The sequence below is a fragment of the Nicotiana sylvestris genome, chromosome 11 (assembly GCF_000393655.2).
Source record: "Nicotiana sylvestris chromosome 11, ASM39365v2, whole genome shotgun sequence".
Classification (NCBI taxonomy): domain Eukaryota; kingdom Viridiplantae; phylum Streptophyta; class Magnoliopsida; order Solanales; family Solanaceae; genus Nicotiana; species Nicotiana sylvestris.
Window position 1 is genome coordinate 158034587 of NC_091067.1, and position 72089 is coordinate 158106675.

The 72089-nt window shown below is 37.7% G+C and overlaps 2 protein-coding genes across 4 annotated transcripts in view; both read right to left on the bottom strand.

Moving 5' to 3' along the window:
• Positions 1–19053: 19053 nt before the first annotated feature.
• Positions 19054–35383, bottom strand: LOC104209964 (uncharacterized). 3 transcript variants are annotated; one of them, XR_011403831.1, is made up of 5 exons: positions 35177–35383; positions 34967–35105; positions 34755–34843; positions 34212–34405; positions 19054–19411 (listed from the first exon to the last, which is right to left on the bottom strand). XR_011403831.1 is itself a non-coding variant. In XM_070162864.1 (5 exons), exons 1-5 carry the CDS (start codon positions 35179–35181, stop codon positions 19174–19176), a joined length of 660 nt encoding a protein of 219 aa, XP_070018965.1. In that variant the 5' UTR covers positions 35182–35383; the 3' UTR covers positions 19054–19173. The 3 variants fall into 3 exon arrangements, 2 of the variants coding, with proteins under 2 accessions (XP_070018965.1, XP_070018966.1); XM_070162864.1 differs by having other exon boundaries at positions 34212–34400; XM_070162865.1 differs by lacking the exon at positions 19054–19411 and adding an exon at positions 33645–33731 and having other exon boundaries at positions 34212–34400.
• Positions 35384–69977: 34594 nt separating this feature from the next.
• LOC138882090 (uncharacterized) overlaps positions 69978–72089 on the bottom strand; it is a 16756-nt gene continuing 14644 nt past the window's right edge. Inside the window, exons 14-15 of the mRNA XM_070162446.1 lie at positions 71101–71297; positions 69978–70342 (exon numbers count right to left, since the gene is read on the bottom strand). Of these exons, the coding sequence (XP_070018547.1) occupies positions 70126–70342; positions 71101–71297 (414 nt within the window). The 3' untranslated portion in view covers positions 69978–70125. The remainder of the gene's footprint in view (positions 70343–71100; positions 71298–72089) is intronic.

The window sequence follows — 72089 nt, forward strand, 5'->3', positions numbered from 1 at the left end:
TAGAGCGCACTTGCTGTGCTTTGACTTGGGTAGCTCAGAAGCTGAGGCACTACTTCTGTGCCTATACTACATATCTCATATCAAGGATAGATCCTTTAAAGTACATCTTCCAGAAGCCCATGCCCACCGGTAAGCTAGCCAAGTGGCAAATCCTGTTGAGCGAATTTGACATTGTTTACGTCACTCAGAAGGCAATCAAGGGACAGGCACTAGCAGATCACCTTGCTGAAAATCCCATGGACGGAGAATACGAACCCCTAAAAACGTATTTTCCCAACGATGAGGTATCATTCATAAGAGAAGACATTGCATAATTCTATGACGGTTGGAAAATGTTTTTTGATGGAGCAGTAAATTTCAAAAGAGTTGGCATAGGAGCAGTCCTAGTATCAGAAACCAGTCAGTATTATCCAGTATCCACCAAGCTCAGGTTTCCCTGCACCAACAACATGGCCGAGTATGAAGCCTGCATCCTAGGGCTCAAAATGGCCATTGACATGAACATTCAAGAGTCGCTAGTGATCGGAGATTCAGACCTACTTATACATCAAATCCATGAAGAATAGGTAACCAAGATACTCCCGTATCTGCATTATGTACAGGAATTGAGAAAGAGTTCATAAAGACAGAATTCCAACATGTTCCCAGGGTCTAGAATAAATTCGCTGATGCATTGGCTACCCTATCATCCATGATACAACATCCAGATAAAAACTTCATTGATTCTATTCTGGTAAAGATCCATGATCATCTATCCTATTGTGCTCATGTTGAAGAAGAAGCAGACGGAAAACCTTGGTTTCATGATATTAAGGAATACTTGCGGAAAGGGGAATACTCGAAACTTGCAAATCCTACACAAAAGCGCACACTTTGGAGGTTATCCAATAATTTCTTTCATAGTGGAGGAATCCTGTATAGTAGGACTCCTGATTTGGGATTACTAATGTGTGTCGATGCGAAAAAAGTATCCAGGCTATTAGAGGAGATTCATGCAGGGACCTACGGTCCACATATGAACGGTTTTGTCTTAGCGAAGAAGATACTCCGCGCTGGTTACTTTTGGATGAATATGGAGACAGACTGCATCCAGTATGTTCGAAAATGTCACCGCTATCAGATAATGCTGACATGATAAAGGTACCTCCAAATGATCTCAATGCAACAAGCTCACCATGGTCGTTCGCCGCCTAGGGAATGGATGTTATTGGACCAATCGAACCTGCCACATCAAACGGGCACAAGTTATCTTGGTAGAAATTGACTATTTTACCAAATGGGTTGAAGCAGCATCTTACATAGCAGTAACCAAGAAGGTCGTGGCAGACTTTGTCCGCGACAGTATTGTTTGTTGATTTGGGATTCCAGAGTCAATCATTACCGACAACGGCTCCAACCTCAATAGTGACTTGATGAAAGCCATGTGTGACACTTTCAGAATTAGACACAAGAATTCTACAGCCTACAGACCCTAGATGAATGGAGTAGTAGAAGCCGCCAATAAGAATATCAAGAAATTATTGAGGAAAATGATAGATAAGCATAAACAGTGGCAAGAGAAGTTATCATTTTCTCTTTTGGGGTACCGCACCACAGTCCGCACATCAACTGGGGCAACCCCCTAAATGCTGGTTTATGGTACAGAAGCAGTCATTCCCGCTGAGGTAGAAATTCCCTCCCTAACGATCATACAGGAAGCTGAGCTCGACGACGCAGAGTGGGTGAAAAGTTGTTATGAGCAACTAGCCCTCATAGACGGAAAGACGATGAATGCAGTTTGCCATGGTCAACTTTATCAGAATAGAATGTCCAAAGCCTTCAACAAAAGAGTCAAGTCGAGACAGTTCACACCGGGGCACCTGGTGTTAAAGAAAATTTGTTTGCATCAACATGAAGCCAAGGGGAAATTCTCTCCCAACTGGTAGGGTCCGTACATGGTTCACCAGGTTCTAACAGGAGGAGCCTTCATACTTGCAGAAATAGACAGAGAAGTCTGGCCGAAGTCGATCAATTCAGATGCAGTCAAGCGTTACTATGTGTAACCTTTATGCTTCCCTCATATGATGTAAATTGAACTACGCCTGACTTGATTACTGTTTAAGAGGGGATACATAGGCAGCCCTATGGGTTCGGTCACAATTCAATAAAATTTTCATTTCCCCCTGTGATTGGAAACTAGGGCAGAATTTTGAGGAAGACCCTCAAAATTCCGAAGTTAATTTCAGCCAATCATCGCTAGTAGCAGTCGAAAGTATCAATCAATTTAACTAGGGCAGAATTTTGAGGAGGACTCTCAAAATTCTGTAACAAGAAGGGTTGCAATGTCTTGAACCACGTCGCAGTCGTTGGTTCATCTAAAGAAAACTATTCTTAACTATGTATTTATGCATGCCTTTACTAAATCATGCATGTTTATTTTTGAAATCACTCTATTTAGCAACGCTACCCCCTAATGATACGCACAGTATCACTAGATCAAAGCCGAGCAGGTCAAGCAGAGCCAGCTGAGATACGAACTAACCTCCCCCCTTTTTATAAAACTCACAATTTTTCTTTGGATGCAGGCACTTGAGTTGCAAAATCATCAAATGTACTATACAATCAAGAGACTCATATTGCTCAGAAATACAACTCTCAGAACCATTACACTTACTCACAGCTGCTATCCGCACGCAGTGTCCCCAGCGGACACAGTATCCCCAGCAGTCGCAATATCGCAATCCGCTATCAACTAAGAAAATTCTATTATCATTTTGCCCTTTTACTTCTTGCATAAGGCTACCATTCTACCTTCCGAGACTAAGCTCTGTCTCCTTCTGCATTCTTGCATTGCATAAGGCTACCATTCTGCCTTCCGAGGTTAAGCTTTACCTCCATCTGCATTCTTGCATTGCATAAGGCTACCATTCTGCCTTCTGAGACTAAGCTCTGTCTCCATCTACATTCTTGCATTGCATAAGGCTACCATTTTGCCTTCCGAGACTAAGCTTTACCTCCATCTGCATTTTTTTGCATTGCATAAGGCTACCATTCTGCCTTCCGAGACTAAGCTCTGTCTCCATCTGCCTTCTTGCATTGCATAAGGCTACCATTCTTCCTTCTGAGACTAAACTCTATCTCCATCTACATTTTTATGCATTGCATAAGGCTACTATTTTGCCTTCCAAGGTTAAGCTCTACCTCCACTTGCATGGCTGAAAGATCGACGCTTTATTGACACTGGCATGGCTGAAAGATCGCCGCTTTATTTCCACTTGCATGGCTGAAAGATCGCCACCTTATTTACACTTGCATGGCTGAAAGATCGCCGCTTTATTGACACTGGCATGGCTGAAAGATTGCCATTTTATTTCCACTTGCATGGCTGAAAGATCACCGCTTTATTGACACTTGCATGGCTGAAAGATCGCCACTTTATTCCCACTTGCATGGCTGAAAGACCGCCACTTTATTTACATTTGCACGGCTGAAAGATTGCCACCTTATTTACATTAGTACGGCTAAAAGATCGCCACCTCCTGCATTTGCATAGGCTGAAAGATCGCCAACACTGCATCTCATGGGCTAAAAGATCGCTAGATTATCCAAAGGCATCATTGTTCGGAGGTACCATTTTCATAACCCGAGAACGCCATGCCATGGCCTGAGGACCCCTTTTATCTTTTGCATATCATTATTCAAAGGCATCATAGTTCAGAGGCATCATTCTCATAGCCCGAAAGCATCATTTTATGGCTTGCAAATCCTTTATTATGCGCTTCATGGCCCAGGATGTCATGGTCTAAGGACGTCATCCTAACCGTCCAAAGACAGCATTCATGCTCCGACGGGAACTTGCATTATGTTTAATTTTTACGCACAATGTATGCTTGTATTGCTTATTTGCAGGTAGACCGGCGAGCAATGGCCATCTCAACAGGAGCGATCCCGCTCCAATTCCCGCAACCCTATCAGATTTTAACCATCCATCCCAACCTGAGAATTGCGTCCATTCTTGAGAAATCTCCATCGGCATATTCTGCCGACGGATCCCGAACTACATACGGCTTGATTCCTGTAGAACCAAGGATATGTAGGTAGCTCAGAAGCCAGGGTACGGCCTAAGTCTCCTCGAACCATTTCGTTCGGTCAAAATTGGCCATCATATCTTTACCTGACAACTCTTTCATCCTTCCCGGGTAAAGAGGGGCAGTTGTTGATACCCAATTTTTTCCTGTATATTTTTTATATGCAAAATACTTTCAAAATAGTATGTATATGCATATGTAAGTATGTCCCAAGGTTTTAATATTTTTCTCTTAATTTTTTAAGGATGTTTAAATCAATTTATTGCCCTACTTTAGCAAGAAAAGCCCAATAATTATTCCCAAAATTATTATTTTGGTGATTCATTTATTGGATTCTCATATTTATACTAAAATATAGCTAACATAATTTTTTCATATTTTTACAAATTTATTTGGCATTTTTAAAGCTAAATTGCATATAATTGCAATATTGGCCTCTTTTATGATTTAATTGTATTTATATTTACAAAATTAACTTCAATATTTTTAATTGGATAATTATGTATTATTAATCATTTTAGTTCTTTTAATTTATTTCTGGAAATCATTTTACTATTTTTTATAAAATAAATATGGGAAAATGGCTATTTAAATGATAGCCCATTTGTATTACAATTTTGGCCAGATTTGAACCCCTAATTAAACCCAATATCAAACCCATTTATCCAACCCAAATCCTAAATCTACCTGACCCACAACCAGTTTGAATAACTCGACCGGATCCCCATTTAATTCAGGCTGTTGATCAAAATGATCAACGGCCACCATTTAACCTTTCCTAAATGAATCCCAACCTACCCCCCCCCCAAACCCTAGTCATTTGCACCTGTAGCCGCCTTTAAACTCCCTCCTCTCTCAGTTCTCTCTCAACTCCCCTCTCAAACCCTAGTCGCCTCTCTCCACATCCACCCTAAAATCGTCGGAATCCATGGCTTCAAAGGCCATTGAAGTCCTATACCGGCCTCCTATAACTCCTACACGCTTGGTTACTGAAGTTTCGAGGCCTGACCCCGAAGAAGCTTGGCCCAGAGCTTGTTTGGCTCGAGTTCTATGGCCATCTCCGGCCTTGCTCCGGCAAGCCATGGCTATTCGAGCCTGATCTCGACTTTTCCTGCTTAGATCAACGACTCTTCAAGCCTTTCTCACCATCTGGTTCCTTCTGAAACCCTAACTTTTGAGGTTCTTCTGATTTCTTTAGATCTGTTCTAGATCCGTGTTTTCCCTAAACTTTTAAACGTTTTCTCAAAAGTTTCTTTCAAAAACCCTGCTTTCAAAACCTTATCTTTTCCGATTTAGGGTTTTTCTGATCTTTAAACAAGTTCCACTGTGTTTCTCATGAGTTTCTTCTACTTGTTTCCTTATGTGTTTCTTATGTGGTTCTCCTTTTATGTTTCTTACGAGTTTCTTCTACTTGTTTCTTTATGTGTTCTTCTACTGTGTTTATTATGTGGTTCTTTTACTATGTTTCTCATAAGTTTCTTCTACTGGAAAATGCATGCTAAGAGTCTTAGTTCCTTTTTGGGATTTCTGAACTTATTTCGTGAGTATTTCTGCCTGATTTACTTGTTTTCGTCTCTATACTCGATTAATTGTAAAACCCTAGAATTTGAGGGTTCATCCGAGTTTTGAGGCTATTTGCTACGTGATTTGTTGGTTCCTCATCTCTGAACTTGTTTGGTTTCGAAACCCTAATCTCTTTGGACCTATTTGGATTTCTGAAGTTGCTTCATCTGTTGCTCGACTAAGTTTCAAAATCTTTGTTTCAACTTCTGTGCTTTATGTGATTTTGATTTCCTGCTCTCATTGGAACTGGATTACAGTTTTCAGAAAAGCCTTCTACTTGACCTTTTGCATGCTTCTGATACCATCCCCTTTCTCTTTTACTAAGTTGGTGAAATGGACCTATGTGATTGTCTCTCTTTGTCATGAGTTCAGCCTTGCATGCCTAATGTTATGCACTCCTTTATATGCTAAATTTCCCTCTCAAAATAACCTTTGATTGTGGACTGATTTCAAATCTCTTTGTGTAATTCTGATTGCACTCTTGTAATTGAGTCTTTTTGATTTCCTTGCTTCTTGGATTTATTTGAATACTTTCCTTCGAACCTTCGACCCCTACCTTTTCTACTTAAGTCGATTTGATCCCCTTACCTTGATTACATTGGTATGGGATTCTTACAGGTCTTTCCTTGATTAGAGTCTGATGAACCTAGCCTCTATTACCTACTGTGTACTTGTACTATGCTGGTTTCCTTAGTGGTCATATTTAGGCCTATATGATTTCTTCCCTTATTTAGCACTTACATGCTACCGTTTAAGTTTAAACTCCTTGATAAAAGGAAGTCTTTGATACTGATATGATTTTAATTGACACATATTTCCTTAATTATTTCTGAACTACAATCCTTACCTTATTTTCTGCCTGTTTTCACACTATAAATACCTGCTCTTCATTGACACAAACACACGAACACTCATAGTCTTTCTGAACTTATACCCATACTCAAAAGTATTTTCTCTTGTTACTTGTACTGTGGTCTGTTTGCAAGTCCCGCTACCTGCTTTTCTCTATTTGCTTCTTTGAAATTGGTATGTCCTAATTTAAGGTTTTCAGCACCACAACAACGTGTTTATTTACTACCTTTGTATGCATGTCTGCCTACTACTTCTATATAGTTCAACATTTACTCTAGCATGCAAAAATTTTAATCTGCATGTTCTATTATGAATCCCAAACCCTTACCCCCAATTTGTTCATGCTATGGTTTGAGGAACGACAATACTGCAAATTATTGTCCATGAATCAAACTTGATCCCCTAGGATCCTGGCCTCTAATAATGTGTGTTCTAGCAGGCTTATAGGTATGCTAGCATTCTCCATTGCTGGGCATGCCTAAAGCCTGCCCCTGCCTAAGCAATAGGCTCTTCATAATTTCCCTATTCCCTTGGACCCCTTATGGGTACTTATTTGTAGTTGTTTCCCTCTCATTTCTCCCTTTTAGCATTATGTTCTTCACTTGCACACTTTCTTAGTCTTTAAGTTTTGCCCCCTTTTGTGAGCCTTGCCTTGGGACCCTTTGAGCTCCCTCTGAACTTGGACACTTGAGGGCTGGCCCTTCCACACCGCACTTATCCTTGTCCTAATAATACATTTGGGTGTGAGCATTGCCCAAAGTCCCATTGAGGCTCTTAGAGAACTTTGACACACTCAAATATGAGAAAGGCTTTGGATCATGATCTCTTGGAGTTGGTTTGCCTCATAACTCAGTGAGGAAGTCAGAATCAGGCTTCCTCTAGTTGTACTTTTATTTATATTTTTCTGATGTATTCTTATTTTATTTCGGGCTGTAATAATTTGTAATACACTCTTGGGGATGGTTAGTGAAAAAGGTTGGGTGACTATGTATGCAAAGGGTAGATACCATATCTATAGGTATTTTGAATTCTGCATATTCAAATGCATATAGAAATCATGCCTATAGGTCATTTTGAATTCTGCATATCCAATTCTCACATAGATACCATGTCTATAGATATTTTGAATTCTGCATACTCAAATGCATATAGACATCATGCCTATAGGTCGTTCTGAATTCTGCACATCCAATTCTCATATAGAAATCATGTCTATAGGTATTTTGAATTCTGCTTATTCAAATACATGTAGAAGTCATGCCTACAGGATTGTTCGATTCTGCATATTCAACTACACCTAGATACCATGCGCATAGGCCTTAAGCAAAATTCTACAAACTAGATACCATGTTTATAGGATTAAAACAATCTTATGCATTTAGATATTATGCCAATAAGGTTTTTAGCATTTTTACACCATGTCTACAAGGTTTAAAAGCAGCAACACATAGAAAGCATGCCTATAAGAATTCCTAATCGAATCTGATCCACTTCACTTAAGTATAAATCTAAAATCACTAATAATAGGTATTGTCAGTTGTAGAGTTTTTAATCAATTCGCTTAAATCATGTCTCTCTTTTAATAATCGGATTCTGTCGCTTAGCAGTTTAATAAGTATGCATGCAAACAGTTTGATTCGAACCTTCTTATTCCATTTTCTGAATCCAGTAGATACTATGCCTATAGGATCTTTGTCCAACACTTAGGCAATCCTTAGAGCAATAATTGAAAACCGAATCTGCTTCTGTTAATTATTACAACCAGCAGGCAGGCCTGACTTGGACTTCTTATCTGAGTTATGTAATAAACTAAAACTGCCTCAACAACCTCATCTCCTTCGTCTTTAATGTTTTCTAAATCAGACCTAAACAGTACGTGCAAGACATGATATTTTATGTGTTTTGTTTTGAGGAGGTATACATGAGCCTCTGTTTGTTTATATGTTTCCCCAAACATGCATATGTGTTTTGTATGTCTCTTTAGACTTTTTACCTTTGAAACTCCAAATAAGCCCAGCATCCCTCCCTTTTAGGATTAGTAGTCCTAAATGCCTCCGGGACTAATAGGATTGGGACGGGTGATAGCATGCAATAAGTAAGACCAACTCACGCTTTAAATACCTTAACGGGATGGAAAGGGTAGATATGGATATGATGACCACGCGATAACATCATGTGTAGCCCCTCATTGAGGAGTAATTACCAGACGTTATGTGGGGTGATCCATATTTTTAGTAAACCTAGGACCCCCCACCACCCCCTTCCTTTATTCTTATTTCTTTAACATTTTCATTCTAGAATCAGCTTCCTCAAATTGCTCTTTTAAACTTTGTCTTTTTTTCAAACCTTTATATGTGAAATCCCCTCCTATTTGAGCTTTATTTGTCTATATGTTAGTTGTACCCCAAATTCACAATAATTGTCTGGCCGGGAACCACACTAGTAGATTCTGAGGGGTGCCTAAAACCTTCCCCTTGGAATAATTTCAAGCCCTTACCCTATCTCTGGTTGTTCAAAATCAAACTCTTTTGGTATCCTAATGCACCCTAATCATTAGGTGGTGACTCTTCAAATTCAAACTCAGTTCCCAAAAGAAACGAGTTGTCCTTCCAAATGTCATAAACCTGATTTTGCTCTAGAAAAAGGGGCGCGACATCCATTTTACAGCTTGTCAATGCTCCTTTCCTGGATCATGCATATACCTGCTTACAACTCCGATAGCATGTGAAATATCAGGTCTTATGCAAACCATTTCATACATCAAGCTACTAACGACATTCGCATATGGCACTATTGACATATACTCTCATTCAGTTTCATTCTTTGGCGACATAACAACACTAAGCTTAAAGTGAGGAGCAAGAGGAGTGCTAACCAACTTCATGTTCTCATTCATGCCAAATCGATCTATTACTCTCTTTAAGTATTCTTTCTGAGATAGAAAGAGTTTCTTTGAATGTCTATCTCTTTTTATCTCCATGCCAAGAATTTTCTTCGCATCACCCAAATCCTTCATCTCAAACTCCTTCCTTAGTTGAATCTTCAACTTCTCAATTTCTTCTTGACTTTTGGAAGCTATCAACATATCATCAACATATAGGAGAAGATATATGAAGGATCCGTCTTTAAGCTTGTGCAAATACATACAATGATCGTATTTGCTTCTTCTGTACTTCTGCCATAACATAAACTTGTCAAATCGTTTGTATCATTGTCTAGAAAATTGTTTCAATCCGTACAACGATTTTACAAGTTTGCACATCATATTTTCCTTTCCAGCTACTTTGAATCCTTCTGGATGAGTCATATAGATTTCCTCTTCCAAGTCTCCATGTAAAAATGCACTTTTTACATCTAATGTGCTACCAAACTCTAATGGAGGAGTATTTCACGACTGGAGAAAACACCTCATTATAATCAATTCCCTCCTTTTGACCGTATCCTTTGGCCACCAATATTGCTTTATAGCGAACATCTTCTTGGTTAGGAAATCCTTCTTTCTTTGCAAATACTCATTTGCACCCAATTGCTTTCTTTCCCTTCGGGAGGTGGGTCAATTTCCATGTGCGATTCTGATAAAGGGACTGCATTTTTTCATTCATGGAAATCCTCCACTTATCTTCTTCTGAACTTTGGGCTGCATCTTTATAAGTGGTAGGAACAACATCAGTTACAATTAAGGCCGCACAAGCCACCGTCTCTATGAGACGGACAAGTTTTTTTATTGTTCTTTTTGGCTTGTTGGTTGCTATTGATTCAAGTTGTTATTGAGGTTCTTGAGTTGGAATCTCCCCCTCTATTGGCTCTACTTCCAAAGGAAAATCTTTTGTTGTTTCCTCGTTTTCTCCATGTGTTGGAAAAATTAATTTTACCTGAAACTCCACCTACTTTGAAGCACCATCAGTTTGTTTGACATCTTCAACTGTCACCTTATCTGTTATGGCAAATTCATCAAAAGTAACATCTATGCTAAATATAATTTTTCTTGTTTCTAAACACCATAAGCGGTATCTTTTGACTCTAGAAGTAATCCCTATAAATATAGCTTTCTTTGCTCTCGGATCCAATTTTGACTCTTTCACATATAGTATGCAATTAAGCCAAATACATATAAAGAATTATAATCTTCAGTAGGTTTTCCATACCATTTTTCAAATGGTGTATTGCCACTAATAGCGGTTGATGGTAAACGATTAATGAGGTGGCATGCATATGTTATTTCCTCAGCCCAAAATTCTTTGCCTAAGCCAGCATTGGACAACATACATCGAACCTTCTCCGGCAAAGTCTGGTTTATGTGTTCTGCCACTCCATTTTGTTGTGGTGTATTTCTTACCGTGAAATATCTCAAAATGCCATCATCTTCACAAATCTTATTGTAAAGATCATTTTTGTATTCTTCACCATTATCTGTGCGGAGACACTTTATCTTTCTGCCTGTTTGATTCTCTATCATCGCCTTCCATTTGAGAAAAATTCCAGTACCTCATCTTTGATTTTCATAGTATACACCCACACTCTCTAGGAAAAGTCATCAATAAAGGTTACAAAATAGTGTTTTCCACCTAATGAAAGTGTTTTGGAAGCACCCAAACATCATAGTGAACATAATCCAAAAAGACCTTTAGTATTATGGATAACTCTTCCAAATTTAACCCTTGTCGGTTTTCCCTTGACACAATGCTAAGAAAACTTCAAATTGCAAGTCTTTACTCCTTTTAACAATCCTTAATCTGATAAAATTGGCCTAGCTCAAGTGGAAAAGGGTGGTGGATTTGTGTCTTAGGTCATAGGTTCAAGCCCCCACACCATGCAAAGCAAAACCTGATATTTAAGTGGAGAAGGGTAGAGGAGCGAACTCATTATCCATCGAGTTTCGAATACTGCGGTTGGTCCAAAGGATCGGCCTAGACGGATTTCTTGGTCATCAAAAAAATTCAAGGATTTTCCTCCAGCATGTCCCAAGCGCATGCGCCATAGCTTGGTTGCTTCTACCTCATTGTCATCATTGGATGTCACTGTTATTGTCCCAATAACTATACTACTGTGACAATCGTACATGTTATTATTTTGCAGAATTCCCTTTATTACCACTAGTGCACCGGAGCATATTCTCATTATTTCATTTTCTACAACGACTTTGAACTCCTTTGACTCTAGGGCTCCTACAAAAATGAGATTTTTCTTTAATTCCGGTACGTATCGAACATTTGTTAATGTTCTGATCAATCCATCATGGTTTCTTAATCGGATTGAACCAATACCATATGCGGTAAAAGAATTATTATTTGCAGTGTGAATAACTCCACATTTTCCTTCTTGAAAATTAACGAACCAGTCCCGATTGGGACACATATGATAGCTACAAGTTGAATCCATCAACCATATGTCACATGGTTTGAATGACTCAGTTGTTACTAGTGAGAAATTAGAGTCATCACAATCAACTATATTTGAATCCATGACAGTCTTACCATTGTTAGGTTTGGCCTTGTTTTTCAACTTTGGACAATCTTTCTTCCAGTGCCTCTTTTTCGGCAAAAGGCGCATTCATCTTTGCTGGGTCTGGAGCTTGACTTTGATCTCCCTTTCTTTGTTCTCATATGATTTTAAGAACGACCTCTCACGACCAGTGTTTCTTCTTCTCCACTATTGTCTGGTTTCTTTTCTATGGCAATATCTAGCCCTTGTTGAAAAAAGGACATCAAGAACCTCAACTTGCCACATCCTGAAATGTCCTAACCTGTCAAAAATCTCAACTGGAAATTTCGTATTTGACATAATTCTTATCATAAGCAAAGATGCCAACGACGTATTACTGACACCCGATATGGACTCTTTATTTTTATTATCTCCCACTTTCGCTACAGATACTATTTATTCACTGACAGTACAGAATACCAAAGTAATTCTTTTCTGATGTGGAAGATCAGACTATGCGCAACCATAGAGCATACTCAAATAGAACCTTGGCTCTGATACCAATTGTTGCGGAAGCCGAACATATAGAATGATTAAATCACAACTACTATATCTAAAGATAGCTAATAAATAGTAAATGAGAAAATAATAAAAAGAACACCAGAAATTAACGAGGTTTGGCAAAATTTGATTTTTGCTTAGCCCTCGGACACAGTCAACTCAAACTTTATTTCACTCCAAAAATACAAGTGAAATACTGCAAGAGAGAAAGAGGATTCAAATGCCTTAGGAAAGAAGAAGTCAAGTGAGAGATGTTTTACAAATGAAGAAAAACCTTGTTATTTATAGAAGGGAAATTGTCTTAATAATGTCATGCATGATATCATATTGAGTGTGATAATGCAATGTAAATGCATGAAAAATGCATCTACCAATTTCTTCCAAATAGGGGGGCTTCAAATGTTCACACTAGTTCACAGTCAGTGGCGGAGGTAGGGCTTTTGCTAAGGAGGTTCAAAAAAGAAATAAGTTAAAAAAATTAATGAGATTGTAGCTAGTCGGGATTGAACCAATGACCTCATAATGGTTTTGAACCTCCTTGGCCACTAAGTTATGCTTTTCAAATGTGTGAATGGGATTCAAAACATAATATATGGAGGTAAAAATCAGATTTTACCTTATATACACAGTGTAATTTTTCGACGAAAGGGGTTCGGGTAAACATCCTTGCGCCCCTAAATCCGCCACTGTTCACAGTAATCTTGTCAAATTCAACGCACTATACTAAGATTTCAAGAAAAAACGTGAAAATCTAGTCGATAGACCACTACCCGTAATAACTAGTTGTATGTTATACATATGAATGCGAATTGGTGTATCAAAATGATACAAAATCTAGTGGTAGTGGAACGATTTGTTTAGTCGATCACATGTTCATATACTAACTAGGAGACAGAAACATATCACATCAACAAGAAGAGGGGCCCTTTTCGAGGCCCAAGTTGAAGTTGAGCCGTGAATTGGAAATACACAAATAAATAATCGATAATTAAGAAGCGACGTCGTCGTTAGAACTTAGCTCAACTTGAGAAAAAATCTCGATAACCAAAGTCCAAAAACCCATCTTATTCGCAGGAGCGTTAGGTGAGAGTCCCTACGTACTGTTTCCATAACTATAAGGACTTGAACTGTAAACTGACTTCCTGCATCTCGGACGTGTTTTTATTTTGTAGGGCTATGAAAATTCAAACTCAAATATCAAGAGACAAATACTAAAGAGGTCTAATGGAGGGAACACAGATTCAAACGTCTCTATCTTTTGTAAAAACTAAATCCTTTTAAGCCTTCGAATAATATTACATAAATAGGGTAAGCTCATATCAACCTGCTATATAAAAGATTGTAATTCTAATGCCTAGCATATACAGCTAACAAAATAGAAAAAAAAACACAGCGGCTTGGAATCACAGGAATCTCCACATCAATATAAACAAGTGCAAGAGAACTTAAATTAATTACCTCAATTCGCATAGGTGTCTCTGTTGGGATATACTATTAATCATGCGGTTTAGACATAGTATTATATTTTATTCTTCATGGAATAATTATTTATTTAATTTATTCAATTCAATAAAGTACTATTTTAAATAGATCATTTGTTATATATGTGTCCTTTTAGTTATGTAGTAGACAATTTAGTGTATGAAGTATTAGCTCATGCAGAGAAGATTAAATTGTTGGTTCTCATAATTAATAAGCCATGTTCGCAATCAAAGATATTGTTGGACAAAATATCTTGATGATTGTAGCACAAGATTATCGTATAATTTGTCTTGATTATGGGAGTAGTTTTACTCCAACTTCTTGTGCTAGTATACTCAGTGTATATTGAACGGACCAAGTAGAGAAAAGATGTTTTTGTACTGAATATATAAAATATTTTCTCTAATTCATTAAATGAGTTTATACTCATAATCTTGATATAATTATTATGATCAATGTAATTTGTTTATTGTTTTGATTTATCAAAAGGTACAACTCTATTTAGAATTAGTGTATGCCTAATAGATTGGACAATAACGAATAATATTTGTGAATAATAATTAGTTGATAGAATCCATGACTCGGTTTTGAGTTTGATGATACCCCTTTATGTAAGCTTATAAGTTTTCATGTGAAAACCCGGCCTGTGGATTTTGTATCCGTCACATGAAATAGTTTAAGCGGAATTGTAAAAGATTTATTAGTTGATTAAATTGAATTTTCGGTAATTTAATTTAATTAACTGGTATTTGAGATCTTACACGGGGAGTTAAAATAAGTGTTATTGAATTTTCGAAATTCATATTGAGGAGTTCAATTGCAGTTTTTTAGTGGAATAAATTGCAATTAATAATAGTAAGAATTAATTCATGCTAATTTCAAAATAATGCTATTATTGGTAGCCTCTTATTATTTCTGTGGTCCCTACTATACCTAGTAAAAACCTGGACAAGACTTGGGTAAAAAGTAACTTGGGAGAAAAGTCATCTAATAGAGTTGGAGTAGGATTCTACTTGTAGAAGGAGAATCCTACACGTTTTTGGAGCACAATTTCGGCCAAAAATAATTCTATTAAAGAAAGACTAATTTCACCCAATAACTCACATTTTAGAGTTGTATTGTTCTTGCCCACCCAAAAGCAAAATTGTCCAAGGTTTTACTAGGCAAATAGCAGAAGACTGCAGCCATGTATTCTTGCTAGTTTTTTGGCAAAAATCATCCTTAAATTATGGCTCAGAGCAAGGGTACATTCTTGTCTTATCCTAGTAAGCAAAAACCATCCTTATACTATTTAAAAAGTTGCAAGAATTATTTTATCACAAAAACTAACAGCATCATCAAAAGACCATGTCCATCACGTGCCTTTTCCCCTCAATTTTTCAATATTGTCCCTCCTATCCAATCGTCTTCCACCCTTGCCAAAAAGGACTAAGACTTCAAAACTAGAAGTTTCTTTCCATATGAACTTCACACCCAACTATGGTATGATAGTTGGAACTCTCCGATCTCATGCTATACTATTTCTTGCTACCTTCTTTTTGGAGAGGAAAGTGAAAAGCCTTTAAAAATAGTGGAAGAGTTTTGACTTTCTAAGCAACAACATGTATTTCACTGCACGTACGGTAGATTTTGATATTCTATCTTTAATTTGAGGAGATGATGCAAGGTTTGTTTTTAAAATGTGACTCCAACTTCGGTTTAGCTCAACTATTGTGAAACCACTCACTCCGACAAAAGGAAGAGAACTAATCTAGTTTCAGACTTTCAGGTTCTTGATTTAGAGCTAGAACCTTTTAATTTTTCTCATTTGTAAAACTGACACAAAGAGAATCGGCACCCTCATCAAAGCTCGGCACAAATATAAGATTTTACATGATCATAATGCACTTCCACCTCAAGGTCGTGCCAATCTCTTATTATCATGCTTGTTATAAGAAGACAACTTAAAGAGAAGTTATTTCAGTGTAGGCCATTTTTGTTAATTAAATAGCAACAACTTTAAAGAAGAAATAAGCAGCAACTAGTTCATCCTACTAGCTTTCTTGAAGAAGAAGAAGAAGAAAGGGAGGAAACAAAAATTAAGAAGGAAAAAGAAGATGGTCAGCACATTATTGGAAAAGTCGATTGGGCAGGAGGGAAAATATTGGAAAACTGAGGGGAAAAGGCACGTGATGGACATGGTCCTTTGACGATGATGTTAGTTTTTGTGATAAAATTTAACGGAAGGAAGGGTGATTCTTGCAACTTTTTAAATAGTATAAGGATGGTTTTTGTTTATTAGGATAAGACAAGGATGTACCCTTGGTTTGAGCCATAGTTTAAGGATGATTTTTGTTAAAAACTCTATTCTTGTTGTTTGGAAGATTTGTGCAACTATTTCAAGAGGTTAGTGCTTCTAATCTTGTTATTATTGCGTTGTCTAGTTTACATGTATTTGATGCTTGAATTGTATACTTGCTTCCGCTACGCATGCAGAAGCGGATCCAGGATTTGAGGCTTATGGGTTCCTACCGTAATTTTAAATTAATATGCAATAATAACTGAATTCATAGTCAGATATTTACCAATATTTAGTGAGTTTCTTAATATAAATACAAGGTCTACGTAAGAGTTACTGGGTTCCCGGGAACCCGTAATCTATACACTAGGTCCGTCCCTATACGTATGTTCTAACAGCCTCAGCAACACTTTTGTAGTCCCAGTCTAGGCTGAGATAAGTTGTCACAGTTTTTTAATTCGACCTGTGTTCCAGTGCTGAACCCATAGCAAAAGAAGAAGGAGAAAAGACAAGGATGTTTGGAGAAAATTAGAGATGATCAGAAAATATATATGGATTATTTTCTTGTTGGAACCTTTTACTTTTTTTCATCACGTGGAAGTTAGAATTAATTTTTGTTTATCTAAATCTATCCATGTGGAGAGGAAAGAAATGTCTATGCTCAACTATTTTGGTATTTTCTTAATGGGACTTTTTGGTGTTGCTTTATATGGTTCTAATAAACCAAAAATAAATTTTGAAACATTAGTTAATCAGTCATATTTATAATTTTAACTTGGAAACACACTAGTGTTACTTATGGAGAAAAGGTTATATGAGGGTTAAAAGGTTTTTTTTTATGCTTTTTCTCTCTCTCTTGAGTATTTGCATTATTCAATTTAAACAAATAGTCTTGCATATGTTCCATAATCAAGTAAGTGCAGAATACTCAACAACTTTTTAAGAGAACCTATGACCAAGGGCGGACCTACATAGAGTGTTGAGGAGTCACGGGACCCCATTATCCCCGGCAAAAATCATGTATATATATGACTGTATGTATACGGAGGACCCATTATATATTTTCCTTGGCCCTCTTGAACATTAAAGTTGAATGGCGAGGCTGGTTTCTGGACGGCGCTAGTTCCTTTCCTGACCTGTATACCTGGGTTCGAAACCCACTCTACAACTTGATTGTTTGTTTTCTAAATTGTTTTTTTGGTAACATTCTCTTATAAAAAAAAAAAAAAATCATGGATACTTACCACTCCTTATTTACTAGTCAATTGATTTATAATTTTTTCTATAATCTTTTTCTGAATTAGTTTATTTTTATTACATAATTGTCAATTTAGTTTATTCCTTTTCCAGTCCTTCCCTCACCCCCCCCCCCCCAACCCCCTTTTTTTTTAAACTTTCTACTACTCCCTTACTAGTTTTTTCTTTTATCTTTTAAAAATTAGTTTATTATTAGTACATAATAGTCAATTTATTTTATTTTTTCCAAATTCCTCACACACTCTTTGCTTAGAACTTTCTCTTTTTGAAAGATTTATCTAGGTTGTAATTTTTTATGTGTTAGCAAGATATATATTTCTCAATTCTAATTAGTGATACCTAAATATTTAACTCATATTTTATTAGCTACAATCACACCAGGACCTTCTATATAAACATTTACATATTAAAATTTAAACCTTTTCCCTTTGCATATGAAAATGCATAGAGTCAAGTATGAGCCCATATACTTTTATTATATTAGTATCAAAGTAATGATATTCGATAATATTAAATTTGTATTTTGTTGATATGTTATCGTAATTATTTACGTTTTCAAAAAATTGCCTTTTGTCGCTAGTAATTTGCATATACAAAGTTATGGTGCCCCCGTTGCGCTCAAATCTTGGGTCCGCCTCTGCCTATGACTATCTTGGATTTTGGTGATTGTATGGGGTTATATATTCCTCTTGAACCAAGTATTATTCCCAAGTAATTAATTCCTATTATACCTCTTGTTACTACAAGCAGGCTTTTCATACGGTTCTCTTGTGCACACTGTAATCTTATCATTGGTTTTTCAGTACAGACACTAATATTCTACGGGGGGATGGTTTTGGAAGGTAGAACTTGTTATGATCTACAACTCCTTTTGTGAAAATTTGAGTCTGTCGAATTGAAGAGTTTCATTTTTATATTTTATACGTTCATGTAAATAGAATACATGTTTCCTCTTTCTTATGTTTAGTGAAGTGATGATAGGTTGAATGATGCCTATTTCTTTTGTTTCTCAAAATTTTACTATTTATTAAGATTTTAATATTAGAAAAACAGAGACCTCTGTGCGGCATAGTAATAGGTTGTTGCATGGCGATACACTGTACAAGAGTTTTATACGATGAACATATATATGACCATACGACAAATCACGCAGAGAATAGAAAACTAATAACGTTTGTAACTTAAAGTTCCAAATGAAGAACTAGACAACATATAAAACAAAGATGCGAAGGAAGCATTGTCGGTGTAGTTTTCGTTCCTTTTTCCCTTTTTTTTTTTTTTTGTGAGAATAAACTAAATATTAGTGATGTCAGATGTTCAATCTTTATTTTATTATTGTTAATTATTTTATTTGTCAAGGAGACGCATATTAAGTTTACGTATGAGTCAAAAGTTGAATATACTAAAATCAAATTTGGTCAGGACAAGTGGTGCAGAAGTTAATATTGCAAAGGACTGTTTGACTTAGTTATTCAACGTGCATATTTCTTCTTTAAAAACAGGTGGTTATGAAAACCCTACTCATGCGCGCACTAATATAATAATATATAAAGAAGAATACTGCAATTGAAATTGTGACGTTATAATTTGTTGTACTGTAATTGTAGTGATAACATGATGCCTCTCCTATTGTTTCACTCATAACCATATGTGAACTAAGAAATTAATTAAAAAGCATACTATATGTATCTATTAACAAGTACCTAAGGACAGACAAAATACTAGTAGTAATATGTGAACTAAGAAATTAATTAAAAAACATACTATATATACCTCTGCTTTAGCCCACATTTTCTCAGTATAGAAGCCTAATTTGAATTGGCCCACTTTTTGATCTCTTACGTTGCTGCAAGCCCATAAACTCATATGTGATGCTAGTTGAACGATTCGGTTCAATGTTTCGCAAAATGTGAGCAACATTATCAACCACCTAAAATAAGTAGAAATAATTTCTTTATTAATAACACTCTAGATTAATTAACTGCATTGAATTCAATACTACTATTTTTGTTCATATGGAAAACCAATATTTCTTACCACGGTCGCCTTGAATAAGGGAGGATTCAAGTAACGAACTGGGGTAGCATTCCCGAAAAGAAAACCCATGACAACTCCAAAGTATGGAACCGTCTTATCCGATGGACCAACGCCTTCGTAGGTATATCACCCGAATTTCTTGATTTATGATGTCGAATATTTGCACTTTAGATCTCATGACTCGACCTGTAGACGGTGATACGTACTGCCACCTTCGACGACATGATCTTTTCTTATTTACTTGTGCTGGTACGTAGCGGAGAGGTCTCCGGCCTGTGTTCTGGCTCTGGGGGGTGGGTTTCCCTTTCTCAATTATGACATATTCGGTTAGATTGCCATCTAGGTCTCGGTCGGGGGCGACTTCCAAATTATGGTCTCATTCTTCCCTTCCTTTGATTCACGATCCTTGCAGCTTTATCAATCCCCCATGTGTCGGGGCTTGAATTATGGTGGTGCTCTTCTACAGCTTCTTTTACATAGGCTCCATAACTTATGGAATTGAAAAAGGAAATTTTTCCAAGCCCGAACAAGATCAAAAGAACTGATCGCTGATATACCTTTGTACAAGGCTTGCGCACCCAATCTTTCATGATAACCGAGTAGATTTGATTACAATGGGGACACTAGAAAGAAGGAATAAAAAGTTAATAAAGAGAAGAGGAAATAAAAAAAAAGGGAGGAAATAAACCAATTTGTACTTGCTCCACCTCCGAGATGAACTCGATCTTGTTCAGGACCTTCATTGAGGAAATGGATCGCAAGAACACCCATTTAGGATCCTCTACATCATAAAGCGGATCCTCCTCTCCATCAGCCTGCTCAGCATCATTTTCAGTTTCTTCTCCTCCATCTCCAGATTCATCATCCTCATTTTCTTCTTCTTCTCCTTCGTTTTCTACTTCTTCTTCTTCATCATGCTCATTTTCTCCTCCTCCTCCACTTTCATCCTCATTTTCTTCTTCTTCAAATTCATTTTCTTCTTCATTATACCCTTCTCGAGAGTATTCTACTTTGCCAGATTCAGTAGAGTACTTATCCTCACTACCAGAGTTTGAAGACATAGTGCTGTTGTTGGGTACTGTGAGTGAGTAATAGGTGTGGTGATATTCTCCGGTGATCTAGAGAGTTCCATTTTATAAGGGGAGATACCCTCCCCCTTCCAAAAAACGTCAACGCCATAGCCAGAAAACGGGAACTGTCCTCCCAAACTGATAAGAGGCCCAAAAGGGGAAAAAAGAAAAGGATATATGTTGGGTTGGACCACTATGAACTGATCCGGTAGACGTTACTTGGTACGAATTAATCAGAAGAAGATAATATATTCTGTGAATGGGACATCGACGATAGACCAGAGAAAATCAACAAAAGTTTTGGAGAGAGATAGTAATTCTTAATTACATGCAGAGAGAATAATAATGATGACGAAGAAAGTAGTACTACTAGTGTCAGTTGTATGACACACAAAATAAAATTTTTCCTACATTACCTATTTTCGGTGGGGTCCACTTAGGTCCATAAACTTTTTGTATTTTCTTATTCCGACGTCGCCATTAGGGCTGTTCAAAACGAACTGTAACCGTTAATCGAACTGAACCTATGGCTTATTGGCTAATTGGTATCGGATTATCGGGGTAATGGTTGGTGAACGGATTGAGATTTTATAATTAACGGCTTAACGATTTGGGAGCGAATTACTCAATTTTCTTATCGGATAAACCGTTAAGAATTTTTATATTTATACTGTTACCCATATATTAGTGAAATCACTGGAATTCATTTTTTATTCCATTTTCTCCTTTGTCGAGTAGATTGAATTTTAAAAAGACAAAAAAACTAAAATCATGTAACCTGGTATTTTGTGATGTAATGTAAACATGAAAGCCTAGTGTATTCATGTCATATTATAAAGTACCTAAATAATTCAAAATAATTTAGAGATAAAGTTGTTGGACTTTAAGCATTGGGCTTTAAAGATAAGAGTGTGAATTGGGAAATGGTGGGAAATAAAATGAAGGGAAATGAAAATTTGAATCAAGTGAGCTTTTGTCATGAACTTTGTACCACATTGGTGAAAGACAACTACACTTGTGTGTATAAATATAGGATCACTTCTTAGAGCTCTTAAAAGGAGTTGAAAAGAATGAACCCTCGCGCCGTCGTCGTCGTCGCTCGGCTCGGCTTTGGATTTGGATTTGATCGATCGATAAGATTATTTTTTGGACAAAATTTATTTAATTAATTATTTAATAATTAATTAAATGTCAGATTACTGCTGAAGATTCAGAAGTATAGTCTGTCCGCGGTCCTGGCGTAACCGCGGCAGGACCGCGGCAGGCGGCGTAAACTTCTGAAAAGGTACTTTTTCCAGAACAAACATCACACCTCTTCCAATAATTGCCTATAAATTCTGAGGCATGGCTTCGGTTTTCAGATACCAAAAACATTACAGAACTTCCTTCTTTCTGAAAATGCTGCATTCTAATTCGCACTCTCTCTCTCTCAAATTCGTAGGTGTGATTTTGCTACGTTCTTTGAGTTCGTTGGTATCCTGCAGTTTGTATTGTCACTGCTGCAGGAAGGTTTATTCTGTTTCATCCTGGGAGGATTTAATCCATTATCTTGGCAACGTGTGAGGGGTTAAAATTCCTTAAAGACGCACAAACAAATTGTGGACTCGGAATATTTCTTATAGTTTACTGTTTTTGTTCCAGTTTTTCTTCTAACAGTTTTATATTTCTTATAGTTTACTGTTTTTGTTCCAGTTTTTTCTTCTAACAATTTTTCTTATTTTCCTCCTAATTTTGTGTTTCCATACAGTAACTTTAACAATCTTAAGGAATTTTATATAAATAATCTAACGGTTCTGTGTTGAAATAATTATATTAAACTATTATCTATATTTTGTATACTGGTTTGGAGACTAAAGCATTCGTGCTTTCTACTCCAATAATTGTTCTGTCCGGTTTAAAGTATAACAAAACTTTACCGGAATAAGAAACGTATGTGTTTGAAGTATATAAAAACTTCACCATTGTTACGTGTTGTGTGTTTGGTTTGGTATTCAGTTTGAAGATATCAAAACTTCACTGATTTAACAAAGTTCTGTTTTGTTTCCAACTCTGCAGAAACATGTCGAATGAAAACCAAACTAATGGAAATGTTGCGGGAACGGGTGCTACTATTACGAGTGTTGCTGCCTCGTCAAGCCGTTCAACTCCTGCTCATGCTATGGCACCAGCAGAAAAACCCGGAAAGTTTTTTGGTATTGACTTCAAACGTTGGCAAATGAAGATGCTTTTCTGTCTGACTACATTGAGTTTGCAGCGATTCATCAAGGAGGATCCTCCAGTCCTGGCTGAAGGCACTCCGGATGACGAACGATTTATGGTAACTGAAGCATGGAAACATTCTGATTTCTTGTGCAAAAACTACATTTTGAGTTGTTTGGAAGATAGCTTGTACAATGTCTATAGTGTCATCGAAACTTCAAAAGCATTATGGAATGCGCTTGAGAAGAAGTACAAGACTGAGGATGTCGGACTTAAGAAATTCGTGGCTGCAAGGTTTTTGGATTTCAAGATGATTGACACTAGGTCGGTCATAACTCAAGTCCAAGAATTACAAGTCATTGTGCATGATCTCCTTGCTGAAGGTATGACCCGAATCAATAATTTTATTAATAAGATTTATCGTGTTATTAATTATGAATTTATTATTTAAGGTATGGTCATAAATGAGGCCTTTCAAGTCGCTGCTTTCATTGACAAGTTACCTCTGTTGTGGAAGAACTTTAAGAACTATCTTAAATACAAGTGAAAGGAGATGACACTTGAAGACTTGATTGTTCGTTTGAGGATAGAAGAAGACAACAAAAATGCTGAAAAGAAGTCATGTGGAAACTCGACAATAATAAGGGCTAACATTGTTGAGGAGGCGCCACAAAATAAGAAAAGAAAGAAGGCTTCTGGACCAAAGAATTACCCGAGCAAGAAAAAATTCAAGGGTAATTGCCACAACTGTGGAAAATCTGGGCATAAGGCCGTGGATAGTCGTGCACCAAAGAATGATAAGAAGAAAAAGAATCAAGCTAACATGGTTGAAAATGCTGAAGAAATGGAGGACTTGTGTGCAATGTTGTCTGAATGCAACTTGGTAGGAAATCCTAAAGGATGGTGGATTGATTCTGGAGCCACCCGTCATGTGTGCTAACAAGGAGTTATTTTCTTCCTATGCCCCCGCAGAACCCAACGAGACAATTTTCATGGGAAATTCGTCTACAGCCAAAATTGAAGGAGTTGGCAAGATTGCGTTGAAGATAACGTCGGGAAAAATTGTGACTCTAAACCAAGTTCTCCATGTTCCAGAAATTCGCAAGAATCTTGTGTCTACCTCACTTCTTGTCAAGAATGGATTCAAATGTATTTTTGTTTCTAATAGTGTTGTACTAAGTAAGAATGATGTGTTTGTAGGAAAAGGTTACCTGAATGAGGGCCTTTTTAAGCTAAATGTAATAGCAGTTCCTATCAATAAAGTTAATGCTTCTTCTTACTTACTTGAGTCAAACACTTTATGACATGCACGCTTAGGTCACGTCAACTTCAAAACATTGCGAAAAATGATAAATTTAGAAGTATTGCCAAAATTTGATTGCATTAATTCTAAATGTCAAATATGTGTGGAATCAAAGTATGCTAAGCATCCTTATAAGTCCAAAGGAATTCAAGTCCTTTAGACTTAATTCACAGAGATATTTGCGACATGAAGTCAACACCATCTCGCGGTGGGAAAAAGTATTTTATTACTTTTATTGATGATAGCACGAGATATTGCTATGTTTATTTACTTAATAGGAAAGATGAGGCAATTGATGCTTTCAAGCAATACAAGAGTGAAGTTCAAACACAACTAAACAAAAAGATCAAAATGATAAGAAGTGATAGGGGTGGCGAATATGAATCTCCTTTTGAAGAAATATGTTTGGAAAATGGCATTATTCACCAAACAACTGCCCCTTACTCTCCACAATCTAATGGAATTGCGGAGAGAAAGAATTGAACGTTGAAAGAGATGATGAATGTGTTGTTGATAAGCTTTGGTTTACCACAGAACTTGTGGGGGGAAGCAATACTTACAGCTAACCGAATAATCAGCCGTGTACCTCATAGTAAAACACAGTCTATTCCTTATGAAAAATGGAAAGGAAGAAAGCCCAGCTTGAAATACTTTAAAGTGTGGGGGTGTTTAGCTAAGGTACAAGTTCCTAAACCTAAAAGGGTTAAGATAGGTCCAAAAACGGTTGATTGTGTATTTATTGGATATGTAACCAATAGCAAGGCATATCATTTTCTGGTTCCTAAATCAGAAAATCCTGAGATTCACGTTAATACTATAATAGAATCAGATAATGCTGAATTCTTTGAAACTATTTATCCATATAAAAAGGAAAGTGAATTGACCTACCAAAAGTCAAAACGACCTCGGGAGGAAATAATAAATAGTATGCCCAATGAGGAAAATCTGAGAAGAAGTAAACGTCAACGGACATCTACTTCATTCGGTCCAGATTTTCTGACTTTCCTGCTAGAAAATGAGCCTCTTACCTTCAAGGAAGCAATGTCTTCCTCAGAAGCACAATATTGGAAAGAAGCTATCAATAGTGAAATAGAATCCATATTGAGCAACCATACCTGGGAATTGGTTGATCTTCCTCCAGGTAACAAAACATTGGGTTCTAAATGGATTTTCAAGAAGAAAATGAAAGACGATGGTACTATTGACAAATACAAGGCAAGACTTGTTGTCAAAGGATTTAGACAGCAAGAAGGTCTTGACTATTTTGACACATACTCGCCGGTAACAAGAATTACATCCATTCGGATGCTAATAGCATTAGCCGCCTTGTATGGTCTTCAAATCCATCAAATGGATGTAAAAACAGCCTTCTTAAATGGTGATCTAGAGGAAGAAATTTACATGAACCAACCTAAAGGGTTTGTGGTTCCGGAAAAAGAAAAGAAGGTGTGTCGACTTGTTAAGTCCCTTTATGGACTAAAACAAGCACCTAAGCAATGGCATGCAAAATTTGACCAAACAATGTTGTCAAATGGCTTTAAGATTAATGAATGTGATAAGTGTGTTTACATTAAGAACATTCCAAATCATATAGTAATTGTTTGCTTATATGTCGATGATATGCTAATAATGAGCAAAGACATTGCCGACATTCAAGCTACTAAGTGTATGCTTGCTAGTAAGTTTGATATGAAAGACTTAGGAGTTGCCGATGTAATTCTAGGAATTAAAATCCAGAGGACTCCTCAAGGTCTAGCTTTGTCTCAATCACATTACGTGAAAATGGTACTTGAAAAATTCAAACACTTAGAATTTAGAAGTGCAAAAACTCCAATTGACTTAAACCATCATCTTATAAAGAATAAAGGTGAAAGCATGTCTCAATTGGAGCATGCTCGTGTATTGGGAAGCTTAATGTATATCATGAACTGTACACGTCCTGATATAGCTTGTGCAATAAGTAAACTTAGTCGATTCACAAGTAATCCCAACAAACATCACTGGGTGGCAATGAAATGGGTTCTGGGATATTTGGAATATACCCAAGACTACGCTTTACATTACAATAAATATCCTGCGGTTATCGAAGGATATAGTGATGCAAATTGGATAACCGGCTCAACAGAAACAAAGTCCACAAGTGAATATATTTTTACTATTGTTGGAGGAGCAGTATCTTGGAAGTCTTCCAAATAGACGTGTATCGCTCGCTCTACAATGGAATCAGAGTTTATAGCTTTGGATAAGGCCGGCGAAGAAGCTGAATGGCTTCGAAATTTCTTAGAAGACACTCTGTTCTGGCCAAAATCTTTGGCTCTTATATGCATACATTGTGATAGTGAGGCTGCAATAGGACGGGCAGGGAACGTTATGTATAACGGAAAGTCACGTCATATACGACGAAGACATAACACCGTTAGACAACTACTTTCTAGTGGAATTATCACTATTGATTATGTAAGATCAAAGGATAATGTGGCGGATTTGCTTACAAAAGGCTTAACTAGAGAGGGAGTTGAGAAATCATCTACGGGAATGGGACTATGGCCGAGGACAAGTCAACATGGCGGTAACTCTACCTAGAATTTTGAATTTTCCGAGATCTAGGTTCAAGGAGCTCAAACAAAATTGTGATTGACCGGTTCAACATTGTCAAAGTAAAGTCTTTGGTCCCTTCTCGTGATGAAGACAATGTTCAGTAACAAGGATAGAACTTTACACGTTCTTTAATGATTACCTAAGTTTGATGTGGTATTTATCAAATAGTGTCAATCTAGAGGATTACATGTTTAGGAATCACCTTGTATGTGTGAAGTGGAAGCCGCTTCAATAAGAATTCTGTAAGGCCAATTCTCTACGCACTTATGAAACCAGGAGGTGTTCATGGCTGAAACGAACACAACAATGAGAACCAAAAGACGGTTAAGGGTTGATTGTGTGACATATGGTTGTCTAGGTATACACTAAAGTTTGACGGTTCAAAGATATCAAATCTACCGATTGACCGAGTATATCTGACATATGCTCACTACGAAAAGTTCAAAGGGAAACCTACTTATCCAGATGCAATTAATCCTTACTTGCAAATCACACAACTTTCATTGATGATCATTCTTGTTACAGCCATTCTCATTCATGTGGGGGATTGTTGGACTTTAAGCATTGGGCTTTAAAGATAAGAGTGTGAATTGGGAAATAGTAGGAAATAAAATGGAGGGAAATGAAAATTTGAATCAAGTGAGCTTTTCTCATGAACTTCGTACCACATTGGTGAAAGACAACTATACTTGTGTGTATAAATATAGGATCACTTCTTAGAGCTCTTAAAAGGAGTTGAAGAGAATGGACCCTGGCGCCGTCGTCGTCGCTCGCTCGGCTTTGGCTTTGAATTTGGATTTGGATTTGGATTTGTCAAATGATCGATCGATAAGATTATTTTCTGGACAAAATTTATTTAATTAATTATTTAATAATTAATTAAATGCCAGATCACTGCTGAAGATTCAGAAGTATAGTCTGACCGCGGTCCTGGCGTAACCGCGGTAGGACCACGCCAGAACGCTTCTGCAAATTCAGAGGGCCACTCTGGCCGCGGTCCTGGCGTAACGGCGGCAGGCGGCGTAAACTTCTGAAAAGGTACTTTTTCCAGAACAAACATCACACCTCTTCCAATAATTGCCTATAAATTCTGAGGCATGGCTTCGGTTTTCAGATACCAAAAACATTACAGAACTTCCTTCTTTCTGAAAATACTGCATTCTAATTCGCACTCTCTCTCTCTCAAATTCGTAAATGTGATTTTGCTACGTTCTTTGAGTTCGTTGGTATCCTGCAGTTTGTATTGCCACTATTGCAGGAAGGTTTATTCTGTTTCATCCTAGGAAGATTTAATCCATTACCTTGGCAACGTGTGAGGGGGTTAAAATTCCTTAAGAACGCACAAACAAATTGTGGACTCGGAATATTTCTTATAGTTTACTGTTTTTGTTCCAGTTTTTTCTTCCAACAATTTTTCTTATTTTCCTCCTAATTTTGTGTTTCCACACAGTAACTTTAACAAAAGTTTCAGTCTTTTCTATAGTTATTAGGAGCTTTGTTATGTAGCATAATAGCCTTAATTTATAGGTGGAAATACTTCATTTTTGATTCATTCGACAATCGAATACAAATTACAAAGTGTTAACAAATTCTATCATGTAGCAACAAATTAGGATTGTTTAAAAAAAAATTATTTGATTTATCCGTTAAACCGCCCGAAAATTATTAATCCAATACAAATCCGTCCGTTATCTTGGTGGATGGCTAGTGGATTATTATATTTATAATCCGATAACCGATAAACCGAACCGTTAAGCGTACTTATCCGCCCGATAAGCTCCCCTAGTCGCCATGAACTTAAAAATATGCCACATCTATTCCCCTTTTTTTCATTTCAAATAAGTAGCTGCTTTTTCTTTTTTTTTAACTTTTAATTCTTCCATTTCAATAGTTTCGCAGCTCCCAATTCTATTACTATTAACTACCCTGTATATCACATGAGTCATTATTACAAATACAAATATACTTATATACATGAGGCCTCTGGAATTTTCTCGATTAAGAAATAAAACAAGGATAAATGAAAAAAAATTTTGAGTTACAATTCCATAATATATATTGATCTATGTCGGGCCAGCATATTTTCGTTAGTATTACTCCTATTGTATTAAATACTAGTTTTTTGTATCACATATAATTTAAGAAATCATATAAATATATTAAATAACGTGTTTAATAATAGTGTAGGCATATAAAATTTACGGAAATTAAATCCATAAAATAATTTGGACTATATCTTAAATTCAAGATATATTAGTTCAAATAAATTTATTGGGCTAATATAATTAGATTAATTATATAAGTCCAAATGCATATGGGTTAAATAAATGAGTCCAAATGCATTGGGCTAGCCCATCTAATTGGGCAACAAGCGATGAGCCAACTTCATTAAGCCCAAGATGGCATCTTCCTAGAGGCCCAGTGCTACGTGTTAAATGACGTGGCATGTCAAGTCAAACAAAAAAGCTAATAGGATCATGCCACGTGTCAAAATGACAAGGCATGCCAAGTCACATTAAAAGGCCAATGAAACCGTGCCACGTGTGCAAGTGACGTATTCTGGCCAATCAAATGCGGCCATGTCATACTTCAATTTGATTGATCCAAAAGAGTTTGTTCTTATCACAACTCTTCCCTCCCACAACTATAAATAAGGGTCTTCATAACCCAGAAAAAATACCAGAAGTTATAACAAGAAGCAAGAGAGAGCTCGTGGACCAAACGCCGCAAATTTCTCTACAAGTTTCAAGCTTCAAGCAATCAAGTTCAAGTTCAAGAAATCAAGTTCAAGCTCAAGAATGAAGAACGAATCAAGTTCAAGCAATCAAGCTCAAGAACAAGATCATCGTTCGTGGAAACAAATATAGATTCAAGATCAAGCTCAAAGGCCCTTGAATTTATTTACTATTGAAAAGAAGAATCAGAGGATCCATAGAGATTGTAACACTCAAATATTCGAAATAAAATACTATGATTGTTGCAATATTTTTCGGTCTTGATTTTATTTTATCGACACAATTTTATTGTCTACAAATTCTGGCACGCCCAGTGGGACAATCTCTACCTCTCATCTCAACTTTTCAATCACCAAAGTTCAAGAACAACGAAATGGTTTCCAAGAAAATCAACTCCAGTTCAACTTCCACCAAGGCTGCTAATTCCAGGTTCTATGCTGATGTAGAAAACATACTCGAAGATACCTTTGGAAGCTTTGGACCAGTTATGAGGAGCAAAGCAAGCTCGTTAGGACAACAAGCACCCTAAGTGTCGTCCATATCGACCCCTATTTTCGGATCTTCATCCTTAAAAGGAGCAAGATCTTCCACAAACGCACTGGAAAGAGGAAGCGATGTTGCTGAAAAGATCAAGAAAACTCTTGCTCTTCTTGACCTCTCCGGATCCAAGCACTCTGATGTGAAGGAAGATAATGATGCTTCAAGTGATGGATCCTCCCCACTTACACCGAATAGTGTGAGCCAATCAAGGTTCAATCTCTGTGAAAATCCATGCTACCCTCCATCGTCCACGAGAATCATGCAAGCTATGGTGACAAACACTTCATCTATGGAGGAGCAGTTGGCAAACTTGACGAAAGCAATCGCTGGCTTGACCAAGTGCATGCAAAATCAAGATGCTAGAATCGACAAGCTAACAGATAGGGTGGGAATCTTGATGGAAGAAGAATCTACCCACGCACCTGGAAAGCTCCCAGAATTTCCAGAAGTGATTCTGCCTAAATACAAGCAGTGTCCGCTAAGGCTATCCCTGTCTCATCTGAAGGAATGATTCCAATGGACCAACTGAAGGAGTTTATTGAAGGAACTATTAAGAACAAGTATGAAGTTGCTGCCAAGTCCTCCCTTACATTTGCAAAACCGTACACTGCAAGGGTCGATATGTTGAAGATGCCTACTGGTTATCAACCTCCAAAGTTTCAACAGTTTGATGAAAAAGGTAATCCAAAGCAACACGTGGCACATTTTGTTGAGACATGCAATAACGCTGGGACTTATGGAGATTACCTCGTCAAGCAATTTATCCGCTCGCTAAAAGGAAATGTTTTTGACTGGTACACAGACCTCGAGGCTGGATCTATTGATAGTTGGGATCAACTAGAGCAAGAGTTACTCAATCGCTTTTATAGCACGAGGTGCACTGTGAGTATGATAGAACTTATAAATACTCGTCAATAAAAGGGTAAACGGGTTATCGACTTTATTAATCGTTGGAGGAATGCAAGCCTCAACTACAAAGAAAAGCTTAGTGAAGCTTCTAGCATAGAGATGTGCATCTAAGGCATGCATTGGGGATTGCGCTACATCTTACAAGGTATCAAGCCTAGAACATTTGAAGAACTGGCAACTCATGCCCATGACATGGAATTGAGCATGACCTCTGCTGGAAATGAAAGGCTGCCCATCTATGAACCTCGCAAAGGGAACGACAAGCAAGAAGTCAGGAAGTGGGGCAAGTTCATACCCAAGTCTAAAGGCAAAGAAACTATGAATGTCAACACGTCACCTATGAAGTTCACGACGAAGGTGAGCAAGAAGCAGAGTATGAAATCCACTTATTTTCAAGATAAGCCAAGTGGAAAGTTGACTCTAAAAGAAATACAAGAGAAAGAGTACCCATTTTTGGATTCTGATGTTCCAGCCATTTTCGAAGAACTCCTCGAGTTAAATCTCATTGAGCTTCCGGAGATGAAGCGACCAAATGAAGGTGGGAAAACAAATGACCCAAATTACTGCAAATACCATCGACTTGTAAGCCACCCTCTGGAGAAGTGTTTTGTCTTCAAGGACAAAGTCATGGACTTGGCTCGCGAAAAGAAGATTGTGCTTGAAGATGAGAAAGCAAGCGCAAACCAAGTCTCTATCACCTTTGGCTCATTCAGTCCGGATGAATTATGTGGTTTTAAAGAAAGTAAAGATGAAGAATTACTAGAGAATGACAAAGTTGAAGATGATCAACCTTATGATGATGAAGGTTGGACGTTGGTGACTCATCGTAGGCGCCATAAAAGGAGCCCACGAAAAGAATCAATAGAACAACCAACAAGAAAGATGATGGTAAAAAACCAACAAAAAAGAATCCAGTTAGGCGTTTGAAGAAAGAAAAAGTGGAGATGCACCACCCTCAAAAGCCACGACATACAATGACCTTGGAGGATTGCTTGCCATCTTGGTTCCGCATGAAGATTTCCCGTGATGGTATTGAGGCCTCTTGTTGCAATGCTTATAAAGGGGAAGAAAAGAGTGATGACCTACCGTTGGCACCATATTCGAAAAAGCTCATCCAGTCCACTCCTCAAGGAGTTAATGTGTGTGAGAAAAAAAGTCACGTTCACAAATGACGATCTTCTGCTAGGTGACACTCTTCATAACCGCCCATTGTACCTGGTTGGCTATATGCATGATAAAAGGGTAAATCAAATTTTGGTTGATGGAGGATCCTCAATAAACATCTTGCCAATTCACATTGTGAAAGAACTTGGTATTCCCATGAACGAACTCTCGGAAAGTCATGTGATGATTCAAGGATTCAACCAAGGGGGGCAAAAAGTCATAGGCGCGATCAGACTGGAAATCACCATTGAAGATATACAATCAAGTGCATGGCTACATGTGATCGATGCAAAGACTTCATTTAACATCTTGCTTGGAAGGCCTTGGATATATGAGAATAAAGTAGTTACATCTACCTACCATCAATGTTTAAAATACTATGAGGGTGAAGTCGAGAAGACAATAGTTGTTGATGATGAGCCATTCATCGAGGCTGAGTCACACTTCACCGATGCAAAGTTTTACTTGAAGAACCGCACTGTAATGGAGCTAAATGTCGATGATGTCATGAACAGGAAGAATAGAGAGCCCTCAACTAAAAGAGAAGAGGCGACTACTGGTGAAGCCAAAGCTGTTACTAAGGAGGTACAACCCAACACGAATAAATCTTATAGAGGGAATATTATGTCTTATGGCAAGAAAGTAAGTCCTCCGCTCCAATATGTCCCTAAAAGGAAGAAAGATGAAGGTGAATCATCTAACCTCCAAGCTAACATGCTAAAGGAGTTAACTCTTCTGGTCAAACGAATTGAGGCAGTAAAGTCGTCCTCAATGCCGCTTGCAGGGTTTGTGGCCCAAAATCATTCGCAGAATATGGCACTCCCTACAAAGCGAACAGATGAAGGTTTTGACCCTAACTCTTACAAGCTATTTGCAAAAGCTGGATACAATCCCAATGAGCCATCAAAGTTAAGGAAGCTCCCATCAAAAGTTGCAATGAGGTAACCACGTGAAGGCTTGGGATACAAGCAACCGTCACCAGTGCGCATCTCCATAAGAAAGGCGAGCAGCAATTACATCACTGTAGAACACGAATCTGCCACTTCTAACAGGCCTTCCATTTTTGATCGACTTGGAAAATCAACTGTGAGGACTTTCGTGTTTGAGAGATTAGGTCCATTAAAGAAGGGGAACAGGTTCCAGAGAAATTTTCAAAGCATAAGAACACCCGCTTCACCCAAAATCCAGAAGATCTCTAAGGATTTCAAAAGTTTGGTTCCTTCTAGAATGAGGTGACAAAAAAAACTTGTGGTTTCGTGTAAAGAAGTACTGAAGGTAAATCCATATATTGTGGTCTACACTAAGGAACGTGATGAAGATGAAGAAAGTGTGGGTTCTTCGTATCATGTTACTGTACAAGGCGAGAATGGTGTTCTATCTTCAATGGAGAATAATGTAGAATTGGAGGATGTTTCACCATGTTATCACATATACTTCAACGATGGGAACCCTCAAGAAGATAAAGATGCGAAAGATGCCCCACCTGAACTCGAAGAAGGAGTGAAGACGACAGTTGATGCCTTAAAAGAAGTTAACTTTGGCACCGATGAAGAACCAAGACCCACCTACCTAAGTGCTTTACTAGAAGTTGATGAAGAAAGCACTTATATTGAGTTACTCAAGGAGTTCAGGGATGTCTTCGCTTGGAGTTACAAAGAAATGTCTGGCTTGGACCCTAAAGTAACAGTCCATCACCTTGCAGTCAAAAGAAGATAAATGTTATGTACATCTCTCACTTGTTAAATGGTTATGCCACTTGGTTTAGTAAAGTGACATGCTATCAAGTATTACTTTAGCATGTGATAACTTAAGAGAACTTGTAAACTCTTAGGAAAGAAATTGTATGTATGAGATACTGCATTATAAACCAAAAACACTTAGAGCAATATCATAAACAAGCTCTATAACTCCAGATCCAAATACTGCGGGACTGCGGGTATTTCAAAACACCTTGCCTTATTGGTGGTAAAATAAACTTCCAGAAACGCACAAATTCTTTCGTGCTAAAACCAAGAGAAAACAGATTCCTTATAAGTTGTAACAGGAGCTCAACATTTTATAAGTTCAACTAAGGAATACAATGCATATGGACAGTTTTTCCAACAAATAAATGTAGACATGCGTCGATATTAAAATGACTCATTATATAACAAAATCAATCAAGTCATCACTCACCAGTTGATGGAAGATGCAGACACAACTCGTATATTAGTTTTCATCGTCAGATCCAACGGGATCATCTTACATGGGACATGGAGTTCTGAGAAGAAAATTTTTGACCTTGAACCACCATCTAGTTCAGAGTATTCAGCAATTTTAGCAGAAGCAACTTGATGCTCATGGGTAGCCAGTCCTCTTAAGGCTCTATCCTATCAATAGAAGATAAAAGGTTAATAATTAGCTTTATCTAAGTAAAAAGAGCGTTGAAAAAAAAAAGTATACAGAGAAATTAAAGAGGATAGATGCTGGTAATAGTAAGTACTATATCAATAGTAGACAAGCCATGTGCATCTACACCACCCAGTGACAGCTCAGTGACGCTGCGAAAGGTATTTTCATTGCACCTTTGACTTGTGCTACAAGTTTTGGTTGCACAATCTTTTCCACTTACAATTGAAGGAAGAAAGGATTTTGTGCTTTTAATGACAATATATTTAAAAATCATTAAATGAGCAGAATACATTCCTACAAATATTTAATACTATTCTACATAATTACAATTTCAATTGCTGTTGATTCTCAGCAGGAAATGCTGAAGGCACAGAAGATTTTTTAATACTACCACTTTGCTCTGCTGAAAAACTTTCCTGCCAGAGAGAAGAAATAAATATACTTAATTAGTGAAGGAAAACACAAAAAGAAGTCGGTCGAAGCATTTACTGAATTACATAGATTCCAAATAAAAGTACCGCGACAAGAAGTAAACTAACCTTGACATTTTCTTTCCTCGAAATCAAATTTAGCCTAATGCTGTTTTTTCTGACAGGAAATAGCTCATCCACATGAGTATCAACATATCTTGGGTTCTTCGATACATCAGATATCTTGGACCCCGGGAAAACACCATTGCTTTCAAACAAGTGGATGGACTTTGTTAGTTGCAATTAAAAAGTTATAAGAGAAATGGAAACAAAAATTACCTCATAGAGCCACCAATTGGGGCTGATGATTCATCCACAGGTTGTGTAGTATTCTTTCTCTTCAATTGCTCTCCCTATCATATTCAGTGTGTCAAAAGAAAAAGTGAAGAAAAGCACCAAGGTTTACTAGATCTACAAAGATGCAATTTAAATTTTCTAAGTCACATTTCATGACTAACTATATATACTAACTTTCTTATATACTAACATGTGGGATTTTACTGGGTATGTTGTTTGTTTTCTTAATCACCAACATATTCATTTATATTGCTTCCTTAACAAATAAAATTCACTTGGCAATTATATTTACCGCCTAGTGTGCACTCTTAAAGACAAAGCCTATTGGCGATGAGGCACAAGCCTTAACATCCTCGTGCCCACACCAATGTGTCGTATAAGCAAAGCCACCAAGGGCCTATGCTGCACGCTTCAAAGAGCATGCCCCCAGCAAGCTTTTACTATAATAGTCATTCACGTATGTTGAAAGCCAATACGTACCTCCATATATACCATTTGTATTAACAAATAAAAGTACTTTAATGTCACGACCCGAATTTTCACCCTCGGGAGTCGTGATGGCGCCTACTAGTGAGAGCTAGGCAAGCCATCCATTACAATTATTCACCTTTTTCCATTTTTAATCCTTTAACTGTTGTGAACTAACACTATATGAACAGCGGAATTAAATAAGCGGAAGAAAAGAAATGTAACAATTTCAATATTACCAATACAAATTCATAAACTAAAAATCTACTCAGATCTAGTGTCACAATTTCACACACTGTCTAAGATTACTACAAATAAGGGTCCGAAAGATAAATACAAGCTGTTTCAGAAATACATAGAAGAAATAGTATTGAAAGATAGAAGGAGACGCCAAGGCTTGCGGACGCTGTAGGACCACCTCGGGTCGTCTGAATGGACTGAAGACAGCACCCTCACTGCGGTCCAAAAGTTGCTGCACCAGGATCTGCACACAGTGCAGAGTGTAGTATCAGCACAACCGGCCACATATGTTGGTAAGTGCCTAGCCTAACCTCGGTGAAGTAGTGACGAGGCTAGGACCAGACTACCAAATAAACCTGTGTAGTTAAATTATATACAGCGGAAAATAAAGGCATAAATGTACAGTTAAGGATGGGAGGGGGAAACATGTTGCGGGGAACATCAAGTAATAACAGAAGAACAGCAGATAAATATAATGAACACCAAAATTCAATTATCAACAAGAATCAGAAATCAAAGGCAAGTACACGGCATCACCCTTCGTGCTTTTACTTTCGTCCTCACCATAAAATCAATAAAATCGGTACAGCATCACTCTTCGTGCTTTTACCTCACATAATCATGGCACGGAATGATCCTTCGTGCATTATCACTCATATCATGGCACGGAATTGTACATCGTGCGGCACGGCATCACCCTTCGTGCTTTTACCTCACAATATCGGCACAGCATCACCCTTCGTGCATTAACACTCTCAAAGAAAACATACACGGCATCACCCTTCATGTTTTAACACTCTTCCTCACCCAAGAAACAATCACAAGCAATTTGGGCAAGGGAATCAATAATATTTCAATAAAATTCCGGCAAGGGAACAATAGCATAACAACACTATCCCGGCAAGGAAAACAATATCATGAATAATAACGTCCCGGCAAGGGAGATAATATCATAAACCTCTTCTCTTTTTCACATTTACTTCATAACTCAATTCTCAACTTGAGTCAATGCTCTACAATATTCAACAATTAAATTCTCAACTTGAGCCAACGCTCTACAATGTTTAATTACCAATAACACTTTCATAAGCCTTGTTCATCAATAGAAATCATTATTTAAAGCATGAACAATATGAAACGGAGTCACATTAATCATAGTATAAGACCCAAGGGCATGCTTGACACCAACGTATAGACATTCGTCACCATGCCTATAAGTCGTACTCAACAACTAACACATAGCAAATAAGACTCAACTCCTAATCCCTCAAGCTAAGGTTAGACCAAACACTTACCTCGATGCCACGAACACAATTCAAGCCTCAACTACCGCTTTACCTCTTGATTCCACCACCAATTCGCTCGTATCTAGCCACAATTTACTTAATAATATTAATAAATGCTAAATGAATCAATTCTAATGCATGAAAATAGGTTTCCAAATGATTTTCTCCAAAAATCCAAAAATCGACCCCAGGCCCGCTTGGTTCAAAACCAAAATTCGGACCAAAACCCGATTACCCATTCACCTCCGCGCCCGGTTATATAATTGGTTTTAGAATCCGACCTCAATTTGAGGTCTAAATCCCCAAATTTCAATATTCTTAGGTTTTACCCAAAATTCTCAATTCCACCATAAAAACCCTAGATTCTAGAATGAAATCTTGTAAAAAGAAGTTAAGGAGTGAAAGAAATAGGTTAAAAGTCACTCACTAGTATTTTGGGGAAGAAAGAGTGTTTGAAAAATTGTCTCTTATGATTCAGGGTTTTGAAAATTGAAAAATAGCTGAAGAGTCCCGTTTATATACTCCTCTCAGACCCTCATCGCGAACCGCATAAAAAGGACTGCGGCCGCGGAGCTCCACCGCGGACCGCAAAATATCGAGCGCAGCCGCGAAGACTTGGCCTTGCTCACTGCGGACCGCATAAATCCCACCGCGGTCGCGAAGACCCCACCGCGGTCGCGAAGGTTTCCACTATGGACCGCGAGACCTGGCTTCAGAGACCTGCAACTTCTGTGAACCTGCAACTTTTTTCTAAGTGTAAAAACATCCCGAAACCTATTTGAAACCCACCCGAGCCCTCAGGGCTCCAAACCAACTATGCATACTAACTCAAAAATATCATATGGATTTACTTTTGCGATCAAATCACCAAATTAACACCTTTTAACAATGAATTTAGCATCAAAATCAAAGAAAAATCTCATGAACTCTTAAGTTCCATTTTTAACAACCGAGGGTCCGATTCACGTCATTTCAAGTTCGTTTCTTACCAAATTTTACGGGTTCAACTCAAATACCATATAAGACCTGTACCGGGCTCCAAAACCAAAATACGGTCCCGATACGATCAAATTTCAATACATTCAAATTTCCAAAAAAAATTCTTAAAATTTTAGTTAAACAATTTTCTTCAATAATTCGTTTCTCGGGCTTGGGACCTCGGAATTTGATTCCGGGCATACGCCCAAGTTCTACATTTTTCTATGGACCTTCCGGGACCATCAAATCACGGGTCCGGTCCGTTTATCCAAAATATTTACCGAAGTCAACTTAAACTCATTTTAAAAGCAAAATTTATTATTTGTCACAGATTTTCACATAATGGCTTTTCGGGTACATGCCTGGACTACGCACACAAATCGAGGTGAGATAAAAGGAAGGTTTTAAGACCTCGGAACACAAAATTTATTTCCAAAACAAGTGATGACCTTTTGGGTCATCACATTCTCTACCTCTAAAACAATCGTTCGTCCTCGAACGGACATAAGAAGGAAGTACCTGAGTCGGAGAAAAGATGGGGATATCAGCTCCGCATATCGGACTTGGACTCCCAGGTCGCTGCCTCAACAGGCTGACCTCTCCACTGAACACAAACAGAAGGAAAACTCTTTGATCTCAACTGACGAACCTGCCAGTCTGAAATGGACACCGGCTCCTCCTCATAGGACAAATCCTTGTCAAACTGGACAGTGCTGAAATCTAACACGTGGGATGGATCTTCGTGATACTTCCAAAGCATGGACACATGAAACACTGGATGCACGGCTGATAAGCTCGGCGGCAACGCAAGTCTGTATGCCACCTCTCCCACTCGATTAAAAATCTCAAACGGGCCAATGAATCTAGGGATAAGCTTTCCCCTCTTCCCAAATCTCATCACGCCCTTCATAGGCGACACCCGGAGCAACACCCATTCGCCGACCATGAATTCCACATCACGAACCTTACGTTTGACATAAGTCTATAGTGATACGATCCCACTTCCACTCAGGAATCTCAATCTTCTAGAACAAACCACCAGGTCTCTGATGCTTGTACTTTACCTGCTGACAATTCAAACACCGAGCCACATATGCAACAATATCCTTCTTCATCCTCCTCCACCAATAATGCTGGCGCAAATCCTGATACATCTTAGCGGCACCCGGATGAATAGAGTACTGGGAGCTATGGGCCTCCTCTAAAATCAACTCTCGAAGCCCATCCACATTAGGCACACAAACTTGGCCCTGCAACCTCAAAACTCCATCACCTTCTAACGTAACCTGTTTGGCACCACCGTGTTGCACCGTGTCCCTAAGGACACACAAATGAGGATCATCATACTCTCGATCGCGGATACGCTCCAATAAAGAAGAACGAGCGACTGTGCAAGCTAACATGCGGCTAAGCTCAAAAACATTCAACCCCAAGAACTGATTGGCCAAAGCGTGAACATCTAAAGCAAGTCGTCTCCCACCGACTGGAATATATGTAAGACTGCCCATACTGGCTGGCTTTCTACTCAAAGCATCGGCCACCACATTGGCCTTTTTTGGATGATATAAGATGGTGATATCATAGTCCTTTAATAGCTCCAACCACCTTCTCTGCCTCAAATTTAGCTCCTTCTGCTTGAACAAATACTGCAGACTTTTGTGATCCCTGAACACCTCATATGACACACCATATAGATAATGCCTCCAAATCTCCAACGCGTGAACAATGGTTGTTAACTCCAAATCATGAACTAGATAATTCTTCTCATAATCTTCAACTGACACAAAGCATAAGCAATGACCTTGCCATCCTACATCAATATCGTGCCAAGTCTAATATGAGATGCATCACAATAAACTATATATGGCCCTGAACCTGTGGGCAAAACCAACACAGGCGCCGTAGTCAAAGCTGTCTTGAGCTTCTGAAAGCTCGCCTCACACTCGTCCGACCACCTGAATTGGGCATCCTTCTAGGTCAACCTAGTCATCGAGGCTACAATAGATGAAAGCCCCTCCACAAACTGACGGTAATAGCCTGCCAAACCCAAGAAACTCCAGATCTCTGTAGCTGATGCGGGTCTAGGCCAGTTCTTAACTGCCTCTATCTTCTTCGGATCTACCTGAATATCCTTTGCTGATACAATATGACCCAAGAACGCAACTGAACTCAACCAGAACTCACACTTCAAAAACTTAGCATACAACTGACTATCTCTCAAAGTTTGGAGAACAACTCTCAGATGTTGCTCATGCTCCTCCCGGATGTGGGAATAGATCAATATATCATCAATAAAGACTATCATGAACAAATCCAAGTAAGGCTAGAACACTCGGTTCATCAAATCCATAAAAGTTGTTAGGGCAACCCAAATGACATTACCAAGAACTCATAATGCCCGTACCGAGTGCGGAAAGTTGTCTTAGGGACATTGGATGCCCTAATACTCAGCTGATGGTAGCCAGATCTCAAGTCAATCTTCAAAAATACCTTGGCACGCTGAAGCTGATCAAACAAATCATCAATCCTCAGCAATGGATACTTATTCTTGATTGTAACCTTGTTCAACTGCCTGTAATATACACACATCCTCATCGATATGTCCTTCTTATTAACAAACAACACCGGTGCACCCCAAAGCGAGACACTAGGTCTAATAAAGCCCTTATCAAGCAAGTCTTGGAACTGCTCTTTCAACTCTTTCAACTCAGGCGGGGCCATACGATATGGCGGAATAGAAATGGGCTGGGTGCCCGGAGCCAAATCAATGCAGAAGTAAATATCCCTATCGGGTGGCATACCTGGCAGGTCTGAAAGAAATACCTCGAGAAACTCACAAATAACAGGCATAGAATCCATAGAAGGAACCTTAGCACTAGAATCACGAACATATGCCAAATAGGTCAAACACCCCTTCTCGATCATTCGCCGAGCTTTCATATATGAGATAACACTACGGGTAGAATGATCAGGAGTCCATCTCCACTCTAAATAAGGCAATCCTGGCAAGGCTAAGGTCACAGTCTTGGCATGACAGTCCAAGATAGCGTGTTAAGGTGATAACCAGTCCATCCCCAATATGACATTAAAATCAACCATGTCCAATAGTAACAAATCTACTCGAGTCTCAAGACCCCCAATCACAACTATACATGAATGATGGACACGATCTACCACAATAGATTTACCCACTGGTGTAGATATATATATAGGATCGCTCAAAGAATCACTAGGCATGACCAGATACAGTGCAAAATAAGATGACACATAGGAGTATGTAGATCCTGGATCAAATAGAACTGAAGAATCTCTACTACAAACCAGAACAGTACCTGTGATAACTGTATCGAAAGCCTCAGGCCTAGCTAATAGAGCATAACATCGGGGTTGGGCCCCACCACTCTAAACTATATCTCTGGGATGACCTCCTACTGGTTGGCTTCCACTTCTAGCGGCATGGACTCTACCTCCACCTTTAGTACCTCTACCTCTACCTCTAGCTGGTTGGGGGTCCGGTGGAACACTCGGTGCCTGAACCATGGCATAGGAACCCTGATGCTGAGAGCTGCTCGGTGCTCGAGGGCAAAATCTAGCAATATGCCCTGTATCGCCACATGTATAGCAAGCCCTCGGCGGTTGAGACTGCTAACCCTGACGGTCTGAATAACCACTCTAAAAACTCTGGAGTGGAGGTGCACTAATAGGAGTTGGCGGTACACTGTAAGGCAACTGATCAGAATACTGCATACGAGAACAATGACCACCTAAAGCACCATGAGAAGCCTAAAGTGCTGAATGAAACGGCCTAGGAGGATGGCCCCTACCAAAAGAATCCCTGCCTCCAAACGAGGCACCACTGAACCTACTAGAATGATGAGGTCTCTTGTCAGACCCCTGACCACCCCCTGTGAAAGAACCATCTCAACTCTCCTGGCCACATTGGCCGCATCCTAAAAAGAAATCTTGTTCCCCGTCTCCTTAGACATCTGCAATCGAATAGGATGAACAAGTCCCTCAATTAACCTCCTCACTCTCTCTCTCAGTGGGAAGTATAAGAAGAGCAGGACAGGCCAAATCAATAAATCTGGTCTCGTATTAAGTGACAGTCATAGAACCCTGCTGAAGATGCTCAAACTGCCTATGATAGTTATCCCTCTGAGTGATGGGAAGAAACTTCTCCAGGAATAGTTGAGAAAATTGATCCCAAGTCAAAGCTGGTGACACAACTGGTCTAGCCAAACAATAATCTCTCCACCAAGTCTTGGCGGATCCAGATAAGCGAAAAGAAACAAATTCGACCTCATTGGTCTCCACTATCCCCATGTTCCTGAGAACCTCATGACAGCTGTCTAAATAATTTTGGGGATCCTCAGAAGATGCACCGCTGAAAGCGGTAGTGAAGAGCTTGGTAAACTTGTCCAATCTCCACAAGGAATCAGCAGACATAGCTGCTCCATCACCGGTCTGAGCTACCACACCGGCCTAACTACTCCAACTGGCTAAGCTGCTGGAGTCTAAAACTAGGGAGCCATCTGCTCTGGAGTGCGGGTAGCGGGAGTCTGTGCTCCTCCCCCGGCCTGAGATACAGTTGGTGCTACCGGAAGTATGCCTGTCCGGGTGACACTCTCAATAAGACCCACTAGATGGACTAGAGCATCCTAGAGTACTGGGGTAGCAATGAACCCCTCTGGGACCTGAGTTGGGCCCACCGAAACAGCCTAGGCCGGAACCTCATCATCAAACTCACCCTTAGGCTCCACCGCTGGTGCTTCTGCTCTGGGCTGAGCTCTGCCCCTACCTCAGCCTCTAGCACAGCCTCGACCTCACCCTCTACCCCTCGTGGGAGCTGCTACTGGAGCTCGGGTTGCTGGTCAGTGGGTGAGAAAGGGTGTGTTCTCACCATCTGCGAAAGAATAGAGTAGAAATTCAATTAGCATTAAGAAACCAAACCGCACGATAGAAAAGAATGGATGTAAAGTTTTTCCTAACTCTATAGCCTCTAGGGGATAAATACAGACGTCTCTGTACCGATCCCTCAGACTCTACCAAGCTTGTCTGTGAATTGTGAGACCTAAATAACCTAGAGTTATGATACCAACTTGTCACGACCCGGATTTTCCACCCTCGGGAGTCGTGATGGCATCTACTAGTGAGAGCTAGGCAAGCCAACCATTACAATTGTTCACCTTTTTCCATTTTTAATCCTTTAACCGTTGTGAACTAACATTATATGAACAGCGGAATTAAATAAGCGGAAGAAACGAAATGTAACAATTTAAATATTACCAATACAAATCCATAAACTAAAAAGCTACCCAAATCTAGTGTCACAATTTCATAGACTATCTAAGAGTACTACAAATAAAGGTCCGAAAGATAAATACAAGTTGTTTCAGAAATACATAGAAGAAATTGTTGGGAAGCGTGTCAAGATAATAGAAGGAAAAGGATATTTAAGAGAGAAAAGCAATAAATTGCACAAGACAAGACAAGACAAGATTTACGTGGTTCGGCAATTTTTGCCTACTCCACGGCCACACAAAGAATAGCTCTTTATTAATTGAAGAGAGAAAGAAGAAGTTTTTGGATGATTTACAAATGAAAATGTAGACCCCTATTTATAGGCATTTGAATGTCTTGCCGAGGTAAGCGCTTACATCATAATAATGCCGATGTAAGCGCTTACATCATAAGAATGCTGAGGTAAGCGCTTACATCACAAGAATGTCGATGTAAGCGCTTACATCATATTTTCATCTCTTTTTGATTTTTCTTTCTTTTGTTTTGTCTACTTTCACATACAACAATAGGTTTGGTCCTATCAATCTCCCCCTCAAACCTATGTTACATCAAGAAAGAAAATAAAGAAAGATTTGCTATTCTCTGGTGGCGCCTTCACTCTATCAGTCTTGAAGGCTAACTAAGGTAGTGTACAGCCTCAGTTTGTCAACACCGACAATTTTGGTCAACATGTCTGACGGGTTCTTTGATCCTGGTATCTTCTGCAGGGAAAGAGTTCCTTCGCTTATCAACTCTCGAATATGATGATACCTCAACTGGTTATGCTTCGATCTTGCATGAAACACTGGATTTTTGGCAAGATGAACTGCACTTTGGCTATCGCTGAAAAGCTCACAATTGTCCTGCACTTTACCTAGCTCTTTAAGAAAATTCTTGAGCCAAATCATCTCTTTTCCAGCTTCTGAGATTGCCGTGTACTCTGCTTCAGCGGTAGATAGAGCAACACTTTTTTGAAGTCTGGACATCCAACTAACAGCAGTACCACCCAAGGTGAACATGTAGCCCGTGGTACTTTTTTGACTATCCAGATCGCCGCCTAAATTTGCATCAGCAAAACCTTGTAAGATAATATTGCTCTTTTTAAAACAAAGTGTCATACCTAAGGTGCCTTTGAGATATCGCAATATCCATTTTACACCTTCCCAATGCTCCTTTCCTGGATCTGACATGTATCTACTGACAACTCCAATAGCATGGGCTATGTCAGGTCTAGTGCAAACCATAACATACATCAAACTTCCTACTACTGAAGCATACGGAACTTTGGACATGTACTTCCTTTCTTCATCTGTCTTAGGTGGTTGGTTCTTTGACAGATTTAGATGGATTCCGAGTGGAGTGCTTCTGGTCTTTGCATCATGAAGACTGAACCTGCTTAGTACCTTCTGTATGTACTTTTCTTGAGACAATTTTAAGGTTTCTTCCGACCTATTTCTGCTAATCCTCATCCCAAGCATTTGCTTAGCTGGTCCTAAGTCTTTCATTTCAAACTCCTCCGCCAGTTGTTGCTTAACCAAATTGATCTTATTTATGCTAGATCCTACAATTAGGATATCAATAACGTACAATAGTAAAATGATATAGGATTCATCAAGATTTTTGATATAACAGCAACGGTCCATCTCACATCGTGTGAAACCATTATTATGCATGAATCCATCAAATTTCATGTACCATTGTCGAGGAGCTTGTTTCAAACCATACAAACTCTTCTTCAACTTACACACAAGGTTTTCTTTACCAAAAACTTGAAAACCTTCAGGTTGCTTCATGCAGATGTCTTCTTCAAGGTCACCATGCAAGAAAGCAGTTTTAACATCTAGCTGCTCCAAATGCACATTTTCTGCAGCTACGATACTTAGCACCAACCTGATAGTAGTTAATTTGACTACAGGAGAGAAGATCTCAGTGTAGTCAATTCCTTCCTTCTGCTGAAAGCCTTTTACTACTAATCGTGCTTTGTATCTATTCTTACCATCATGCTCTTCCTTGACTCTGTACACCCACTTGTTCTGCAATGCCTTCTTTCCTTTTGGTAACTCCGTAAGTATCCATGTTTTATTCTTTTGAAGAGAATCCATCTCTTCTCTCATGGCTAGCTTCCACTTATCAGAGTCTATCACCAGCATTACTTTAACAAAATGCTCTGGTTCTCCAACATCAGTAAGAAGTAAATAGTGAAGATAGAGAGTTAACCTATCTGGAGTATTCGTGACTCTTTTAGATCTCCTCAATGTAGGTTCATGAGTAACAGAATCCGAATTTTATTCAGGTCCTGATTCCAGATTTAGTTCTGCATTTGATTCTATCTCTGGTTCCGGTTCTGGTTCTGATCTAGGTTCGGCTTCTAGTTCTTCTTCAAATTAGGCTTTTGGTTCTTCATCTTCAATTTCAGAATCAGTTGTAATCCCTCTAGCCACTTTATTTTTTGAGATTTCTTCTAACTCAACTATTTCAGACATTGTCTGTTTGCTGGTGTTGGTTGGTTCTACTTCAAGCTTGTCCTTGTACATCACATTTTCATTAAATGTGATATTCCTGTGTCTTAGGATCTTTCTATTCTGATCATCCCAAAACTGATAACCAAAATTATCATCACCATAGCCAATAAAGAAAAGTCTTTTGGCTTTAGGATCAAGCTTATCTTTATTATTAGAGTTTACACGCACATAAGCAACACAACCAAAAAATTTCAGATGTGAGAGAGTTACCTTCTTTTCTGTCCATACCTCATCGGGAATTTCAAAATTCAACGGTACATAGGGTCCCCTATTTATGAGGTAAGTTGCCGTGTTAACAGCCTCGACCCAAAAATACTTCGGCAATCCAGAATGTATTCTCATACTTCTGGCTCGTTCATTGAGGGTTTTGTTCATCCTCTCAGCAACACCATTTTGTTCCGATGTTTTAGGAACTGTCTTGATCATTCTGATCCCATTCTCCGAGAAAAATGCTTTGAACTCTTGGCTATCATACTCTCCTCCATTGTCAGACTTTAGACATTTTAACTTTAGATTTGTCTGATTTTCAACTTCAGCTTTCCATCTTTTAAAGGTGACAAACACATCAGATTTATTTTTCAGAAAATAAACTCATACCTTTCTTGTGGAATCATCAATGAAGGTGACATAATAGCGTGAGCCTCCTAGAGAAGTTACAGGAGTTGGTCCCCTCACATCTGTATGCACTAGTTCCAGCTTCTCTTTCTTTGGCGTCCTTCCCACCTTTGAGAAACTAACTCTCTTTTGTTTCCCGTAAATGCAATCTTCGCACAAACCTAATTCAAGATGTTTTAGGTTTGGTAACTTTTCTTTGGATTCCAAAAGCTTCATTCCCTTCTCATTCATATGCCCGAGCCTCCGCTGCCACAATGTTGTATCACGAACATGATCAACTGTTGATATAGTATCTCTTTCTATTGCAGTTGCATACAGTGTTCCCCTTTTGAAGCCTCGTGCCACAACCAAATTCCCTTTAGTTATCTTCCACGATCCGTTGCTGAATGTTATTGTATATCCTTCATCATCAATCTGACCCATAGATATCAGATTTTTCTTGAGGCCAGGAACATGTTGTACATTTTGGAATTTCCATAATGTGCCTTGTGAAGTCTTTATATGAACTTCACCTTTTCCGGCAATGTCGAGAGGTTCGTCGTCTGCTAGATTAACTTTCCCAAATTTTCCAGCAATATAATTATGCAATAATTCTTTGCATGATGTAGAGTGAAAGGATGCACCTGAGTCCAGAATCCAAGATTCGACTGGACTGTCTGCACAACAAATTAGTGCATCACCGACTTGTTCAGCAATTACATTTGCTGAATTTTCTTCCTTCTTCTTCTTTGGTTCTCTACACTGGCTACTGTAGTGACCTTTTTTATCGCAATTCCAATAAGTAATGTCCTTACGATTTTTGGATTGTCCTCTTCTCCTTGACTTTGATCTGCCACGACCATAACTCTGTCCTCTTTGGTTGATTCTCCCCTGCTTTCGGTACTAAAAGCAGATCCTAGGGAATCACTTGATTCTCTTCGGCGAATATCTTCGCTTAGAACCAAGTCTCTAATATCATTCAATTTGAGTTTGGTACTTCCTGATGAACTGCTAACTGCAGTTACTGTTGCAGACCAACTCTCCGGTAGAGATGATAGTAGAATCAACGCCCTGATTTCGTCATCAATTGTTATATTAACAGAACGCAACTGAGTTAATATTGTATCAAACTCATTGATATATTCCGTGATTGATCCACCTTCTGTCATTTTTAAGTTGAACAATCGACGCATCAAGTAGACTTTATTTGAAGCAGATGGCTTCTCATAAATATTTGATAACGCCTTCATCAGGCCTGCAGTGGTCTTCTCGTTAATTATGTTAAACACCACATTTCGTGTTAGTGTCAAACGAATCACACCAAGAGCTTGACGATCTAATAGATCCCAATCCGCTTTGGACATAGTCTCCGGTTTCACCTCGGTCAGAGGTAAGTGTAATTTTTTCTAGTACAAATAGTCCTCTATTTGCATTTTTTAGAATCCAAAATCTTTGCCATTGAACTTGTCAATCTTAACCTTCCCTTCTTTCGATGCCATTTTTCACAAAAACAATTTATGTGAATAGTAACAATGATCAATAGTGTCGCACTATTCTTGTGAATAGTACCTGCACCAATACTGTACTTTTCTACTAGAATTACACTATCTGTGCTCTAATACTAGTTGTTGGAAAGCGTGTCAAGATAATAGAAGGAAAGGATATTTAAGAGAGAAAAGCAATAAATTGCACAAGATAAGACAAGACAAGATTTACGTGGTTCGGCAGCTTTTGTCTACTCCACGGCCACAAAGAATAGCTCTTTATTAATTGAAGAGAGAAAGAAGAAGTTTTGTAATGATCTACAAATGAAAATGTAGACCCCTATTTATAGGCATTTGAATGCCCTGCCGAGGTAAGCGCTTACATCATAAGAATTCTGATGTAAGCACTTACATCATAAGAATGTCGAGGTAAGCGCTTACATCACAAGAATGTCGATGTAAGTGCTTACATCATATTTTCATCTCTTTTTGATTTTTCTTTCTTTTGTTTTGTCTACTTTCACATACAACAATAGGTTTGGTCCTATCAGAAACAGTATTGAAAGATAGAAGGAGACACCAAGGCCTGCGGATGCCTGCAGGAATACCTCGGGTCGCCTGAATGGACTGAAGACAGCACCCTCTCTGCGGTCCAAAAGTTATTACACCGAGATCTGCACACAGTGCAAAATATAGTATCAGCACAACCAACCCCATGTGTTGATAAGTGCCTAGCCTAACCTCGGCGAAATAGTGACGAGGCTAGGACCAGACTACCAAATAAACCTGTGCAATTAAATCATATATAGCAAAAAATAAAGGCAGAAATGTATAGTTAAGGATGGGAGGGAGAAACATGTTGCGGGGAACATCATGTAATAACAGAAGAACAGCAGATAAATATAAGGAACACCAAAATTCAATTATCAACCAGAATCAGAAATCAAAAGCAAGTGCACGGCATCACCCTTCGTGCTTTTACTCTCGTTCTCACCATAAAATCAATAAAATTGGCACGGCATCACCCTTCGTGCTATTACCTCACATAATCATGGCACGGAATGATCCTTTGTGCATTATCACTCATATCATGGCACGAAATTGTACATCGTGCGGTACGGCATCACTCTTCGTGCTTTTACCTCACAATATCGGCACGGCATCACCCTCGTGTATTAACACTCTCAAAGAAAACATACATAGCATCACCCTTTGTGCTTTAACACTCTTTCTCACCCAGGCAACAATCACAAGCAATTTGGGCAAGGGAATCAATAATATTTCAATAAAATCCTAGCAAGGGAATAATAGCATAACAACACTATCCCGGCAAGGGAAACAATATCATGAATACTAACATCCCGGCAAGGGAGATAATATCAAGCAATAACATCCCGGCAAGAGAGATAATATCATAAACCTCTTCTCTTTTCCACATTTACTTCATAACTCAATTCTCAACTTGAGCCAATGCTCTACAATATTCAACAACTAAATTCTCAACTTAAGCCAACGCTCTACAATATTCAATTACCTATAACACTTTCACAAGCCTTGTTCATCAATAGAAATCATTATTGTCAGTGCATCAGGCCTCAGCTATTGTCAGTGCTCACAGCTACAAGGGTGCGGTGTTTGCCCGTTTGGTGTTGTAGAGAAAGATGCTCATGGACGCCCATGGTAAGAGATTTGTTCTACTTACAAAATTCAAAAATAAAGATAGTTTTTGTCAAATTTTAATTGTAAATTAACCAATACATTTAATTTCAACTATATTGTAAGAGTTTCTTTCAAAATAAAAGCAAAAAGAAACTTGTGCGTCCGATGCACTAATATGGATAGTGTAATGGAGGAATGAAATAATGTTTAGAGCTTAATTTTTGTGCACTTATATGGATAATGTAAAACTGTTTTACACAATTAAGTTATGATCAATACAACATGTGACTATCCACAATAAGTCTAGTCTGGTAACTTGAAAATAAAGTAAATAACTTGCCATAATAGGTAAGTTAAAGTGCAATGTAAAAAGTATAATGTAAAAAACTTTTTATATTGTAAGTGAATATAAGTTAAAGTCTTGGTTTTAATACAGGTAAAGAGGTTACTAACCACTCCATTTGTCCCATTTTATGTGATTAGTTTGACTAGGTACAGAGTTTAAATACATACTTTTGAAATTTGTGAACTAAAACAAGGCATAAATATTTGTGTTGCTATCTTATCACATTAAACGTAAAATGTAAAGTTTAAAGTTTAAGATAATCATCTCATACAAGGCCCAATTGATGGACAAGTGAGTGAGGTTTTACATACTAGGCCTAACTAACAAATGCTCTCTTCACCCACAAAGTAATCACATAATATCTCATTCTTATGTTCATCTCATTTAAATTACATATATAGCCATAAAGAATTCTACTTTCATATTTAAAAAGCTGACTAAAAATAAATCGGGAAAAGAGGTACTCGCGGGTAACTCAGATGGAGTTTTTCGTTTCACTGTGGTGGCAGTGACCTTAGAACCACCACCCCCACCAAACTTAAGTGCATTTGATCGATGTACGGGACCCGCAGCAGTAACCTTTGCCATCTTCTCTAACTTTAACTAACAAATAGTTTCTTTATATATCACAAATCAAAAAGAAAAACACAGAAATCAGATACCCAAAAAATGGTCAACAATTATTACAATCAATAAAATCACACAAGCGATGTTGATATATCGTAATATACATATTTTATAAGCTTTTTATTTAATTCATTTGATTTAGCATTTAGGGCAGTGAAACAATAGCGATTTACCTGAGATTTAATCAAAACCTAAGAATCGTACAAGTTCCGAATCATCAGTGATTGCCCTAAATCCAATAAGAGGAAAATCTGCGGCTTTCGGAGAGAGGCTGAGCCACGTAGAAGTGATGTTTCCGGTGGGGTAGGGGGGAGTTTTGGGGAAGAGGAGAAGTGAAGTGGGAAAATAAAAAGGGGGAGAGGGGAATTTTGGGGGATTTGAATGATTTCAATTTCCCTCACAACTGTTCGGGCTGACGGCAGCGGGCCGGGTATGGGCAATAATTTCACTTTAAACTGCCCCGCTCTATGTTATTTTTCGTAGCACAATAACAATTCCATTGCAAGAATATATATATTAACTACTAGTCTCAAAGTATTCTATCTCAATGGTCAGATAAAATACCCAGCATCGGCAAAACCAACAAGATCAGGATTACAATCATTGCCATAAAATAAGTCCATATTGGTTGTTCCTTTTAGATACCGCAATACGTGTTTAATTTCATTCCAATATCTCCTTGTAGGAGCAGAGCAATATCTTGCTAAGATATTAGCTGAAAAAGCTATATTAGGCTTTGTAGTGTTAGCAAGATATATCAGTGCACCAATTGCACTAAGATATGGTACTTCAGGACCAAGAAGGATCTTTATTTATATCGAGTGATATCACAATTATCGGGATACTCAATGGATGTGCTTTATCCATATAGAATCGCTTTACAATCTTTTCAGTGTATGTTGATTGATGGAAAAAATTACATCTTTTCATATACTCAATTTGTAGGCTAAGACAAACTTTTATCTTTCCAAGATCTTTCATTTCAAACTCTTTCTTTTAAACAGTCTACTGTATTAGTAATCTCCCCAGGAGTTCTAATGGTATTTAAATCATCAACATATATAGCGATTATAACAAATTCAGATCTAGATCTTTTTATAAAAACACGAGGACAAATTCAATCATTCTTGTACCATTCTTTCAACATGTACTCACTCAGACGATTATACCACATGGGCCCTGATTGTTTCAATCTATATAAGGATTTTTGAAGCTTTATTGAATAAATTTCTTAGAAACCTTAATATGCTTCAGAGCAATTTAAATCCTTCAATGATTTTCCTTATACGCATATGTGATGACCTTTGGGTCATCACTTGTGTTGCAAGAAAATTCAGTGTCCCGAGGCCTTAAAACCCTCTTTTTATCTCTTCTTAATTTGCGTGCGCAGTCCGGGCACATTTCCGGAAAGCTTTTATGTGAAAACTAAGTGAAATAAGGAAATTAGCTTTTAAAAATTAAATAAAGTTGACTTTGGTCAATATTCTTGGTAAACGGACCCAGACCCATGATCTGATGGTCTCGTAGGGTCCGTAGTAAAATTTGGGACTTGGGCATATGCCCGGAATTGAATTTCGAGGTCCCAAACCCTAGAATTTGAATTTTTAAAGAAAGTTGTTTTCTAGAAAATATAAAGGTTTTTCGAAGTGAATTGATGTAATTCTTGAGGTTATCGAGCCTGTATTCTGGTTCCGGAGTCCGGTACAAATTTAAAATAATAATTAAGTTGTTTTTGTGGAATTTGGTAAGAATCTGAAGTGGTTTGGTATAAAACGGACCTATAGTTGAGAGAAAATGGAAATTTCAATGTGTTTAAGTAATTTTATGAATTTGAGGTTGAATTCGTAATTGTTGATGTTATTTTGATGGTTTGATCACATGAGCAAGTCTGTATGATGTTTTTAAACTTGCCTGCATGATTAGTTTGGAGCCCCGAGGGCTCGGGTGAGTTTTGGATAGGCCTCGGAGTGCATTTAGACTTAGAACATGACAGTTGCAGGTCTCTGAAGCCAGGTTTCGCGGTCCACGATGGAATTTTCACGGCCGTGGTAGGATCTTCGTGACCGCGGTGGGATTTATGCGGTCAACGATGAGCAAGGCTAAGTCTTCGCGGTCGCGGTCGATATTTCGCGGTCCGCAGTGGAGCTCCACGGTCGCGGTCCTTTTTTTATGCGGTCTACGGTAAGGGTATGAGAGGAGTATATAATCGGGACTTTTCAGCTATTTTCAATTTTCACAAACCCTGAAACATAAGAGGCGATTTTTCAAATACTCTTTCTTCCCCAAAACACTAATAAGTGATTTTTAACTTATTTCTTTCACTCCTTAACATTGTTTTACAAGATTTCATCCTAGAATCTAGGGTTTTCATGGTGGAATTTGGGAATTTTGGGTAAAACCTAAGATTATTAAAATTTGGGGATTTAGACCTCAAATTGAGGTCAGATTCCAAAACTAATTATATATTCGGGCTCGGGGGTGAATGGGTAATCGGGTTTTGGTTCGAATTTCGTATTTGGATCAAGTAGGCTCGGGGTCGATTTTTGACTTTTGGGGGAAATCATTTGAAAACCTATTTTCATGCATTAAAATTGATCCATTTAGCATTTATTAATATTATTAAGTAAATTGTGGCTAGATACAAGCGAATTGGTGGTGGAAATAAGAGGTAAAGCGGTAGTTGAGGCTTGAATTGTATTTGTGGCATTGAGGTAAGTGTTTGGTCTAACCTTAGCTTGAGAGATTAGGAATTGTGTCTTCTTTGCTATGTACTAATTGTGGAGTACGACGTATAGACATGGTGACGAGTGTCTATACGTCGGTGTCAAGCATGTCCGTGAGTCTCGTATTGTAATTGTTGTGACTCCGTTGTGATTTATCCATGCCTAATATGATGATTATCATTGTTGGTTCCCTTGCCGGAATGTTATTATTTATGATATTGTCTCCCTTTTCGGGATGTTATTGCTTATGATATTGTCTCCTTTGCCGGGAGGTTTGTGTTATACTCTTGTTCCCTTGTCGGGATTCTTTTATGATTGATGTTGAATATGAAACGGGATCGGGTTGCATGCCGCAATGGTATTATATGAAATGGGATTGGGTTGCACGCCGCAACGGAATTATATGCAAAGGGATCGGGTTGCGCGCCGCAATGCTGATATGTGAAATGGGATCGGATTGCACGTCACAACGGTAATATGTGAAATGGGATCGGGTTGCACGCCGCAACGGTAATATATGAAATGGGATAGGGTTTCATGTTGCAATAGTATTATATAAAATGGGATTGGGTTGCACGCCGCAACGGTATTACATGATTTGGGATCGGGTTGCACGCCGTAACGAGAAAGAAATGGAAGTGAATATTGTGTTTGTCTTCCTTATTCTTATTGGCAGTTGAGTTATGGTTTTTCTTTACATTTCTCTATTGGTATTCTGTTGTTATCTGATACTCCCCGCAACATGTTTTCCCCCTCCCATCATTAACTGTAAATATCTACTTTTATTCTTTCGTTGTATATAATTAAACTGCACAGATTTATTTGGCAGTCCGGACCTAGGCTCGTCACTACTTCGCCGAGGTTAGGCTAGGCACTTACCAGCACATGGGGACAGTTGTGCTGATACTACATTCTGCAGTGTGTGCAGATCCCGAAGCTGCAGCTTTTGGACCGTTGTGCGGTTGCTAACTTCAGTCCATTCAGGCGACCCGAGGTAATCCTGCAGGCGTCCGCAGGCCCTGGTGTCTCCTTCTATCTTTCCAATTCTGTTTTTTCTATGTATTTCAGAGACGGCATTGTATTTATCTTTTGGACCCTTATTTGTAGTATTTCTAGACAGTCTGTGAGATTGTGACACCGGTTCTGGGTAGTTGTGTTATGCATTTGTATCGAAATTTTTATTAAATTGTTACGTTTCGTTCTTCTACTTATTTATTTCCATTTCTTATATAATGTTAAATCAAAACTGTTAAAGGATTTAAAAATGGAAAAAATGGTGAAGTATTTGGGATGATTGGCTTGCCTAGCTTTCACTAGTAGGCGCCATCACGACTCCCGAGGGTGACAAATCCAGGTCATGACAGCATATCAAGTTTTTCATGTATTGCCAGATTAAAACCTGAAATGACTATATTCATATAGTCAATGTGAGGATAATTACTAATTTTCTTGTGCCACAATTTGTCTTTATGTTTATCGACTTGAACTTTTCGCACAAGAACACATTTATACCTCCATTGACTTTATACTTTCAGGTGTTGGGACTATCCGTCCAACTTCACATTTTTCAAGTGAAGTCAATTTTCATTGCGTATTTTTCATTTGGCCAATCATTTATCTGTCCAAATTTCATGATAGATTTGAGCTCAAGATCCTCGTCAATATTAATAATATTGAGCTCTACATTATATTAACAATATCATCGACGATCAATTTATGTAGGTTCCATTATTACCCAATAAAGACATAACTTATTGAGATCTCTTTATCTCATTATTATCAAGTACCTGAGCCTCTCCCATGAGGTCTTATGAAGTGTTATGTCGTGGTGTTCTTCTAGAGCACTTGCCTCCTTATTATGACCATCTTGAATATTTGCTCAATTGCTCCTCTCCTTCTTCAAGGAGGTTTACTATGGAACTGATTAGTCTATTATGCTTCATGCATGCCATAGACTCTGTTCATTATGAACTTTATTTTATTTGGAGCATTAGCAGTTGAAATATGACATTTAGCTTTGTCATGATCCCAGTTCGCCCTCCGTAAACTATCATGACGGCACCTAGTCTCTATGACTAGGTAAGCCTAACAAATGCGGAAAAGAAACAATTGCGGAAAGATAATAATTAAAAATCGAGATAACAAAATGAAACAGTGTTTAAGTTGCCGCCTGGCATATAACAATACAAGAATCTCAACCTAACACTCCCAAAATCCGGAACCCCATGAATCACAAGCTAAGAGTTCACATAAAAAGCTCTAACTCCAGAAATATCTATCAACAAGGAAAATATAGAAGGGCTATACTGGTACTGAGAATAGAAAGGGACTCTTCGGTCTGCGGATGCGGAATATATACCTCGAAGTCTCTACGAAAGCGCCTCGCCTCAAGTGTGATAAGACTGAGTGGAAGTACCTGGATTTGCACATGAAAAACATGCGCAGAAAGGGCATGAGTACACCACAGCGGTACTCAGTAAGTGCCAAGCCTAACCTCGGTCGGGTAGTGACGAGGAAAGTCAGGGCCCTACTGAGATTAAATGAAATATAAGGTATAACAGTATAGAATGAGACAGTACAACTAAGTGCAACAGTAAGAAATGACTCAGAATAGAAGAACAATAGCAACTATAACAGAGACAAAATAATCACGGAAAGGAGTACAGCTCAACATAGAGATAAAAATCGGGGATCTCTCAGGACACCGTCCTGTAGTCCCCAAATATAAATATCTAGTGGATCTCCCGGGTGCAGTCCCGTTGTCCAACTCATAATGTGCGGGGATCTACCGGAAATTCGATCTGTAGTCCTAAATGTAAATATCTAGTACAGGGGAATCTACCGGGTGTAGTCCCGTAGTCCCAATGTAAATGTGCAGGGAGATCTACCGGAATATCAATCTGTAGTCCCAAAGTAAACACGCAGGGAGATCTCCCGGATAGTCCCAAAGTAAACACATAGCAACAACCCGAAGAATAGACAATTCAATTCAAATTCCATACCAAGGTAAAATAGGTATCTCTAGCCTATCATGTTGCACATAATCCAAATAAGGCAGTTTGAGCAAGTAAAGCAATTAAGTCAATTAGACATGCTTCCCTAAACTAACAACATGCTTAAATTGCAAGTAGTATAAACAGGAAAAGAAACACAATTATAATTACTTAATGAATTCAACAATTAGCACAAGTACGCACTCGTCACCTTACGTAGAAGGCATTGCAAATATCAATAATACCAAATCCTAAGGAGGGAGGGTTTCCCCCACACTAGGTTAGGCAAGCCACTTACCTCGAACCGGCTCAAAATTAACCCAAAACCACGTTCTTGCCACGAGAACTCGACTCCAAATGGCCCAAATCTATTAAATTCAATTGCATAATGTAAATATAACTTCAAGTAACTGATTCCACAAATAAATTCTAAGCTAATACGCAAAATTAGGTAAAATGACCAAAATGCCCTCGGACCCACATCTCGGAATCGGGTAAAATTCACATTTTCATAATTCTCTTACTCTCACGAGTCTAACTATACCAAAATTATACAAATCCAATGTCAAATTCTCAATCAAAACTCGAAATTTAGGTATAAGAACTTTCTCCAAATTTTCCCCAATTTCTCACTCTAAATCCTAAATTAGATGATGAATTCATATTTAGATTAATGGGGTACAATCAAAAAAGAGTTAAGAATCATTACCCAATTGATATCTCTTAAAATCCCTCAAAACCTTGATCAAATCCGAGCTCCCAAACTCTAGTTTTCACAAAAATGTCTAAATCCTCGACTTTGAAATTTTATATTCTGCCCAGATAAATCCTTCTTCACGAACGCGGAAGGACCCTCACGTTCGCGAAGCACAACTCCACTTAGTCCAGCTTTCCTCTTTCACGAATGCGATGCCCAAGACGTGAACGTGATGACCAACTTCCCTCCTCCTGCGCGAACGAGGGACTACCTTCGCGAACGCGTAGGTATAATATCCCACAGCCTTGTGAACGCGTGAATACCTTCGCGAACGCAAAGCATTAAGCCTTCACCAGCCCCAGCTCCTCCTAGTGAATGAGAGACCCCACTTGCGAACGTGAAGAAGGAAACCAGAACTGACTGCTACAACTTTTTCTGCAATTCTCTAAGTTCCAAAAATGACCCGTTGAGCATCCGAAACACACCCGAGGCCCCCGGGACCTCAACCAAACATGCCAACCAATCCTAAAACATCATTCAAAATTGTTCCAATCTTTGGAACGCTCAAAACGACATCACAATACCAATTTAACATCGGATTCAAGCCTAAGAACTCCAAAAACTCTCAAATTACGCTTTCGATCAAAAAGTCTATCAAAACCTCGCCCGAATGACCTGAAATTTTGCAAGCACATCACATTCAACACTACGGAGCTACTCCAACTTTCAGAATTCCATTCCGACCCCGATATCAAAATTTCACTATCGAGCCGGAAACTTCAAAAGTTCAACTTTCGGCATTTCAAGCCTAAATAAGCTACGAACCTCCAGAACACAATCTCGAACACGCCCCTAAGCCCAAAATCACCCAACGGGGCTAACAGAACTGACGGAATTCCATTCTGAGGCCGTCTTCACACTGCTCCGACTACGATCCAAATTCTAAAGCTTAAGCTCTCATTTAGGGACTAAGTGTCCCAAAACACTCCGAAACTCAACACCAAACATCCCGGCGAATCAAAATAGCAGAAACAAATACGGGAAAAGTAGTTAATAGGGTATCGGGGCATAAATTCTTAAAACGACTGGTTGGGTCATTACAAGCTTTGGGTCAGCAAATGCACCTGGCCATATAAATGCATTATCACTTGAACTTCAAGTATACATTTTCTTGTACGAGGATCTAAGTGTACTTATAATAATTTCTTCCATATTTTTTTTTCAACAACTCATTTTCTCCCCCTAATATTGGGATCACCAACACATATCCCCAACATTCTTTGGAGACTCATCTTCGTGCATTGTGGTGGAACAATTAAATTATATAGCATATTCATATTTCTAGATATAAATTATTTGGTTCCTGACCTTGAACCGATTGTGATAGGGAGAACTTATCATAACTTGGCTAAATGCGTACAAGTGCTATTGTATATTAAATAATACATCACATACCAGATTTTATTTTGGTAGTTTTGTTCTCATAAACAATGATTTAGCTATAATTGGAGGCATACAATTTCTGCTAAACCAACTTGAATTTAACCCAGTATTATCAAGATAAATCATCATAATTTATATTTTGGAACTGTGCTCTAATAATCTGAGCAAGCAATCTTGCAAAAGCCAAACTGCAAGTTGATAACAAATGCACATGTGACCATAAAATAGATGCATCTATTAAAATCATATAATAGTAAACAGTCCACATGGCAGGTGACTGGGCCCATATATTTATCACCTTTTATTCGTTCCAGAAATCAAGGGATTCAATCCTAACTTTTAACTGGTATATCATGAGAATAAGCAGCATAAGAGAATTCATGAAGAATCTTCTATTACTTCAATACATGCCAATGTAATCCTCAATTAATTTTTCGCATCATAATTGAGGTGGGCAACCGGTCATGCCAACTAATATTTATTTCAGTAAATCTCTAATTTACTTGTGGCATATGATTCTATCATCATGCTTATATTTGTGTAGTATAAATAGAAACTTAATCGGAAAACCTTTTATATTTACCTGGTATGATTATAGAAATATGAAGATATTCAATCTTCTTTTCATTTATAGTTTCAATATGCCAACCACTGACTTATTCATTTGAAACTCAAAAAGTTTCTTTTGAGACTTTACAATATCAATATCATGAATAATTTTATTCATCCGGGTAGTAACAAATTAGTTTTTTCGGAGCTCTTAATAACTTTTGTACTACAAAATCTTTTATCATACCATTCATATGGTAGATGTCTCCTTCACAGAGAAAATTATATCATAATACATTGTCATAGTCAAAATCATCATAAGCAAAATTATTTATTGCTTTAGTTTTGTCTTTAATAACTTTTATAAGGCATGCCAAAATATTTTGGCGTATCATATGTACGAGACCAATGACATATTCATGTAACAACATAATAATATTTATTCTCTTTATTTCACTCAAACCTCCCTTAGAGGTGAGTTGTGTGGTATTCATCAAATCATGCATTCCATGTCTTTATTCATTACTTTTATCACATATTGTCACATTCACATTCAGGAATGGGTCTGCATTTTCAACACTTATCAAAAGTCACATTCTCTTCAAGGAATAGATCATAATCAATGGCATGCTTTATTATTTTTTATATATACCAATTTGATGGTAAACATGGCGTTCACATTTTGAATGACTATTTAGAGAACACTTATTATTCTCCTTTTATAATCATAGTAATGATTATTATTATTATATTGATCTTTGGAATACCCATATTCATTGTTCAACCACTTGTCTTCATTGAAACTTATTATGCAATGCTACCACATTCACTTCAAAAATGGAGCAAATCACGTGGGACAATCTTTATGTCTTTGCATGAAATATATTATTTTTCTTTAGTCATCATTATATCATCAATATGCTATATTGAGACTCAATCCCAATGTCTTACCAATATAAATGCATGTTAGGCCATAATAAATTGAGACTCAAACCCAACTCTTATCATTATGGAGTATCATGACTTGATCCTGATGTCTTACCCTCAATCAATGGCATAATAGGCTAAACAATATTGAGATTCATTTTAAAGCCTTAATTTCAATCATATGCCAAGAACGTTGTACGCATCTAATTTGCAACTTAGCAAATTAAATTTGCTTTCTTAAATAAGTGTACAAATCTCAAATCAGCATAAAGCTTTATCAATTATTTGTAGCATCTATATAAAATACAATCGTTTGCGGTCAGAATATTTCTTCTAAATTCTATTAGAGTTTAAATGGATCATAAAATCATTGTCATAATATTTATTGAGCCTCTCTCAAAAATATTATTGTTTTCGGGGTATACCCTACCTATTGGATTTGATTTAATGCCATGAGCTTCCTTCACTCAATTCAACTAAGCAATTAGTGAATAAATTTATCAAAAGTACAACATATAGGTAACAACACATATATAGTACTAATACATAAATTCAGCATTAATATTACCTGAAAAGTGACATTATAGGTAACAACTTACCAGTTGTAGCTTATACATCATTCATATAAAATACCTGAAAATGGTAAATCAGTAGCAAGCATCAAGTAGATTATGGATACTCGAAAATCCCTCTTCTAGTAGTTGTACTAATCGTTGTTTGCTTTCAAATGATACGACCATAAATTATGAAGTATACTTTCTCAATAGCTGGTTTGTTTTCCAAATTTCAAAAAAGTAATTAATCAACCTAGATAAAGATGTGAAGTATTTCTTCTTTTCTTCAAGATGATTTATGCTTCTAATCAGTATGACCAATTTTTTTATTTTATTTTATTTTATTTTATTCCTTTTTTTTGTACTATATGCAAGTACAAAAATCCAAAAGGAAAAAATATTCATCCAAGTAAAAAAAATGTTAAAAGCGGCAGGACGAATATCTTCCTTAATTTCCATTGCTTTGAACCACTACATCCCAGCTATTTAGGTTACAGTCCCATGTTAACAGATATTTTTACCATAAGTCTTCTTACCTCACTTCATCTCAGTTTTACCAATTTTGTTTAATTTGTCTATTTCTTACATGATAAAAAAAAGTAAAAGAAATGACAAAATATTGTCCTTGTATATGATGTTAATGTTATAAATATATTATATTATGGATGTTCATTTAGTACTCCGTTGTAAATAATCTTCCTGAAGAAGCTTATCCATATGGGACTCCACCGTAAATTTGTTTATCCATTTAGTACTCTATTGAAAATAAGCTTCCTGAAGAAGCTTATCACTTCGGTACCCGGTTATGGATAAATATTACCCTAAGGAGAAGATTATCCATAGTAGGTATAATAAACTTATCCATTCAGTACTCCGTTATGGATAAACATTGCTCTCAGTAGAAGATTATCCATATCTGGTATAGTAGCAGCTTACACAGCAGCTTGCAGTAGCAGCTTACACAGCAGCTTGCGTAGCAGCTTACACAGCAGCTTGCAGTAGCAGCTTACACATCAGCTTGCAGTAGCAGCTTACACAGCAGCTTGTAATAGCAGCTTACACAACAACTTCCTTTCTTTTATAAATAGAAGAGATTTCAGTTCATTATGTACATCAGTTTGAATTCGAATAATATATCAGTTTCTCTCTACACTTGTCTTTACTTTACAGTCGTTATTTTATAACACGTTATCAGTACGAGACTCTGACATCTCGAGCAAATACTTTGAAAGTATTAGAGGTAAGAACTTTCTTTTCCTAAATAATGTCAAATCTTTCTAAACTTGAATTTGTAGCCCTGGATATATCGGGCAAAAGCTACATGTCTTGGGTGCTTGATGCTGAAATTCATCTTGATGCGATGGGTCTGGCAGACACCATCAAGGATAAAAATCAGGCATCAAACCAAGACCGTGCCAAAGCAATGATATTCCTACGCCATCACCTTGATGAGGGCCTGAAAATGGAATATCTCACTATTAAAGATCCAGTCATACTGTGGAATAATTTGAAAGATAGATATGACCACCTGAAGATGGTCGTTCTTCCACAGGCACGTTATGATTGGACTCATCTAAGGCTACAAGATTTTAAATCTATCAGTGAGTATAATTCTGCTATGTTCAGAATTATTTCCCAATTGAAATTATGTGGTGATAATATTACTGATCATGATATGTTGGAGAAAACTTTCACCACTTTTCATGCCTCGAATATGCTCCTGCAGCAGCAATATCGAGAGATGGGATTTAAAAAGTATTCTGAACTTATCTCACATCTTCTTATAGCAGAGCAACATAATGGGCTATTAATGAAAAATCATGAAAGCCGACCTATTGGTTCTTGTCCATTCCCTGAAGTGAATGAGACGAACTTCCACCAAGCTAAACGTGGAAGAGGTCGTGGCCCCAGTCGTGGTCATGGCCGTGGTCGGGGAAGAAACCCCAATCATGGTAATAATAATGCACCAAAGAAGCCTCCTCACCACCAGCAGTGGAAAAGGAAGGAACAAAAGCATGAAGCGGTGCAAGCGCCAAATGCAGAAAATGCATGCTATAGATGTGGAGGAAAAGGGCACTGGTCACGTACTTGTCGTACGCCAAAGCACCTGGTTGAGCTTTATCAAGCCTCCCTGAAGAAGACAGAGAAAAATGCTGAAGCAAATTTTATTTCTGAAGATAATTTAGACTTCATGCATTTGGATGTAGCTGATTACTTTGCACTCCCAGAAGGAGAAATAAGTCATGTAATCGGTAGTGAATCTGTAGAAATGTAAATATTTTAATTTTTGTTGTTTGTAATAGATAGTATGGTTATGTAATTGTTGTACATAAATAAAAGTTATGCTTTGATAATGATGTTTACTATAATATATTTTATTTATGTTATTTTGAAGAATATGGATAACCCTCAAATTATGTTTGGATCAAAGACAAATCATGAAGATATTTGTGTTATTGATAGTGGAACAACTCATGCCATATTCAACGATCAGAAATACTTTTCTTATTTGCATAAGGAAAAAGCAAATGTTTCAACAATTTCTGGTAATATAAGTTTGATTGAAGGCTCCGGAAGAGCCATAATATTTCTGTCTAAGGGAACAAAACTTATTATAGACAATGCATTGTTCTCCTCCAAGTCCCGAAGAAACTTGTTGAGTTTTATAGATATCCGCCGAAATGGGTATCATGTTGAGACAATAGATGAAATGAACAGAGAATATCTTTATATTACAAAGAATATTTCTGGCCAGGAATGCATTGTAGAAAAGTTAACAACTTTATCTTCTTTCTTATACTATTCAAAAATTAGTACAATTGAAGCACACTCTATCGTAAACCAGAAGTTTATGGATTCAAATACTTTTGTGCTTTGGCATGGCCGTTTGGGCCATCCCGTATCAATAATGATGAGACGAATTACTAAAAATTCGAGTGGGCATCCATTAAAGAACTTGAAGATTCTTACAAATGACGAATTTTCTTGTGATGCTTGTTATCAAGGAAAAATGATCACTAGACCATCACCAATGAAGGTTGGTATTGAATCCTCTGCCTTTTTAGAGTGTATACATGGGGATATATGTGGACCTATTCACCCACCAAGTGGGTTGTCTAGATATTTTATGGTCCTAATAGATGCATCATCAAGATGGTCTCATGTGTGCCTACTATCATCTCGCAACCTGGCGTTTGCAAAGCTATTAGCCCAAATAATTCGATTAAGGGCACAATTCCCAGATTATCCTATAAAGGCTATTCGCCTTGATAATGCTGGAGAATTCTCATCTCAAGCTTTTGATGATTATTGTCTATCCGTTGGGATAAAAGTTGAACATCTTGTAGCTTATGTTCATACTCAAAATGGCCTTGCAGAGTCATTTATTAAACGCCTGCAATTGATAGCAAGACCACTACTGCTTGGGGCCATGCTATCTTGCATGCAGCATCACTTATCTGTCTCAGACCGACACATTATAATAAATATTCTCCGTCACAATTAGTTTTTGGTCATGAACCAAATATTGCCCATCTACGAATTTTCGGATGTGCTGTATATGTGCCAGTAGAACCACCACAACGTAGTAATATGAGACCACAAAGAAGGATAGGAATATATGTTGGGTTTGAATCACCCTCTATTATTCGCTATCTTGAACCATTGACAGGAGATTTATTTACTGCTCGATTTGCAGATTGTCGGTTTGATGAAACAAATTTTCCACAATTAGGGGGAGAGAAAAAGGAAATCAAAAGAGAAATTGTGTGGAAAATTTCATCATTATCTCACTTTGATCCCCGTACCCCTATATGTAATCAGGAGGTCCAGAAGATCATCCATTTACAGAATATAGCAAATCAAATGCCAGACGCATTTACTGATTTGAAAAGGATAACTAAGTCACATATCCCAGCAGAGAATGTGCCTATCCGAATTGATGTCCCAGTAGGACCATCTACTAGCATGAGAGCTAGTGAACCTAAAGCACGCCTGAAGCGTGGTAGGCCTTTGGGTTCTAAGGATCGAAATCCTCGAAAAAGAAAATCGACAAATGATCAAAACGATACTATGAAGGGATCTCCTGAAGAGACCCAAAATCTGATTAGTTCTGAGATTCCTGAAGAAATCAATGAACCCGAAGCTCATGTGAGTGAGGAACTTTTAATAAGTTTGATCGGTGATGGGATTAATTTAAATCGATCTGAAATAGTGGTGGATAATATTTTTGCATATAATGTTGCACTTAATATTATGCAAGATAGTGAGGATCTTGAACCTCGATCTGTCGAAGAATGTCGACAAAGATCTGATTGGCCAAAATGGCAAGAGGCAATTCAATCGGAATTGAAGTCACTTGCTAAAAGAGAGGTCTTTGGACCAGTAGTCCAAACACCTGCTGGTATAAAACCAGTTGGTCATAAATGGGTTTTTGTGCGAAAAAGGAATGATAAAAATGAAGTTGAAAGATACAAAGCTCGCCTTGTTGCACAAGGATTCTCACAACGACCTGGAGTCGATTTTGATGAAACATATTCACCTGTTATGGATGCCATAACATTTCGATATCTCATCAGTTTAGCACTACATGAAAAGCTTGAAATACATCTAATGGATGTAGTTACAGCTTATCTGTACGGTTCACTTGATAATGAAATTTATATGAAAATCCCTGAAGGATTTAAAATGCCTGAAGCAAAATCTCAGGAAATGTATTCAATCAGATTACAAAGATCTTTGTACGGTTTAAAGCAATCTGGGCGCATGTGGTATAATCGCCTTAGTGAATATTTGCTGAAAGAAGGTTACATAAATGATGTTATTTGTCCATGTATTTTTATAAAGAAAATGGCATCAGAATTTGTTATACTTGTTGTTTATGTTGATGACATAAATCTTGTTGGAACTCCAGAAGAGCTCCAAAAGGCAATTGAATATCTTAAGAAAGAATTTGAGATGAAAGATCTTGGAAAGACAAAACTTTGTCTTGGTCTGCAAATTGAACATTTAGCAGACGGGATCTTTATCCATCAATCTGCCTATACAGAAAGGGTCTTAAAACGCTTTTACATGGACAAAGCGCACCCATTGAGTACACCAATGGTTGTTCGATCACTTGAAGTGAATAAGGATTTGTTCCGACCTCCAGAAGAGGACGAGGAACTCCTTGGTCCCGAAGTACCCTATCTCAGTGCAATTGGTGCACTAATGTATCTTGCTAATGCTACAAGGCCTGACATAGCATTTTCTGTTAATTTACTAGCAAGATATAGTTCTTCTCCTACACGGAGACATTGGAACGGGATTAAGCATATATTGCGATATTTAAAGGGAACTCTTGATATGGGTTTGTTTTATGCTAACAAAGATAGTGCAGACCTTGTTGGTTATGCAGATGCAGGTTATTTATCTGATCCCCATAAAGCTCGATCTCAAACCGGCTACGTATTTACATATGGAGGTACTATCATATCATGGCGCTCCACAAAGCAATCTATTGTTGCTACTTCTTCAAATCACGCTGAGATAATAGCTATTCATGAAGCAAGTAGGGAATGCGTATGGTTGAGATCAATAATTCATTTTATTCGAGAAAAATGTGGTTTGGAATGTGAGAAAAGACCCACAATTTTATACGAAGACAATGCTGCATGCATAGCCCAATTGAAGGGAGGATTTATAAAAGGAGATAGAACGAAGCACATTTCACCAAAATTATTCTACACACACGATCTTCAGAAAAGTGGTGACATTGATGTGCAACAAATCCGTTCAAGTGATAATCCAGCAGATTTATTCACTAAATCTTTGCCAACTTCAACTTTTGAGAAGATGGTATACAAGATTGGAATGCGGAGACTCAAATATTTGAAACAAGGTTTTCATCAGGGGGAGTAAAATACGCGATGCACTCTTTTTCCCTTACTAAGATTTTTTCCCATGGGGTTTTCCTTATAAGGTTTTTAATGAGGCACATAGCAATGCGTATTACTAAATATGTGTACTCTTTTTCCTTCACTAGGATTTTTTTCCCACGTGGTTTTTCCTAGTGAGGTTTTAATGAGACACATTATTTTTTAATGAACATCCAAGGGGAGTGTTATAAATATATTATATTATGGATGTTCATTTAGTACTCCGTTGTAAATAATCTTCCTGAAGAAGCTTATCCATATGGGACTCCACCGTAAACATGTTTATCCATTTAGTACTCTATTGTAAATAAGCTTCCTAAAGAAGCTTATCACTTCGGTACTCGGTTATGGATAAATATTACCCTAAGGAGAAGATTATCCATACCGGGTATAATAAACTTATCTATTCAGTACTCTGTTATGGATAAACATTGCTCTCAGTAGAAGATTATCCATATCTGGTATAGTAGCAGCTTACACAGCAGCTTGCAGTAGCAGCTTACACAGCAGCTTGCAGTAGCAGCTTACACAGCAGCTTGCAGTAGCAGCTTACACAGCAGCTTCCTTTCTTCTATAAATAGACGAGATTTCAGTTCATTACGTACATCAGCTTGAATTCGAATAATATATCGGTTTCTCTCTATACTTGTCTTTATTTTACAGTCTTTATTTTATAACAGTTAAGCATTTTTAATGTATAATAGCCTAATTTACTTATTATTATGACATAAGCTACCAGGCTAGGAATACCAAATCGATAAATTGTTATTTATCATACTCCCTATGTTTCATTTTAGTCTTTTTTAAAAAGAGTTTTGAAACTATTAAAAGTTAGCATTGTTACTTTACCCTTAATGACATGACTTGTTTGGACATACTTATATAGAAGATCATTGTGTTACTAGGATAGAGAAAATGAAAGGACATGGAATTCTCACAACTTACAATTTTTGATACTTTGCGTATATTTAGCTAGCTTAGCTTGTGTCAAAAGTTCCTTTAATTACTTGTTAAACTTTGTATCACGTAAATGGGATGGAGGGAGTAGTTTGTTTTAGGCATATTATTTTAGCGAATGTCCACTCCTGTACTTGTTAGGAGTCTTGTATGAAATGTGCGGTCGCTTTGATCTCAATTTGAGACAGGCAGCTCTTTTATCGAACCTACTTGTTTGATCCATGTCGACTTGTATCGCATTGTGTTTTAATGGTTTTGATGGTTTAATGGTTTTGGGTGAGAAGATCATGCATGGCTAACTTTTGTATTCTATTTAATTTTATTTCATTTTCGTGAACTTTGTTTATGCTTCTTTTTCTTTCTGTGCGGAATAGAATGGAGAAGATATTATTGCGCTTTAATTTGCTATTAAATTTTGCCACACCTTGCTCTCTAATTCCCCTTGGTTTAATTTGTTTTTGGCTCTCCGTTCTGCTATATATTTTATCTTATTGCTCAGATTGTACTCTTTTGAAAGCAAAATCTATTTCTAATTTTGCCTGCTACGAGTTCTAGTTTGAGCTAGATAATTGGCACTGAAATCGTCATGATGCTTGTTTAGGTACTTGTTTGGTTTGAGCTTGCTAATTCTTTTAGACGAGCTAAAGGACCTCGTGTTGGCCAATGGAGATGTCTTTCAAGATAGTTTAATAACGTGTAACTGCAAAACCTGAAATTGTGGATAATTCTGGAAGGGAGAGTAAAGTACAACTGAAATCCTGTTTGATTGGCTTAAATGTTTTGGAAAATATTTTCCTTATGAACTCATTTTCCTCCAATTCGAGGAAAATGTTTTCCTTATTAAGAGAAAGGAAAATATTTTTCAAAACTTCTTCTCAATCTTCCCCACCCTATTCCCCTACCCAACACCCAACCCAACCTCACCCCCTCTTCAAAAAGGCTTTTCTTTTTCAAATTTCAGTTTCATTTTTGTTTCACCACCCACCATGCTACCCCCTTCCCCACCTCTCCCTTCCCCCGCCAAAAAATTAATTTTTTTTTGTAATTTCAAATTATTTCTGTTTTTCCGTTTTTTTGCACACTCATCCCCCCCTGCACACAAAAACTTTTTTTTTGTAATTTCAAATTTTTGTTTTTTTCATTTTTCTGCACCACCCCCACCCACAAAAAGCTTTTTTTTTTTTGTAATTTCAAATTTATGTTTTTTCGTTTTTCTGCCCCTCCCCCCGAAAAAAATATATTTCTTTATATATTTTCAGTTTTAGTTTTTTCATCTTTCGGTTTTCAGGTTCGAAATTTTACGAGTTCCAAAGTTATGAGTTCGAGGTTTATGTGTTTGGAAGTTTACGGGTTTAAAAATTATAAAATTTACAGGTTCGAAAGTTCGCAATTTTTGCGTAAAAAATGGGTTGTGTCAATTTTTAGAGACTCGCGGAAGGGGTGGGGGAGGGGGGAGGGGGAGGAGGGTTGCATAAAAAAATATTTTCTACTCTCTAACCAAACAATAGAAAATATTTTCCGAAAAATATTTTTTACTCACCAACCAAACAAGGAAAAATAAGTGATAAAACCACTCATTTTCCATGAAAACATTTTCTAGGAAAACAATTACCATGAAAAACATTTTCCTTCGTACCAAACACACCCTAAATTTCTTTCGCTAACTGATACTCAGTTGATAATTACATGAAAATATTCATGTTTTATATTTCCGCATAATTAAGAGCAATAAAGGAAGGGAAAACACTTCCAGTGAATGGCTTCAAACCAAAATCACATTAAACTAGATTTTTAGAAAAATATAGTGCTGCAGCTACAATTAGCTACTTGACAATAAGAAAAGTCAGCCTTTCATTGCGCATGGAACAACTAAAGATTGGTTCGAACCAGGCATTACAAGCTTATAACTCGCAAACTCATAAAATAGAATGAGGAAAATGTACGATACGGACACATGATTCGACCCGATCATGATTCAAAACGGGTAATGTAAAAAATGGATAAATTATCCGACCCGATACGTATTTGAAACGGATAAAAACGGATTTATCCGGCGATTAATATGGATATCCTTATTATCCATGGCTTCTTAAATATATTCACTTATAAGAGAATTCCTAGTCTTCCAAACCAATTTGAGACTTTACAAATGTAAAAGTTAAACACATTAGTTATCCATTTGGTTAACCATTTTCTAAGTGGATAATATGGTTCTTTATCCATATTCAACCCATTTTTAAATGGTTCATTATCCAACCCATTTTTTGATGTATAATATGGATGGATAATTGTTTTCCTTTAACCATTTTGCCACCTCTTAAGCAAAGTTTGCAAGAAACAACGGCATAGCAAATGCCATCAACTGCAATGCACAGCAGTAGAGCAATCCCAATCACCAGAACCAACACGGACAACTATGAACTTTTAATGGCAATTGCATGCATAAAGTTTGTAGTTGCATTAATCATCAGCCTTTTTGCAAATTATGCGCTGCATTAGCTTTCAAGGCCGCTACACAGCAAGATTAGTTTAAAATAAAAATGAGGGATGAACCGTGCCTCCTATTAATTTGACAAAATAAAGTTCACTCACAAACAATTACTGAACAACTTTACAAACAGAAAGATGTATTGCAGCAAAAACAGATGCCAGTTTATAATTTACCCAGAATATGTCACAACACAGGATGTCAAACAGGTGAAAGAGAAGCAGTATATGAACCGCCAAAGTACTTCACGCCCTTTAAAAAGGCAGAATTTATCTGGGCACACAATTTGGTATTTGGGATACCAAAACAGAGGCTACCGTTATCCAAGGCTTCAGTTGCTGAAACTTGTGGATCAGAACATTTCCCGCTAACACTGAGACAAGTATTCAAGCCAACCGAAGTAGGTTCTGTGATAAAACTGCAAAGCCATAAAATACCACGAAGAAAGAAAAAAAAGAATACATAAGTAAATAAATAAAACAAAACAGCATCAGTAAGATAAATTAAAACTTCTGAACAGAATACAAATACAAAAGTTGGATCGTCCAAGTATTTGGACACTACAGTAGACCTATCTTCATACTAGCAGGTTTTTTCATATTACTGAAGGATTTCTCCCAGTTGGATTTTGACATTGAAACATTTAAGTTTCAACTTTCTTTCAGTAGATCTTTTGTAACCAAAATACCAAGTATGAAATGCTGACATTCAAGGTTTTTCATGTTCCAAAATATGAAAGTTGGTGAGTTCTCAATAACCCTCCAGTTCTGAGTATCTTCTCACTTGCACTATATTGAAGACACTAGACCAAATCCACGGCCTAAGTAAAATATTAGTCTGGAAGTTCTTGGAAATATGCAACATAAAGAAGCACTTTTTTTTAGTAAGGAATACAAAGCAGCACTTTCCGGTTTTAGTTTTTTGGCGTCTATCAACTTAGCAGAACACTTCCACCTATTTAGGGGCATCATCTACTGATAGCGTTTCACTTCTCTTAGAACATCTTACAAACTTACTTTAGGGGCATCATCTGCTGATAGCATTCACTTCTCTTGGGACATCTTACCACCCCAAGGAATATCCCCTTCCAACCAGTAAAAGAACATGTTTTAATACACTACATGCAACAATATATTCTAGATAATCCATGTGAACAGTGTTTTGTAGACAGTATACCTAGCCTCAAAACTTGTGCTGTTAGAGCTGAAAGCATCACATATAGCAGAGGTTACCCATGGGGCAAGGTATCGACCCTTAATTTCAACACTATAGCACATCCCAGAAGATGGTTGCTGATTATGCTCACAAGGCACATTTGACTCCATTCCTTGAAAAGCTACCTGATCAATTCTCCTGACCTCCTTGCATCTGACCTGCAGAGTAGGTATAGTGATATCTATTTGCATTCTGGATAACACTATAACCAGCTTAAGACGGAACACATTGATAATGCAATAACAAGCTCTCGACTGAAGACATTTAGAGATTATTTTTTGTAGCATAATAAGTAATAATCAGCTTAAGACTCAGTATATTGAGAAATTATCTTTTATAAAAAGACATTACTCTTATTAGTCAACAGTGGAAAGCAAGATCTTTTGGGATAGTAAGACAGCAGGTGCAGATAATGCTTTGTGAACGTCCATCGAGCCTAGCCTCTCTATTATAAAAAAACATAGGTAGATAATAGCTTATGGCATATAAAAGAGCTAGATCACTAACAGTTTTTGTAAAAATGAAAGAGTGTGTCGTGCATGTGTGCCTGTATCACAAAGTAAGAGCAAGTCTTTGCGTGTTTTATTCAGCAAATTTTTAGTTAAACTCAACTGCCTCAAAGATTAAAACAGATTTAAGGTCTCAACTATGAACGAACAGATCAAATTTAACAAACATTCAAATATCAAGCAGACTGCGACATGCCACCTTCAATTACATATCTTATGTACAAGCATAGATATAGTTCATCCATTTATTTAGCCAAAGAAAATAGTATCTGATATCTATATTCACAGTCAAACACTTAGACAAGTGATGCTTTGTTCTGCCGCAAGCATCTTTTCTTAAGGTACTTGTATCCAATATAAATTGACAAATAAGGAAACTAACAAGATAGGGCATCCTGGACATATCATGGGTGTATCTTAATAGAAATTGATATGATATAA

Coding starts and splice junctions, on each gene's coding strand:
- LOC104209964 (XM_070162864.1), bottom strand. Junction 34,844..34,966: donor CGAGGAAAGAAAATGTCAAG/GTTAGTTTACTT, acceptor TCTCTCTGGCAG/GAAAGTTTTTCAGCAGAGCA. Junction 19,412..34,211: donor TCTGCATCTTCCATCAACTG/GTGAGTGATGAC, acceptor TACTTATTTTAG/GTGGTTGATAATGTTGCTCA.